A 72,089-nucleotide genomic window follows, 5' to 3' on the forward strand; every position below is an offset into this window, starting at 1 on the left:
TGTGTCAAGCTGTTTCACTTGAAATTCATAGATAAAACCGGACATAGAACCAGGGATGTTGTCAAAGACTGGAGCTTGCTGTAAAAGAATTTTGCCTAGTTGAGTACGTTCGTCATCAGTATTTGCACTGCTCTGTTTCACTTTCTCAGAAATCATTTGCATAACATCGTAGTCGGCTTCGTCTCGTGTATTGTAGTTGTGTTCGTACGTATCTGTGAACAATGTGGAATGACATTTCGTGTAACGCGATGTAGAAATGACATCTGATCGATTAATTGCTTGTTCATCTGCAGATAAAGTGTGCTCAAATTCTAATGCCAGTTCTACATTTTCATCCTTTAACATTAAATACGAATTCTGAAAGTCAATAACTGCGTCATGTTGTATCAGAAAATTCGTACCCAAAATAACTTCTGTTGTCAATAAGGGAACAACACAAAAATTTGAGTGGAACGTATGACCTGCAATACAAAATCTTTAGTGTGTCTGTAATTTTACATGTACTCCCTTACCAGAGACTGCTCCTTTTAGTTTAGTTTAGTATTCTCTTTGTTACATTCGTTGAAGGTTTCCTCATTTATAACTGACATAGGTGATCCAGAATCGATTACTGCTGAAAAAGTGTATGATCCAATGAATACATCATTAACAGGGCGAGAAATGGTTTTTTTTGTATAACTGGTTTTTCATGCAAAAGTGTGTCTTGGATGTCGTCAAAAGTAATAACATTTTCGTGAACAAGATTCTGTGTGTCAAAAGTACGCCTACGTTGCGAAAACACACTTGACCTCTTAGCCAATACAGGGCTGATAGAGAGCATCATGACTGATACAGGGATTAGTGATCACAAGGTCGTTGTAGCTAGGGTCAATACCGTTTCTTCCAAATCCACCAGAAACAAACGCAAAATAATTTTATTTAAAAAAGCGGATAAAGTGTCACTAGAAGCCTTCCTAAGAGACAATCTCCATTCCTTCCGAACTGACTATGCAAATGTAGACGACATGTGGCTCAAATTCAAAGATATAGTAGCAACAGGAATTGAGGGATTCATACCTCATAAATTGGGACGAGATGGAACTGATCCCCCGTGGTACACAAAACTCTGTTGCACAGGCAACGGAAAAAGCATGCGAAGTTTAGAAGAACGCGAAATCCCGAAGATTGGCTAAAATTTACAGACGCGCGAAATTTGGCGCGGACTGCAATGCGAGATGCCTTTAATAGGTTGTCTCGAAATTTAGTGGAAAATCCGAAGAAATTCTGGTCGTGTGTAAAGTACACAAGTGGCAAGACGCAGTCAGCAGTCAATACCTTCGCTGCGCAGTGCCGATGGTACTGTTATCGACGACTGTGCCGCTAAAGCGGAGTTGATGAACGCAGTTTTCCGAAATTCCTTCACCAGGGAAGATGAATGGAATATTCCAGAATTTGAAACACGAACAGCTGCTAGCATGAGTTTCTTAGAAGAATATACCTTAGGGGTTGCGAAGCAACTCAAATCGCTTGATACTGGCAAGTCTTCAGGTCCAGATTGTATACCGATTAAGTTCCTTTCACATTACGCTGATACAATAGCTCCCTGCTTAGCACTGATATACAACCGCTCGCTCACCGATAGATCTGTACCTACAGACTGGAAAATTGCGCAGGTCGCACCAGTGTTTAAGAAGGGTAGTAGGAGTAATCCATCGAACTACAGACCTGTATCATTGACGCCGGTTTGCAGTAGGGTTTTGGAGCATATACTGTATTCAAACATTATGAATCATCTCGAAGCGAACGATCTATTGATACGTAATCAGCATGGTTTCAGAAAACATCGTTCTTGTGCAACGCAGCTAGCTCTTTATTCGCATGAAGTAATGGCCGCTATCGACAGGGGATCTCAAGTTGATTCCGTATTTCTACATTTCCGGAAGGCTTTTGACACCGTTCCTCACAAGCGACTTCTAATCAAGATGAGGGCGTATGGGGTATCGTCTCAGTTGTGCGATTGGTTTCGTGATTTCCTGTCAGGAAGGTCGCAATTCGTAGTAATAGACGGCAAATCATCGAGTAAAACTGAAGTGATATCAGGTGTTCCCCAGGGAAGCGCCCTGGGATCTCTGCTGTTCCTGATCTATTTAAATGACCTGGGTGACAATCTGAGCAGTTCTCTTAGGTTGTTCGCAGATGATGCTGTAATTTACCGTCTAGTAAGGTCATCCGAAGACCAGTGTCAGTTGCAAAGCGATTTAGAAAAGATTGTTGTATGGTGTGGCAGGTGGCAGTTGACGCTAAATAACGAAAAGTGTGAGGTGATTCACATGAGTTCCAAAAGAAATCCGATGGAATTCGATTACTCGATAAATAGTACAATTCTCTAGGCTGTCAATTCAACTAAGTACCTAGGTGTTAAAATTACGAACAACTTCAGTTGGAAAGACCACATAGATAATATTATGGAGAAAGCGAGCCAAAGGCTGCGTTTCATTGGTAGGACACTTAGAAGAAGCAACAAGTCCACTAAAAAGACAGCTTACACTACACTTGTTCGTCCTCTGTTAGAATATTGCTGCACGGTGTGGGATCTTTACCAGATGGGATTGACGGAGGACATCGAAAGGGTGCAAAAAAGGGCAACTCGTTTTGTATTATCACGTAGTAGGGGAGAGAGTGTGGCAGACATGATACGTGAATTGGGATGGAAGTCACTACAGCAAAGACGTTTTTCGTCGCGGTAAGATCTATTTACAAAATTTCAGTCATCAACTTACTCTTCCGAATGCAAAAATATTTTATTGAGCCCAACCTACATAGGTAGTAATGATCATCAAAATACAATAAGAGAAATCAGAACTTGAACAGAAAGGTTTAGGTGTTCGTTTTTCCCGCGTGCTGTTCGGGAGTGGAATAGTAGAGAGATAGTATGATTTTGGTTCGACGAACCCCCTGCCAGGGACTTAAATGTGAATTGCACAGTGGTCATGTAGATGTTGCTGGAAGATTCAATCTGTACTGTATCTAGTCAAATTCCTTCTGACGTCCTGTTATTTGTGGGAGGATGCTGTGGCATTTGAACTATTTGCACTGCTCTGTTATTTCTTCCTGACGTTTTAGGTTCGGGATGATATCGACTGTTCGGTTCATTCATGATAATCTGTTGTTGCGGATGATTCTGCTACTGATAAGACCGACTGTTATTAAATGTACGGTGAAAACTGTGGTCATTAGTTTTGCGTCTGTCATGGTAATCACTGCTAAACGGCGCATTGCGATAGGAATTAAAATGATGTGTTTTCTGTACGTAGGGATTTCCTTGTTGCCGTGCGTTACTATTTGGTGGAGCCGACGCTATACGTGTAGGCGGCGAAACATTAAAGTTTAGTTGACCTTGCAGACTAGATTTTTGGTTAGGTATGCTAAGCGGCTGGTTTTGATGCTGTTACGGAGAAAACCCCCTTTGTTGCCAAAATGTGTCTGCGAATGCTGAAAATTTTGTACATACTGATGATTAAAATTTTGTCTGTTATTAAAATTATGCTGGTATTTCTTTTTATTTCGCGAGTGTCTAATGAAAACTGTCAGTTTCAGGTAAAACTTGTCATATCAGGTTTTCTTTACTCATTCCTTATCCTAGATAGATCGATAGTTGAAACTGTTTTGATAGATATAAAGGATAGCAAAAGAGAAGGCAGCAGTGCAGAAAACTAAAGATGAAGTAGCACTACTACGGCTCGGGGCCCTGTGCACGCTACGGCACATATTCATCGGAGTGTAATGAATCCCCTGAGGTCTCTTACACGCTGCAAATAAACTTTAGCTTCTGCGTTACAGACCAAGCTGGTGAAAATTCGAAAGCAAATTTTTGTATCCAGTCAAAAGAGTGTATCTGTGTTCTTTCATTCTTAAATACCTTAAATTTTCTCACCGATAGAAAGTGCTTACAATCAAAATTATCGTCTCTCTATGTCGGAATAGGTTCAGAATTGTATGATAATCTGTTTGTCTGTGACTGTTCGGAATCTATGTCACGTACTCTCTGTAAATTACCTAAAATATACTGGCTCTGTGAGCGTGAGAAATGTTCGGAATGTGGTGTATGCTGTGTCGTGTTAGAGGCTGAAACATTTTTCGTCTCTGTCACTTCTTGCTGTAAAATTGATAGTTTTCTTCGTAATGTGTTATTAGATGTACCTATCTCATTGATTGTCTGCTGCATGTTTTGGAGTTCGGGTGTTTGATTGAACGGAACTGGTGACGTATCGTCATTGACTATCATGACATTGCACGGCAACGGCTGTAATCTGTTCACTAAGTTGTTTGTTCTGTTCATTAAGATTGTCGTGTTTTTCATTCAACTGCTTAAGATTTTCAATAAGTTGTTTGAAATTGTTGTCTTGTTTTTCATTCGACTGTATGAGATTTTCAAGTTGTTTGTTCGATTCATTAAGTTGTTGTTTGAGATTTTCATTAAGTTGTAGCAATAATGCCATAACTTGATTCATGCCAATATTACGTACTCTATTCTCTGTGCTGTGTGATGGTGTATCTGCATTTGTCACGTTTTGTGTAACCATTTGATTATTCTCGGATGCTTGAAAAGGTTTGCCAATTGGATGTGCACTGTTGGTCACTACACCGGAATCCAATAAATCCAATTTTGAGTAAATTGTCCACCTTCGTTAGAAACATTTGTCTGTTCACTGTGAAAAATTTTGTCAATCATGTGTGTCAAACTGGACCGCGTTCATTGTAACGGAACGTGCCGCGTCATCAACTGCCGTTAAATTAAGTGTGGACATAACAGAATGTGTTTGTTCGTCATCTGGAATAAAATCATTACTAGTGATAGGCACGCGCTGATTATCTGTAATTAGAGGATTATCACTACTACACTGACTGTCTCTAGTATTATCAGTCAAATTATTCGAGTCAGCTTTTTCACTCATTGCACATCGCGATACTGTTAGCAGTTTTTCGCAGCATTTTCACAAATCAAAGTTAAGCACAAAATCAAACAAAGACAAAGCAAAAGTTGAACAAATACAATAACAACAAAGGGCGATAAATTGCCGATTATCTGTTAAAGAAAGAGTGACAAATTAGTAAATGCGTTGCGACAGATGCAAACTATATTTAACATTGAGTAAATAAGAGCAGATATATGACTACTTCTAAGAAATTCATAAAGAAAATACGATCCTGGCCGGTTGTCGCCAAGTATAACCTCCCCACAGTAAAAATATATATAGTGTAACCTCCTAACAGTAAAAAAATATAATTATATCATTCACATTCTGTGTAATCTACCATCAGATAAATTCCTTAACCTACCAGTAACACAAAGTGACTAACTTCTCAATAAAATTGTCGCTCACTTGTAACCTTTCAATAATGACTGTGAATTTAAACTGGTAAATTTTGGACGTCAGCAGCGCTGCGTCATGACCCTGAAAGATCATTCTGAATAAAATGAAAATTCTTACCTCAATAATTTCGCCGGATAACGCGTATATATCTGCTCCTATAAGAAATTTCTTTGGCACAGCTCATTGGAATGCTGGCCGATAGGTTTCTCATGCATAAAAAGAAACAACTGATTTTTCTTTACAATAATCTGGATGATCATGGATTGGAGAAATTAGTTGTTGCTTGTTGTTGTGTCTTCAGCCCTGAGACTGGTTTGATGCAGCTCTCCATGATAATCTATCCTGTGCAAGATCCTTCATCACCCAGTACCTACTGCCTCGTAAATCCTTCTGAATCTGCTTAGTGTATTCATCTCTTGGTCTCCCTATACGAATTTTACCCTCCATACTACCCTCCAATGCTAAATTTTTGATCCCTTGATGCCTCATAACATGTCCTACCAACCGATCACTTTTTCTAGTCTAGATGTGCCACCAACATCTCTTTTCCCCAATCCTATTCAATATCTCCTCATTAGTTACGTGATCTACCCACCTAATCTTCAACATTCTTCTGTAGCACCACATTTCAAAAGCCTCTATTCTCTTCTTGTCCAAACTATTTATTGTCCATGTTTCACTTCCGTACATGGCGACACTCCACACAACTACTTTTAGAAACGACTTCCTGACACTTAAATCTATAACAAATTTCTCTTCTTCAGAAACGCTTTCCTTGCCATTCCAAATATACATTTTATATCCTCTCTACTTCGACCATCATCCGTTATTTTGCTCCCCAATTAGCAAAACACCTTTACTGCTTTAAGTGTTTCATTTCCTAATCTAATTCCCTCAGCATCACCCGACTTAATTCGACTACATTCCATTATCCTCGTTTTGCTTTTGTTGATGTTCATCTTATATCCTCCTTTCAAGACACTCTCCATTCCGTTCAAGTGCTCTTCCAAGTCCTTTTCTGTCTCTGACGGAATTACAATGTCATCGGCGAACCTCAAAGTTTTTATTTCTTCTCCCTGGATTTTAATACCTACTCCAAATTTTGCTTTTGTTTCCTTTACTGCTTGCTCAATATACAGATTGAATAACATCGGGGAGAGGCTACAACCCTATCCCACTCCCTTCCCAACCACTGCTTCCCTTTCATGCCCCTCGACTCTTATAACTGCCATCTGCTTTCTGTACAAATTGTAAATAGCCTTTCGCTCCCTGTATTTTACCCCTGCCAGCTTTAGAATTTGAAGGAGGGTATTCCATTCAACATAGCCTAAAGCTTTCTCTAAATCTACAAATGCTAGAAACGTAGGTTTGCCTTTCCTTAATCTTCCTTCTAAGATAAGTCGTAAGGTCAGTATTGCCTCATGTGTTCCAACACTTCTACGGAATCCAAACTGATCTTCCCCGAGGTTGGCTTCTACAAGTTTTTCCATTCGTTTGTAAATAATTCGCTTTAGTATTTTACAGCTATGACTTATTAAACTGATAGTTCGGTGAATTTCACATCTGTCAACACCTGCTTTCTTTGGGATTGGAATTATTATATTCTTCTTGAAATCTGAGGGTATTTCGCCTGTCTCATACATCTTGCTCACCAGATGGTAGAATATTGTCAGGACTGGCTCTCCCAAGGCCGTCAGTAGTTCTAATGGAATGTTCTCTACTCCCGGGGCCTTGTTTCGGCTCAAGTCTTTCAGTGCTCTGTCAAACTTTTCACGCAGTATCGTATCCCATTTCATCTTCATCTACATGCTCTTCCACTTCCATAATATTGTCCTCAAGTACATCGCCCTTGTATAGACCCTCTATATACTCCTTCCACCTTTCTGCCTTCCCCTCTTTGCTTAGAACTGGGTTTCCATCTGAGCTCTTGATATTCATACAAGTGGCTCCTGCAGGCTGTATCTATCTTACCCCTAGTGAGATAAGCCTCTACATCTTTACATTTGTCCTCTAGCCATGCCTGCTTAGCCATTTTGCACTTTCTGTGGATCACATTTTTGAGAAGTTTGTATTCCTTTGTGCCTGCTTCATTTACTGCATTTTTATATTTTCTCCTTTCATAAATTAAATTCAATATTTCTTCTGTTACCCAAGGAATTCTACTAGTCCTCGTCTTTTTACCTACTTGATCCTCTGCCGCCTTCACTACTTCATCCCTCAGAGCTACGCATTCGTCTTTTACTATATTTCTTTCCCCCATTCCTGTCAATTGTTCCCTTACGCTCTCCTTGAAACTCTGTACCACCTCTGTTTCTTTCAGTTTATCCAGGTCCCATCTCCTTAAATTCCCACTATTTGCAGTTTTAATCTACAGTTCATAACCAATGGATTGTGGTCAGAGTCCACATGTGCTCCTGGAAATGTCCTACAACTTAAAACCTGGTTCCTAAATCTCTATCGTACCATTATATAATCTGATACCTTTTAGTATCTCCAGGATTCTTCCATGTACACAACCTTCTTTTATGATTAAATTTTAGTAAATGTTAGTAAATTCTTTAAACTAAGATGAATGATTGTCAAAAGTTAATTTTTTATAAGAAAGATCATTATTAAAATATTTTTTAAAACACTTTACATGGGACCTGATATAACAACAGTACATATGCTCGAGCCTGCCTGTACCTTATACCACATTGCTCAAGAACCGCCATCGCTCCACGCGACTGGCCCTGCCAACTCGATACACACAACTGATAGCTCCTAGAACTACAACTGCTACACAGTTCCTACTGCAGTCAACACAGCTTCTTGGTCTGAGCTTCTGTTTTAGCTTACGTATCGCGCGCAGCGCTTGAGCGATCCATCGCAATTACATCTGCTCGAGTGCGCTAGCAACAGAATCCTTATCATGGACCTCTTACAAAAGGGTTTGTACTCTGCGGTCAGATTAGCCACAGAAGTTGAAAAAACTGATAAACCAACTTGAATGCGAAATAGCAAGGGAATATTTTCCGCAAACGTGATGTGTTATAGATGTGCCTGGAAGGGACACACGCAGTGTCAATATCGCCAACCTCAGTGTAGTAGACGTGGTGTGGTTGGGCATCACCAACGCGACTGCAAGGATGGTAAGAGCAGACAGGGATGAAAAAGCACAACCTGGAACCCAAGGGCCGACGAACTGAATTCTCGATAAATTTCGATGCAACAAATACGGATGCAGAGGCGTAGAAGTCGTTCTCTGTTTCAGTGGAGGTTTGCTGCACGATCTTAGGAACAGATTTTATGATAGTACAGCATAACTACATTGATCATAGGTGGCAGGTAGTTGAACTCTGAGGGACAAAGTTACAGCTAGATGACGCTGTTGCAAGTAAAGCACTGTCGCAAGGTGCATGTCTTAAGGGGTGAACCACTTGAACTGCCATCAACAACACTAAGCACTGAATCGCATTTTGTTGTTTGGCAAGCAACTACACTACCTACGTAAATTTTACGAGAAAACACAGTATCATCACAAGAAAATTTGGAATTAAGAATTATATTCAACAAATATTGCACGCAATTATTGAGTACTTCAGTAAATATTAACGAGCTGTTCGCACGGGCAAGTGAAACCCAATTAAAGACATTTGTCGCACATAGCAGGGTAAGATGATGTGACAGCTATAAACGTATAGAAATGAAAAGGAATAACGTAAGTACGTACGTATTTCGCCGTCCGGGGTGGCCGGGTGGTTCTAGGCGCTACAGTCTGGAACCGCGCGACGCTACGGTCGCAGGTTCGGCAACGTCAAACTGGATCTTACGTGTAATATTTCGTGGGTTCGTTCTCGAAAGTGGTTGAATCAAAGTAAATATTTGTTACTCCGTATTTTTTGCAGAAAACATGCATTGTATATACTGTAAGCTCGTACAACTAAGAAGTGATTTACGTTTTAAAGACCGTAATCAAGTAAACGCATGTATTTACCGTGAAATGAACACCCTTAGCTGCTTACAGGCGTTGACACACGTCAACGTGGACAGATGAAAATGTGTGCCCCGACCAGGACTCGAACCCGGAATCTCCTGCTTACATGGCAGGCCCTCTATCCGTCTTTTCATTTTTTCCTTCTTCTTTATTCTTTTCCAATGTCAGGCTTACCACCTTTGCTGACATACATTTTGTTGAACTACCGCATAAACAGTGTCTACAATGTCCATATGATGACAAATAGTGCCTAATTACGAAATTAATTAATTAAGGTAATGAATAACACTGAAAATGTCCAAATGAAAGACATGAAGACATTGCGGATAGTACAAATGCAAGAGAAACATGCTCCTGTAGCAACGAAATGAAATGTGTGCCGGGGGCGACACTTGATCCCGACCCGACGTTCGATAGAGCAAGAGAACCATCTATCGACTAGTTCTCCAGACGTTGGTGTAAGACTGGGTCGTCTTCTCGAAATTATCTACGGGTCCGTAAGTGTGATCGATGTCTATTTCGGCTTCTTCGACTATCTCATCTCTTACCCATCACACCCCATCTGGCCGGCGGGTCGGTAAATGTAACTAGCAAGTAATTAGCGAAGTCTTGCCCATATATCTTATGCTGTTGCAGCTTAGTGTGTCCATCCAGGAGAAAATGTCAAAAATCAATTCTGTTCTTTTCCGATTCGTTATACACGTAGCTCACCACCATTCCCCGTACCCACGTCACACCATTATCCATCTGAGCCAACGAGGACACAGAGGATAGCGCGACTGCAGGGATTTGTCTCTGGCACGCCTCCCGCGAAACCCACATTCTCAACGTATTGTCCCGCACAACATTCACTGTGCCCCCGGCCATTATACTCATTACTCGCGGCGTGTTGCCGATTGCCGTAAGAATTCGGGCACTGTTTGTGCATTCGCACAGAAGAAGAAGATGGTCAAGTGGCCGGTGAGCCTAAACTATATGTATATACTAAGATGGTATCTGTTCTTTCGGACATGTTCGAAAGAAGAGATACCATCGGTGACCATGCAGCTCGTTGGGCGGGGGCACTACGAATGTACTGCGGGACAATACGCTGAGAATGTGGGTTTCGCGAGACGCGTGCCAGAGATAAATCCCTGCAGTCGCGCTGTCCTCTGTGTCCTCGGTGTCTCAGATGGATAGAGCGTCTGCCATGTAAGCGGGAGATCCCATGTTCGAGTCCCGGTTGCGGCACACATTTTCATCTGTCCCCGTTGACGTATGTCAACGCCTGTAAGCAGCTAATGGTGTTCACTTCATTGTAATTTCATTCTAGCGAGCTGCATGGTGACCAATGATACCTGATCTTTCGAACATGTCCGAAAGAACAGATACCATCTTAGTATATTAACGCATGTAATTATGGCAACTGACGGTCCAAAATAACTTTCAAGTTTTTGACATTAAAATGACACGGAGCAGTGCATCTTTGGAATGAAGAAGCTTTTTGAGTGCTGTGTATCTGAAGTCGCGAGAGGCGACAAACAACATCAGCTGTGTTATTATCCGGTGGTAAACGGTTCTACAGATGTAACGGCGGGGGACGTAACGGCGGGCTCGTTAAGACCTCGTCGCGTTGTCGCGGAGCCTAACGACGTGCGCTGACGGCCGGCTCGCTATAAAACGGCACGCACGCCGGCAACGTACCAGAGTCATCCTCTGCCATGGCAAACCGAAGTGTCCTGGTCTGCTGCGTTCTGGCGCTGCTGGTGAGCAGCTGCTCCGCCAAGCCGGAGGCCCTCGGCGGCTTGCTCGGCGGTGTCGTCGGCACCGTAGGGGGCGTCGTCGGCGGCGTTGTCGAAGGCGTGGCCCAGACGGCCATCAGCCTCCTCGAGCTGCCCAGGGTCCTGCTGCTCACCGGCCTCGACTTCTTCCTCAACATCTTCCAAGTCTGCCCTCCCCTCAAAGCGCCACTCTACGACGTCATCTACCCTCAGGGAACGCTCACTGTGGAATTCGTCAACACTAGGCTCAACCAGTGCGTCACTATTCTGAACCAGGTAAGACAAGAAACATTTCAACAGCTCAGATGTTGACGTAGCTATAGCTTTCTTTCTTTATGTACTCCACAACCCTCAAATGCTGGGTATGTATTGGGAATGTGATGCCCAACATTCCTGCACTCATAAGAATTCTTTATCGCACATACGAAATTTTAGCAGAAATTCTCGGGGGAATTAAAGGTGAATCCTTCGAAAAAAACCTGGCATTGTTCTCGTGAAATACTATTTGATGCACTTAGAAAATCTGTATTCGACCATTACGCTGCCGCCATCGTATACTTCTCGTAGGGGTCATGAGGATAACAGAAATTAGGCATACAGACCTATTTTTCCCTCACTCCATACACGAATGAATTAGGTCAGAAAACCAATAATATCCATACGAAGTACCATCCACTATGCACTATATAATGACTTGTGAAGCGTATATGTAGACCATTATACTTGGACCAAATCTGATTTCATGAAACACAAACAGAAAAATTTTGCAAAAATCTAAATTTTCGTTCGAAAAATTAATAGAACATTATTACTTTTAAAATAAAACTAAATAATAGCTACAATCATAATAAACGTAACTCACACGTTTCATTAGTGCTTTTATAAACCAAGGCATAATGTGTAAATGAGATGCTTCGCACTGCTTATGTCTAACAATCTTTTGTATTAGGTTTATTCGTGTACAATGCACATTGTTTTATGAACGCCTATTTTTATTGCCTTGTCTTCGTTGAGTACATGAAATTATAGTTTGAACACAAATCCGCTGAATATACAAGGACTATCCGGAAAGTAAGAAACGATCGGTCGCGAAATGGAAACCACATTGAAAATCAAATCTGTTTTATTGGCAACAGTTAGTTACATCTTCCAGCCTTTTTTCTACATAATTAGGCACCTGTCGTTCCTATCCAAAACCCTGCAGGATCGTCATCATTGCCCCTGTAGTGAGAGGCCAAGAACTGCCGTGAAGAAGGAACTGCTTGGCATTTACGTTATGTGAGGCTGTATGAAATCAAGCGAAATCTCTCAGCAGGAACCCATCCTTGGCAGGAGACTCTATCGTCTAGGCAGTTTTACGTGCTCACTGTGTACTCGAAAATGAGGAGAGCGACGTGACGCTATCTACAAGCATGCTGGAGACACTGCCCAACATATCTGTGAAAAGCTTCGTCGGATTTTCACGACCGATCGTTCCTTACTTTCCGAATAGCCCTCGTATGTGCTTTCATTCAACGGTCTTAGAATACGAATGTCCACTTCTTGATTTTCCAGATAACGTGAACACTCGCTAAAACAAACTATAGGCTAAATTGATGACAAATGCTGAGTGAATGGCCAGTTTCTCATTGCTTGAAACTATCAGTATTGTAGTTCCGAAGTCATCGAAACGTCTTTCTTTTCAGCTATATCTTGCTTGCTAAACCTAAATTTCGAAGAAAACGTTCAATCTTCATTTGTGCAGTTACAATAGGGATAATAGGTCTGAAACAAATACATTATTCCTGTTTTAGAATCTGTGTTTCCATTTTGGTTCTTTCAAAATGCAAACAAAAATCAGCCCCAAACTACCACCCCCTCTCCCCCATCACCCTACGCGGTCTCTATCAGGCAGACAAGAATATAATTACAAATTGTACATCTCACTTTTTAAACTATTTATATGGTGAACAAAGCCAATGCTGTGATCTCTATATTACCAGTTTACTGTGCAATAGTTGAAACTTGTACGGAAAAATATTTCACTCACTTGGTTTTCTTTGTAGCGGACAGTAAGAAGTGTAATGATAGTTTAGTGAAATTTGAGGGACCAACTAGGCATACATTTCACATTACGTGTACAACAGTTTAGTCAGTGAACCAACAATGAACATAAATAAAGGCAAAAATTTTGTCAAACCACTGGACTCTCCTCACAACCCAAGGACAAGAAGCGGTAGGATTTTATTGCTGACTCCACGCAGAGTTCCAAAGTTCACAGATTCTTTTCATAAGCTGTGGCTTTTGCCACACCTTTCGCGTTCAATCCGTGAACAGGCTTCTATCCTGACTGCCTTCGCCGTGGCACTAGGAGGGGAGGGTGGCGAACTCATCGTCTTGGTCGCGGTATGCCTTCGGGAAAGATCCCCGGTACTCACCTGATAGCAGGCGGAGTGGATCTGGGGTCGTCCTGTACTTAATGGTACGAGGAAAGACCCCCTTCCTACACGGAACTGAACCCGGGACCCTCAGACTGGGAGCCTAGTGCTCTTATCCCCTAAAGCATTACGGAAACTTCCGCAACAAACAAATATTAACAAACGCCCAATTCCCAAAATTATTTTAACCAAATAAATAAATAAAACACACTAACCTTATACAGCCACGACTGAAACACCCCTTGAAAGAGCACTGCATATTTTTTGATGGTTGATATACAGGAGAGACGTGACTGAAGTCGGTTGAAAGAGGCGAGTCTTCTTCAGTTTGTGAAGAAGCTCTTTTCAGTATGCTCTGTGTTAGCGAATGTAATGCGGTTAACATCTCCCGACAAATTACTGTTGCAGTTGCAATTGGGAGACACCGACAAATGAATACTTAGCAGATGGGTTGGAAAATAGCCGTGGTTAAATCTTACCACAGTAGTGGATATTCCCTTTCTATGGCAATCAAAGATACGAAACACGGCTGTGAAGGTACTGGAAATTGAATTTATACGTATTACTTTCCCCTGAAGCAAGATGTAAGGTTCCCTTCTTTTTGCCACTCGGATATAGCTCTCTCTCTCTCTCTTTTTCCATGAAAAAGCTTAAATTCTGGAACATTAGAGATATGGACGGATAATTTTAGGTGACTCAAACTACTGTTTCTCTTAGCGATTAAGATTTTACCATCTCTATGGACAAATGATTGTTAAATGACTAAAGCGTTGAAATAATCGTATAAATAACAATGACAGTAGATCGAAACTGACACAAAAATAATTTTCTTTGGTGTTCATAAATAATAGAGTACCAATATACAGTTTTGCACCTTTCGTAACATAAGGAACAACTACTAAAGTCACAATTGTGATTTTATTTCAACACACTATGAATTTCATCTTCAGGCGCATGACTATACGCATGGTTTTTTTTCTGGTTTAGTTGATTTCTGGTTTATTTCCAGTAGTGGATACATGATTCTGAAGCACAGTATAAGTAAACACATTGTATTCAATTTTCATACGACAACACATTGGTTTGCAAATGTGCTGTAGAATGAAAAGTATATATACGTACATAAACTGTTTTACTCAACTATGGTTCAAAATCACATATATACTACTGGAAACAGACCAGAACCAACCAAATATGCTGTAGAATAAAAAGTGAGTATATGTACATAAACATATTTCTGCTTCGTAATTCGACAGGAGACCGCCTTTAGGAGAGGTTTTTCTTTGTTTATATTTTTTAATCATTGTGTTTGTTTCCGTAGTTCCGTGTTTTGTTGACAATATGTTGCTTAACATTATTGAGGAAACAAAAACAAAAAAAAACAAAAAAAATGGAAGATGATGGACATGCTCTGTTTTATTTTCTGGATGAAATAAAATTCCACTAGTACTTGAATATGGTAATACTTATGATGAAGAGCCCAAGGGTTCCCAAAAAATGTACGGACTTCAAATCTGCGACACGCATGGAAAGCCAACAGCTTTTCACAGCCGTATACACAGGGATACACTACATTTATAAACAGCGTTAACTGTGTTTGTGTGTAAATAGTATTAAATGGGACTTTAAAAATTCTTTTTCAGTTGGTCGCCCAGAAGCAGCTTACTCTCGTTCAGGCACAAGATATATTGGCGCAGGTACAACTACAACTCAAAGCGGTAAGCGGAATCTTTTACTTGAACATAGTAAGAAATTATGGACTATAGCATAATCAATAGTTTGCTCGTGAGTTATTTACCTTTACCTTTCGAATAAAACTGAAGTTAAAAGTGTCTTCTACGCTAGGAGATGTAATCATCCTGACTTTCCTTAAATTCTGCTTATACACATTGGGAGAGGGCTTTTTTCCTCTGCAGTTTTGTCCAAGACTTCAAATTATTGAACAATTAGATCGTTACAATGAATGTATAAAAGAAGTCGCTATGCAATGTATTACAAAATTCAGTATCGTTGACATTAAGAACTAAGTATATGATACCAGAAAAATGGATATGGAAGTTTTGCATGACGATGTTAATAACTGTAGTATTTTATTAATCGTATGCTTAATATCAAATGTTTCAAAAGTAAAGCTTTATTAACAACTTCCATTCATCAAGCATAATGAGTGGTGAATGTGTAATACATCGGTACACGAAGGAACGAAGTCGAAAAGAAGTTAAAACCATGACATACTGCATAGATTTAGTCTTATAATTGTATTGCCGTCTTTCCTTACATTTTAGACTCTACATCTTCACAGGAAGTGTAGCATTTATCTCCAGGCAGTAAATAATGTTTGTTAGAAAAAAAAGGAATCAAATATGACCACTGAGAGATACTGATCCCCTTAATACAGTAATAGCATTTGTTCAGCCATTGCTAAAAATAGTGATCTTTGGAAAAGCTACCATTCCGGAATGCTTGGTACAATTTTTTGGACGAATATCCCGCTCTTCCAATAATATAGCAGTTTCAGTAAGAAACCAAACAGTTAAATTATATTTATTTTTAAATTATACAGGGTATACATAAAGTCTGGCAACACTTTCAATTATTTATTGCACGATTACTAAACATTATACAGATATCATACATGTTGCATTTTGAAGAGAAACTCTGTAAGCTTTTTTTTACAAACATTCGATATCCGAACCCTGAGTGACTAGGCAGACGTCAATACGGTAGTCGAATTTTTGCCATACCCGTCCCAGCATGGCATCATCGACTGTGGCAGTCACTTCCCGTAATCTCTCCCAGAGCTTTGTTACATCAAGCGGTAGAGGCAGTACATACAACAGATCTTTAATGTGTCCCCACAGAAAAAAGTCACACGGAGTGAGACCTAGTGGGAGGCCATTTCATGAAACAGCTGTCCCCTTCTGTAGAACGGCCGATCCATCGATGCGGCAGCTCCGTGTTCAGGTACTCCAATTTGAATGGTTTCATACACGGCTGTCGCAATTTTCCACACTGTCACTGGATCCATTTCGAGTTCACGGAATGCACAATGCACCAATTTCTTTGGACTCCTTATGAATGTCTCTCGTACGTGCTCTACATTCACTTCACTCACACTGGTTCGTCCGCTTTTCTTTGTCAGGTGCAAGCAACCCGTCGTAACGAATTTTTTGTGCCAGTAGTAGATGGCCTCCTTACTGGTGGCTACTTACTGCACCTGCTTCTAAACATCCGTTGAACTTCTGTAGAACACTTATTTTTGTTGAACTCCAACACACAGAAAGCTCGCTCCTCACCTGAACTCGCCATGTTTGCGACTGGCGCTGACTATCAGCAAATTACCAAATTACGCTCTGGAGGTATACATGAAAAAAAAAAAACTTTCAGGGTTTCTCTTCAAAATGACATATGTATATCTGTACAATGTTGGATTCTTGTACAATAAATAATTGAAAGTATTCCCAGGCTTTATACACAACATGCATATATTTTAGGTTACGCATAAATATGTCGAATTCCACAACAGATACCGTGTTATGTTGTGTGCAGCAGTCAAGAGTATCACGATTACTGCAGTAGCAGAGCATCGACTTCCACTTTCGCAGTTATTTAGTGTTGAAGAAACATTCTACATATTCCTCTTTCTTACAGGTGCTGGCTGGCAAGCTTAACACTGCACTTCTGGTTCCTGTGCATTTATGAAGAGACCAAAGTTTCCGCCATATACAGACGTTCCGAGATGAATGAAAAAGTTTTGTTTTTTGATCAATCATTAGCTAGACCAACATCATTGGTGAATGCAAATAATGCATTGTTAATTTTCAATAATGTCTGATATGCAGATTTGAAATAAATGATGTCCTCGTGTGTTGTTATGTACTGTTAACTTAATTTTCTCTCTTTATCCCACATTTTTGTTCACTTGTTGCACATATATCTCCATTATCCATGTCATGTCGATTAATACATCTAAATATCTAAGGAACCTGACCAGATATGTGCTATGTATGGAGTATTACAAAACATTATTCATAATTCATCTAATTACAGTAGTTATTGGCATAGCATTTATGCATAAGTCATCTCATTACAGTAATCATTGGCATTCAGTTATGCATAAGTCATCTCATTACAGTAAATCATTGGCATTCAGTTATGCATAAGTCATCTCATTACAGAAACCATTGGTATAGCAGTAATGCATAATTATAAAACATCATTCAATATTATTCAGAAGTTATCATTCAAAACAAGAGTTATTGCATGTAGCATCAAGCTGCTAGTGTTTATATATGATATCATGCAAGTGACATAAGACATATTTAAAATGTAACAAATTGTAACTATTACTCAATGTCTGTATTCCAATAATACATAGATATAATGGATACAATTCATCAGAGAAATTTGCATTATATTTACGACTAGAAATATATCTTAAACTGGTAGCACTATTTACTTGTATACTGGTAATAGTTGGGGCTGGTGATAAAAAAAAATTTTTGTGCTAGCAATATGTTGCGTTGAGATCGATCGTCAATTGCTGGGGCATTAAAATATTTGCTTTTCACTTATTGCTGGAAATAAGAATTATTAACGTCAATTCGTCTTGAGTCAGCTGTAACAAGGTTATGAAAAAAGAACAGTATATGTGATCACATTCATAAATGGTAGATACAACTGGGTCAAATAAATATAAGTACTAGAACAGGTTTAATAAGTAACTGCTAATAGCACATTAATATCATGAAATGCTTCTCCTGGAAAAAAAATTCAGAGTGGATTATTGACCTGAAAGAAAAAATAGTGTATATTATGCTGAAAAGTAGTAAACTTCGAATTAACAGGTAATGAAATGTGTACTTAATATGTATGTACTCTAGCTGTCTTTCCCAGAACAGTCAGTCATTGTACCATGCGACATACTGTCAAAAGGAACTGCAACAAGTACTTAAATAGTTACATAGCATATGTTAACTAACTTTATCATTTTCATCATCTGCAAAGAAAAACTTAATTATTCATATTACCATAACTTCATCATTATCATAATCATTTATTATCATCTGCAAAAAATAGACACTTCATTATTCATATTCATATTACCATTCTCCTCATGCAACTATTCATTATCATTCATTACTTCATATATTATAGTTTCTTACTTCTAGCATATTTCATCACTAAAATTAACATGTGTAGTTCTGTCTGACAGCCTGCATTAATCTTCTCATATTCTGAAAGAAAAATAATTAGTTAAGACTGCTATCATACAGTGTGTATAGTATGTTCTCGTCGATGCTTGTTAATTCTCATCCATTCACTTTTCATGACAAGTTATTACATTTTCTTTCGTTCATTCCGATGGTGAAATTTCCATTTCATAGTAAACTACTGTGGTTGATTAATTTATTTCTTTCACACGTTATTGCTTTCTGAAAATGATGAATATGGATTATTATCTTGCATTTAAATCATGTATCCATTAAACGAAAACTTGTTTCTAGTGATATAACTAAGCATACACATAGCATGACAGAAAACGTATTAGATCAAAACATAGACGATTTTCAAGTGCAAAAATTGTCACTCAGTATGAGAGCAGTCAAGATATTGAGATATCATAAGACAAAAATGTCAAAGTCATTTGTTTGTTACATCCTAAAGATTGCACAGTACATACAAGGAAAAATTTTACTTACGATAAGAAAACAATTATGCAACACAAGAAAATGGAAAATGTGCACTGTCTGATATATATCGACAAGAAAAGCAACCTGCTAACCTTACCTTTCCGGGCACTTGCCAAGAAAAAATACGATCATCATCAGTAAGTAGTCACATAGACATAATTGCACAATTGGTCATATAAATATCAGGGAATGGCATTACAGTCTGATAAATCATAAAGTATGTTCATTCAATAAAGGGTTTAATAATGGATATATGGTGATTACCCTTACTTTTTCTGGTTCTCAAAGATTCTACATGTACTACATTGGGATGAGGAATTCTGCGAATTCTATATGGACCTGCGTATAGAAGCTCAAATTTACTGTGGCTACTTTTTCCTCTGTTGGATAAATAGTGTGTGCGTACTAATATTTTCTGTCCAATGTGAAAGTCACGGCGCGTACAAACTTGTTTTTGCTGTCTTCTCCGGCGCTCTATGGCAGATTTGATGCTGTTGAGCGCAATGTCAATTACTTCATGGTAGCGTAATCGACGAGATGTAGGAAAAGATACTAATTCTTTAATTTTGTTTGGTGGTTCAACACTTTTCATTATAACAGTCGGAGATAGCATAGTAGATTCATTTGGTGTGGAGTTAATTACATCCTGGAATGAGAGTATGTGTGTGTCCCAATCAATGTTTTTTATGGCAGTATATTCTACATAGTTTACCAATTTCTTTCATCAGCCGTTCAGAAGGGTTCGAAGAAGCGTGATGTCTGGATATATAGATCGGAGAAATGTTTCTAGCTCGTAACATACGAGTCCATATCGCAGATCGAAATAGTGGTCCATTGTCGGAAAATACTTTCAATACATGCCCTACATGAAATAGAAAATGTTTTACAAATGCATTCTAAATAGATTTAGCAGTAGCCTTGCCTAACGGAGTGAAGCTAACAAATTTCGAAGTGAGTTCAACAGCGACAAAGATGTAACAAAAACCTCTACTAGATCAGTGAATCGGACCAAAAATGTCTACAGCGGCCATGTGTCTCAATTTAACGGGTACAATGGGATATAACGGAGGAACATGTGAAGTCGTGTCTGATTTAGCTTTCTGGCAGACTTTACATGACGGTAAAACTCGTCGAATACTTTTTCTCCATGTTGGCAAAATAACAGTTCTGTCTCAGTATAAGAAAACATTTTCTGGCTCCATAATGTGCGTAACTTAAATGAGTATACCAAATTAATTTGTTAACAAGTTCGTCAGGAATACATAATATCCAGTTGTTGCTGTCAGGATGAGAGCGGTGTAACATAATGTTCTTGCGTACAGTATAATGGTTTCTAATGGTAACGTTATTCCTATCTTGCCACAGGTGTTTAATTGTTTTCCGTATGTTGTTTTTGTTCTGCTCTTGTTCTATGTCTCGTACTGACGACTAAAGGAAATTTTCAAATGCAATTCGTTGAATATACATGACGCTAGAATTTGCTTGCAATAGTTGGTTGCGATGTCTTGCTGATTGTTGCTGAGAGAACGAGATAATGCGTTTGCTACAATATTTTGTGTACGAATATTCGGAATAGGATAGTGTTTAACTTTAAATGTGTCATGCTGTTTAACTTGAAATTCATACATAAAACCGGACATAGTACCAGGGATGTTGTCAAAAACTGGAGCTTACTGTAAAAGAATTTTGCGTAGTTGAGTATCAGTATTTGCACTGCTCTGTTTCACTATCTCAGAAATCATTTGCATAACATCATAGTCGGCTTCGTCCCGTGTATTGTTGTTGTGTACATACGTGTCTGTGAGCAACGTGGAATGACAGTTTGTGTAACGCGATGTAGAAATGCCCTCTGTTCGATTAATTGCCTGTTCATCAGCAGATAAAGCGTGCTCAAATTCTAATGCCAGTTGTACATTTTCATCCTTTAACATTAAATACGAATTTTGAAAGTCAATAATTGCATCATGTCGTATCAGAAAATTCGTACCTAAAATAACTTCTGTTGTCAATAAGGGAACAAGCCAAAAATTTGTGTGGAACGTATGACCTGCAATACAAAATCTTAAGTGTGTCTGTAATTTTACATCTACTGCTTTACCAGAGACTGCTCCTTTTACTTTACATTTGCGTAATGGTAACGTAGGATAAGTATTCTCTTTGTTACATTCGTTGAAGGTTTCCTACTTTGGGTTCTTTACTTTGTTCTGTTCCTGTATGAATATACGGTAACGCATTTCACTGTTTTGTAGGTGGTGATTAAAACGTTTGTTAATTTGCCTGTTTTCTCGTTCAAATTTAGCATCCAGTGTGCGTGAAAGTTCTGCTGACATTAATTTAAACTCGTCGCGTAACTGTGTTGCGTTTTCAGAACACTGTTTAGCGACTGCACTAATTTCATCTCTAAGTAATTTCGTTGTGGCTGCATGTGTATTACTTAATTCTTGTGCAACACATCTAATTTCTTCACTACTGTTCCTAGCACAAGCCTTAATTTTTCTTCACGTAATTATTCTTTAGTATCATGACATTGCACGGCAACGGCTGTAAACTGTTCACTAAGTTGTTTGTTCTGTTCATTAAGATTGTCGTGTTTTTCATTCAACTGCTTAAGATTTTCAATAAGTTGTTTGAAATTGTTGTCTTGTTTTTCATTCGACTGTTTGAGATTTTCATTAAGTTGTTTGTTCTATTCATTAAGTTGTTGTTTCAGATTTTCATTAAGTTGTTGTTTGAGATTTTCATTAAGTTGTAGCAATAACTCCATAACTTGATCCATGCCAATATTACCTACTCTATTCTCTATGCTGTGTGATGGTGTATCTGCATTTGTCACGTTTTGTGTAACCATTTGGTTATTCTCTGATTCTTTAAAAGGTTCGCCAATTGGATGTGCACTGTTGGTCACTACACCGGAATCAGTAAAATCTGATATATTTTGAGTACATTGTTCACCTTCGTTAGAAACATTTGTCTGTTCACTGTGTAAATTTTGCCAATCATGTGTGTCACACTGGACAGCGTTCACTGTAACGGAACGTGCCGCTTCATCAAATTAAGTGTGGACGTAACTGAATGTGTTTCTTCATCATCTGGAACAAAATCATTACTAGTGATCGGCACGCACTGATTATCTGTAATTAGAGGATTATCACTATGACACTGAATGTCGCTAGTATTATCAGTCAAATTATTCACGTCGGCTTTTTCACTCATTACACATCGCGATGTACTGTTAGCAGTTTTTCGCGGCATTTTCACAAATCAAAGTTAAGCACAAAATCAAACAAAGACAAAGCAAAAATGGAACAAATACAGTAACAACAAAGAGCAATGAATTGCCGATTATCTGTGAAAGAAAGTGTGACAAATTAGTAAATGCGTTGCGACAGATGCAAACTACATTTAACATTAAGTAAATAAGAGCAGATATATGACTACTTCTCAGAAATTCACAAAGAAAATACCATCCTGGCCGGTTGTCGCCAAGTGTAACCTCCCCACAGTAAAAATATATATAGTGTAACCTCCTTACAGTAAAAAATATAAGTATATTAACCTCCCAATAGTAAAAATATAATTATATCATTCACATTCTGCGTTACCTACCAACAGATAAATTCCGTAACCTACTAGAAATACAATGTAACTAACTTCTCAATAAAATTTTCGCTCACTTATAACCTTTCAATAATGACTGTGAATTTAAACTGATAAATTTTGGACGTCAGCAGCGCTGAGTCATGGCCCTGAAAGATCATTCTGAATAAAATGAAAATTCTTACCTCAATAAGGTCGCCCGATAAGGCGTATATATCTGCTCCTATAAGATATTTTTCTGGCACAGCTCATTGCAATGCTGGCCGATAGATTTCTCATGTATAAAAAGAAACAACTGATTTTTCTTTTCAATAATCGGGATGACCATGGATTGGAGAAATTAGTAAATTCTTTAAATTGAGATGAATGATTGTCAAAAGTTAATTTTTTATAAGAAAAATTATTATTAAGAGATTTTTTAAAACACTTCACATCGGACATGATATAACAATAGTACATATGCGCGAGCCTGCTTTTACCTTATACTAGACCGCCATCGCTCCACACGACCGGCCCTGCCAACTTGATACACACGACTGATCGCTACTACTACTACAACTGCTACACAGTTCCTATTGCGCTCAACACTGGTCTCTGGTCTGACATTCTCTTATAGCTTACATATCGCAAGCAGCGCGTGAGCAATTCATCGAAATTACATTTGCTCGAGTGCGCTAGCAACGAATTCCTTAATCATGGGCCTCGTGCAAAAGGGTTTGTACTCTGCAGTCAGATTAGCCACAGAAGTTGAAAAAACTGATAAACCAACTTGAATGCGAGATAGCAAGGGAATATTTTCCGCAAACGTGATATGTTATAGATGTACCTGGAAGGTACACACGCAGAGTCAATATTGCCAACCTCAGTGTAGTAGACGTTAGTAGACGTGGTGTGGTTGGGCATCACCAAAGCTACTGCAAGAATGGTAATAGCAGACAGCGACGAATAAGCACAACCTGGAACCCCAGGGCCGACGCACTGAATTTTCGATAAATTTCGATGCAACAAATACGGATGCAGAGGCGGAACGTAGTGTAGTGGATGTAGTCAAGGGCAAAGAGCGGAAGTTTTTGAGACTGGGGCACATGTGTTGGTAGCAAGTATGGACCTACTGGGTTAGAGGAAATCGATCCCCCCACGCTATAATGTGCGTTCGAGAGAGTGGGGACACACAAATAACCGATTTTCAGGTTTGGGTACAGCTTTTCAAACAGTGCGTAGAAGTCGTTCTCTGTTTCAGTGGAGGTTACTGCATGATCTTAGGTGGCAGGTAGTTGAACTTTGAGGGACAAAGTTCCAGCTAGATGACGCTGTTGCAAGTTAAGTACTGTCGCAAGGTGCATGTCTTAAGGGATGAACCACTTGAACTGCCATCAACAACACTAAGCACTGAATCGCATTTTATTTCTTGGCGAGCACCTACTCTACCTATGTAAAATTTACGAGACAACACAGTATCATCACAAGAAAATTTTGAATTAAGAATTATATTTTTTAAGTAGTCTCCCTGAGGCCGAACTTGACATGTTCAACATGGATCTGGTCGTACTCTCTGAAACAAAGAAGAAAGGCCAAGGAGAAGAAGAACTGGATAATTATGTACATATCTAGATTGAGGTATCAAAAGCAGTAAGAGCCAAAGCAGGAGTCTCCGTTATGATAAAGAAATCATGGAAAGAAAGAATCACAAATTGTACATTCATCAATCAACGTATTATAACTGTTGAAATGTCATTATTTGCTAGGGAAGTTGTGATTATTGGCGTATATGCACCCACGAACGACACAAAAGATAAGGATAAGGATACATTTTGGGACACCCTCAGGGAGACTATTGAAAAAATTCCAAGAAGAAAGGAACTGATTATCATGGGAGATCTAAATGGAATGGTAGGAATTAGATAATCTTGTAGAGTAGTAGGAAAACATGGAGAGGACGAATATAATGACAATGGGGAACGATTGATTGCAATTTGTGAACAATTTGATCTCAAAATTACCAACACATTTTTCAAACATAAGGACATTCATAAATATACTTGGCAAAAGAACACCAAAGAACTTCGTTCTATAATAATTATGTTATCATTAGGCAAACAAGTAGTTTCGAAGCAGTAGACGTCAGATCTAATAGAGGAGCCCAGTGTGGATCAGACCACTATCTAGTTAAAATTAAGTCTTTCTGGCCATGGAAGAATGCAAGGAGTGGTACAAGTAACATAAATAAAACGAACCAGACTAAGAAAGATGAAAATTTGCCTTTTAATATTGACAGCCTACAAGACGAAAGTATCAAAACACTCTTTGCGGCCAGGATGGAAAGGAAACTGGTTGAATCATTTGAAGGAAGTCCAGAGGAAATATATGACTATATAAAAGCTAATGTGAAAATCATAGCAACAGAGGTGTTGGGTTAAAAAGATAGCAACCACGACCGTGCAGCGGAGTGGTGGTCAGAGGAACTAGAGGGCCTCGTTAGAGAAAAACGAAATGCGTTCCTTCAGTGGTTGAATGATACATCAGAAGAAACAAGATCAATATACAAGGAAAAGAAGAATGAAGTGATGAAAAAAATAAGGATGGCAAAAAATGAAGCATGGGAAAGAACATGTGCCTTGGTGAATAGCAAATTAGGATTTGGAAGAGGAAAGGAAGCATGGTCAGTATTGAAAGGGCTTCGACAGGATACAAAAATCAAAACTAATCTCCAACTGATAACACAAAAGGAATGGGAAGAGTATTTCCGAAAATTATTAAATGAGGACTGAGAAGAATATCTAGAAGAAGGAACAGGGGAAGATAAAGGACATGTAGACGATGAGATCTAGATTTTAGAAAGTGAAGTACTTCAGGCGTTGAGAACAGGAAAGAATGGTAAATCACTGGGACCAGGCAATATCAATCTGGAGTGTCTGAAATATGGTGGTGACAAAATTGTGAAACTGATAACACAGCTCTTCAACAAAATGATATGTGGAGAGTCAATACCCAACGAGATGAAGCTAGGTTACATTAATACAATATTTAAGAAAGGGGATCGCAAAATTTGTTCAAACTATCGAGGAATTTGTGTTACAGACTAAGTAATGAGAATTTTTGCGAAAGTAATTAAAAACAAACCGCAAAAAGATTTTAGAACCCAAAAAGAACAATGTGAATTCATGGTTGGGAGATCATGTGTAGACCATATTTTCACATTACGACAGATTTTGGAGAAACAGGGAAAAATCAAAAAATATAAGATTAATTTTCATAGATCGAGAAAAAGCGTATGATACTGTTCCAAGAAAATTACTGTGGAGAGCACTACTTATGACAAACATAAACCCTTCCTTGATTAAAATAATACAACAGTTGTATGAAGATAACATTTGCCAAGTGAAAGTTGGTAATAAACTTTCACAGAAATTTAGAACAAGCAAAGGCCTTTTACAGGGCTGTCCCATGTCACCATCATTATTTAAAATCTATATAGATATTAGCCTTAGAACATGGTCTCGTAAATGTAATAGTATGGGATTAGAAATAAGAGATGGAGTTTACCTACATCATTTATTATTTGCTGATGATCAAGTAGTCGTAGCGCAAGATGGGGAGGATGCTAACTACATGTGCAATCAACTAGCAATAGCATACCGAACTTGGGGTTTGAAGATTAATTACCAAAAAACAGAATACTTGACTAATGATTCAGATGAGCTATACATTGAAGGAATGAAAATCAAAAAGATAAAACACTTTCTGTTGTTTGGGATCCATTTTAGAAATCGAGGGAAAATCAGAATCAGAAATCAATAAAAGAATTAGTAGCGGACGGAGGGTCATTGGGATGCTTAACTCAGTCTTATGGAGCAGGAATGTAATGAGCAGAACTAAAAAATTACTATACAAATCCATATTAGAGAGTGTGGTTCTGTATGGAACGGAGACCTGGACAATTAACATGAAACTCATTAAAAAATTACAAGCTCTAGAGATGGACTTTTGGAGAAAAACGGCAAGAATCTCAGAATAGAAAAGATAAGGAACACCGAAGTAATAAGGAGAATGGAAATAAAAGAAAGGATATATGACGTAATGGATAGGAAGAAATTACAGTGGTACGGGCATGTATGAAGGATGGAGAAAACCAGAATACCAAAATTGATACTGGCTACTGACGCAGCGCATGCTGGCGTTACTCTTGCGGCGATTGCCGGAGTCCATCTCCCCTGATGATATATTGCGCCCCGACGGAGTATACTTTCCATCAACCAGGACGAACGCCGTTAAATGGCTAAAATGCATGGCCCTTTACTACATATTTTGCGATGCTCCCAAACGCACACTCGACTTTTGGTCCCTATTGATGACGACACATGCAGCTTTCAGTCGCCACTCGAAGTACAGAACTCGTTTCGCAAGTTATTTAGGTTCATTATTTGCGAATCCTCCTGCACACTGGGGGGTTCCGGGTATGAGACGCTGAAAATGAAGAAGAATCCTGGAGCATATTGATCCTCTACGGCCGGAAGAGGGGGCAAACCCTCCCAACAGACGAGAAGACCACTCGGACGCTCGGCTACGGCAGTTGTAGGATCTTTTTTTGTAATGAAACAAAAATAAATCCATAAATACAATACAAAATGAAAATTTAAAAAAGATTAAAAATGTTCTCAGAATTAAAGAAATAAATAAATAAAACAACATCGACAAACCCACTACATCCTCTTCCTGATCCTCGACCTCGAACACGTTGCTTGGGCGTGGCGGCGGGATGGCCAGGCTTCGGGTGTCGACCCCTGCCCTACCCGTCGTCCTGCTCCTGCAGCGGTTCCTTAAAAAAAAAAAAAAAAAAAAAAAAGATGGATAGAGCGTCTGCCATGTAAGTAGGAGATCCCGGGTTCGAGTCCAGGTCTGGGCACACATTTTCATCTCTCCCCGTTGACGTATGTCATCGCCTGTAAGCAGCTAAGGGTGTTCATTTCATTGTACATTGCTATAGAATTGCACTCCTAAACACTTCATTTCAGTACGGGTACCTTGTCAAAGGGCACCGCTGATGTGTGGGAATGCCTCCCTCCGACATCCATGTATTTTGTCTTCTTCACGTTGATGACGCTCCCAGCGACCGCCCCGTACTGGCGTAGCCACTGTAGCGCCATATGCATTTCATCCTCTGCTCTGGCCAGGAACACCACGTCATCGGCGAATGCATCACAACAAAAGGTCACGTCCCGCAAGGGGATACCAGTTAATCGCTGCCTGCCGTAGACCATGTAAAGCTGGTTCAAGCGCTGCAGCAAATAATATACCCGACAGGGGGCACTCTTGTCGCACTGACCGTCCAACAACAATGTGACCAGACTGATAACCGTTGACAATCATGCGGGAGCAGTCGAAGGACCACCTGTGGAGACTCCGGAGAGCGGCCCATGTGTTGGAAAACTGCGCGTAAGAAGCCGTGGTCGACGCGGTCGGATGCGTGGTCAAAATCTACGACGACGAGGGTGCCTCGTATTTTGCACGCCGCCGTCAAAGCAATTACGTCGCGGTATGCTCCTAACGCCGAATGAATGTTGCTGACACCACCTAAACATGTCTGATCGGTGTGGATGGCTTTTCCGATAGCTGTGTGGAGAGGCGCGCGGAGGATGCGGGCGAAGGTCTTGTAGTCGTTGTTGAGGAGTGTGAGTGGGCGAAAGTCCTGCCACCTACAACCACCATTCGGTTTCGGTACTGGGATCAAGATGCCTTCTGTGAATTCTGTGGGGACAGTGAAATCAGGGCGGATCAGGTCTTGAAACATTTGGAGCCACTTGTCGCCCATAAGGTCGTAAAAAGTGCGGTAGAATTCCAGGGGTGAACCATCCGGTCCAGGCAACTTCTTCGGTGCTCCACGTGCCAAGGCCGTTATCAGCTCGTCGGGTGTAATGGGCAACAGCAGACTATCATCGCGAGCCACGAACCGAGGGGCGGGAAAATCGTGCAACAGCTCGTCATAATCACGTACATTTCTCGGATCTTCCATGTACAAGGTCCCATAGTGTCTGGCAAACGTGTGCGCGATGTCCGTTTGTGTCACTGCGCGGCCGCCCTCCGTGTTTACCGCCGTAATGAGCTGACGTTTGCGGTGGCGCCTCTCGCGCACAATGTGATACACTGACGCCGTTTCGTTGGGGATACAGTCTTGCAGTCGCGCACGGATACGGACACTTTCTAGCTGCTCTGTCCTGAGGCGAAGTAGACGAGCTTTGATGCCGTTGTACGGACATCTGACGTTCGGGAGACGGCGGTTGCGTCGCCAGCTCACGTAACGCTGTATAATAAAATCCCAATTTTGCCCTTTGCCAGTTCGATCTGTCACGCCCGTAGGCCATAAAGGTCTTTCGGAGTGCAGGTTTGACACATCCCAGCCACCACAGCCACGTGGAAGCATACATGGGCAGGCGCCTGATACATCGACGCCACGTGTCAGTGACGACTCGCCGACACGCTTCCTCGCTAAGGAGGGAGACGTTCAGCGTCCACGGGCCCCTGCTGCGTCTTGTGAGTTGTCGGGGTAAGGTTACAGAGCAGATGTACGCGAGATGGTCCGTGAAGGCCGTCGGCCAGAGTTCTGTATCACGGGTTGCTGTGAGGAGGGCACGCGGGACGTATATCCGGTCCAGACGACTCGCAGAATGGCTGGTAAAGTGCGTATATCCCCGCTGGTTCCCATGATGTAAGAGCCACGTGTCGTGGAGCGCGAGGTCACGTATCAATGCTTGTAAAGCCGAGCATGGGACGTAATGGGGTATCTGGTCCTCGGGCCGCAGAACACTTAAAATCGCCACCCACTATGTAATGGTCCATATTTCCTTGCAAAAGTGGGGCTACCTCCTCCGAATAGAAGACATTCCTGTCACCACGGTGCAAATTACCGGAGGGAGTGTAGACGTTAATGAGGCGGACTGTGCCAAGTGTGAGTGTGATGCCTCGCCCGTTCGGCAAGTACGTCACGTCCGTCGCGTCTATGCCACCTCGGAGGAAGATGCCCTTACCTCCTGCACCATCACCTAAGGACAGGCTGTAGGTGGTGTAGCCATATAGGTCTAAACGCAGCTCTGGACGGACCTCCTGGAGAAGGGCAATGTCCAAGTCTGCCGCTCTGATCATGTCGTGTAACATGCGTGTCTTGACAGTGGAGTGGACACCATTTAAATTGACTGTTCCCACACGGTACGACTGAGACATATCAAGTTGCGGAGACAGTGTGCCGGTGCAATCCCACAGTGATCTCACACACCACACAGCCATCCGTCTGCATGCTGTGCATTACTGTGCTCTCTCCGGGCTCAATGTCAGCCATGGGCTCTGGTGGAGATATCAATGTTTGCTGTGCATCATCTGCCTCCATATCGTCTGCCCAATCACCAAGAGACGATTGTGATGTCATTGGTGGCTGGTCGCTTTCACTGGAGCCCACATTTTGGGAGTCGACGCAATGCGCCTCGTTTTCTGGGCCTCCAGATTTAGGAGAGTGTTCCTTGTCTTCAGGCACCTTCTGGTGAATGATGCCACTGGAGTCCGTTGCAACTGTGAACGAGTCAACGGAGTCGGTATCTTCCGCCTGCTTCACATCCGTGTCCTGTTCTTCAACTGACAATCGCCTCTTCCGCTTGGGTGATTTTTGCTTTCGGGTCCGAGATTCGACATCCACTGGAGGGCGGGGCTCGATACAGCCTCGGTCGCTAGGAATCCCTGTGTCCGATCCCGACAGTGACGGTGGCTGGGTGCTCACGACGCTGCGGTGGGCAGAGGCTGTAGGAACCTCTGCACCGTTGGGCTGCGGCGTCGTCGACGGCGCTGACTCTCCAACGGAGCTGGCAGCGGCTTGAGGAGGTAGCAGATTTTGATCATCCATCACGTCGTGCCGCCTCCACATATGTTAGCGGGAGAGAGGTTATAGTGGATGTGGATAGTTGGGGAAGTTCATTGCGGGGCACCTGAACGAGGCGGCGGTGCAGACACTCAGTTCTAACATGGTCCTCCTGGCTGCAGCCCGAGCAGGTCCTCGGTTGTCCATCATATATAACAATTGCGCGGCAACCACCAACGAAAATATATGATGTAACGTGCTTCTTGAGTTCTATGCGCACTTGTCGTACTCCGTTAAGGACAAGGTACGTTCAGAATGTGTTCCATTTCTCCTCTGTGTGGCTCAGAACTGTGCCGTATAGCCGCAGCGGATCAACGACTAGGTTGGCAGAAACTACGAACGGTAGTTCAAAGATGCGCACGGTACTCACCCCCAGACCAGCATGGTCAACTCCTATCACGCTCACATTACCGTCTGCGTGACAGAAGCGAAAGCCATTTGCAGATCGTTGGAGTAATCTGTCGCAGGCCGCTTCGAAAATCAGTTTGAGGTACACTGTGCTGGTTACTATAGACTTGTGGTTCTATGTGCATGATGTCTCGTAGAACCCGTTCAATTTCATGGATATGCGGTCTAGTGTACGATGCGTTGAACGTTAGTTTGATTGTGGCTTTTCGATATGAGAACGCCATGGCGGGTCGGTACAGGTACTATAAGGCAATACAACGACGCGACCGCGCGCTAGCGGGTAAACAACACCGGCGGAGCACTGCCGGCGCGTCGACCCCGTCCGCACGGTACCACGACTGTCCATCTGAGCCAACGAGGACACAGAGGATAGCGCGACTGCAGGGATTTGTCTCTGGCACGCCTCCCGCGAAACCCACATTCTCAACGTATTGTCCCGCACTACATTCGTAGTGGCCCCGCCCATTATACTCATTACTCGCGGCGCGTTGCCGATTGCCGTAAGAATTCGGGCACTGTTTGTGCATTCGCACAGAAGAAGAAGGTCAAGTGGCCGGTGAGCCTAAGCTATATGTATATACTAAGATGGTATCTGTTCTTTCGGACATGTTCGAAAGAAGAGATACCAACGGTGACCATGCAGCTCGTTGGGCGGGGGCACTACAAATGTAGTGCGGACAAATACGCTGAGAATGTGGGTTTCGCGGGACGCGTGCCAGAGATAAATCCCTGCAGTCGCGCTGTCCTCTGCGTCCTCGGTGGCTCAGATGGATAGAGCGTCTGCCATGTAAGCGGGAGATCTCGTGTTCGAGTCCCGGTTGCTGCACACATTTTCATCTGTCCCCGTTGATGTATGTCAACGCCTGTAAGCAGCTAATGGTGTTCATTTCATTGTAATTTCATTCTAGCGAGCTGCATAGTCACCAATGGTACCTGATCTTTCGAACATGCCCGAAAGAACAGATACCATCTTAGTATATTAACGCATGTAATTATGGCAACTGATGGTCCAAAATACTTTCAAGTTTTTGACATTAAAATGACACGGAGCAGTGCATCTTTGGAACGAAGAAGCTTTTTGAGTGCTGTGTATCTGAAGTCGCGAGAGGCGCGACAAACAACATCAGCTGTGTTATTATCCGGTGGTAAACGGTTCTACAGATGTAACGGCGGGGGACGTAACGGCGGGCTCGTTAAGACCTCGTCGCGTTGTCGCGGAGCCTAACGACGTGCGCTGACGGCCGGCTCGCTATAAAACGGCACGCACGCCGGCAACGTACCAGAGTCATCCTCTGCCATGGCAAACCGAAGTGTCCTGGTCTGCTGCGTTCTGGCGCTGCTGGTGAGCAGCTGCTCCGCCAAGCCGGAGGCCCTCGGCGGCTTGCTCGGCGGTGTCGTCGGCACCGTAGGGGGCGTCGTCGGCGGCGTTGTCGAAGGCGTGGCCCAGACGGCCATCAGCCTCCTCGAGCTGCCCAGGGTCCTGCTGCTCACCGGCCTCGACTTCTTCCTCAACATCTTCCAAGTCTGCCCTCCCCTCAAAGCGCCGCTCTACGACGTCATCTACCCTCAGGGAACGCTCACTGTGGAATTCGTCAACACTAGGCTCAACCAGTGCGTCACTATTCTGAACCAGGTAAGACAAGAAATATTTCTACAACTCAGATGTTGACGTAGCTATAGCTTTCTTTCTTTATGTACTCCACAACCCTCAAATACTGGGTACGTATTGGGAATGTGATGCCCAACATTCCTGCACTCATAAGAAGTCTGTATCGCCAATATGAAATTTTAGCAGAAATTCTCGGGGGAATTAAAGTGGAATCCTTCGAAAAAAAACCTGGCATTGTTCTCGTGAAATACTATTTGATGCACTTAGAAAATCTGTATTCGACCATTATGCTGCCGCCATCGTATACCTCTCGTAGGGGTCATGAGAATAACAGAAATTAGGCATACAGACCTATTTTTACCCTCACTCCATACACGGATGAATTAGACAGAAAACCAATAATAACCATACGAAGTATCCTGCACTATGCACTATATAATGAGTTGTGAAATGTATATGTAGACCATTATACCTCGACGAAATCTGTTGTCACCAAATACATAACGAAAAATTTTGCAGAAATCTAAAATTTAGATTGAAAAATTAATTGATCACCATTACTTTTAAAATAAAACTAAATAATAGTTACAAGTATAACAAATATATCTCACAAGTTTGATATGTGCTTTTATAAACCAAGGCATAATGAGTACATGAGACGGTTCGAACTGCTTATGTATAACAATTTTTTATGTTAGGTTTATTCTTGTACAGTGCACACCGCAACTCCCTCTATCTAACTTAGCTCCTCGCTTTTGTTTACATTGCTACCAAAGTCGAAAACCAAATTTCACATTTGTAAGTCTTGCCGAATGGTATCAGTATTCTTAAGTCATTTTCAGACAAAAATCCTCCAACCTCTCACCATAATGTAGACAGTTCTCTTTTATGAACCCATATTTTTATTGTCTTTTCTTCGCTGAGTACATGAAATTATAGTTTGAACACAATGCCGCTGAATATACAAGGACTATTCGGAAAATAAGAAACGATCGGTCGCGAAATGGAAACCACATTGAAAATCAACTCTGTATTATTTCCAACAGTTAGTTACATCTTCCATCATTTTCTCTACATAATTAGGCATCTGTGATCATAGAAGGCACCCTGCTGCGCTTTCCCTATTTCCTACGCTGGAAACAGCTCGTTGTCTCTGACAAAATATTGTCTTCATGGCCAGCGGTTCGTTTGAGCAAAGACGAAAACCAGAGGGAGCCAAGTCTAGGCTGTATGGTGAGTAATCAAACACTTCCTATCGAAAACACTGCAGGATCGTCCTCATTGCCGCTGTAGTGAGAGGCCAAGAACTGCCGTGAAGAAGGAACTGCTTGGCATTTACGTTATGTGAGGCTGTATGAAATCAGGCGAATTCTCTCAGCAGGCACCCATCCTTGGCAGGAGAATCTATCGTCTAGGCATCTTTACGTGCTCACTGTGCACTCGGAAATGAGAAGAGCGACGTGACGCTATCTAAAGGCATGCCGGAGACACTGCCCAACATATCTGTGAAAAGCTTCGTCGTATTTTCACTGTGGTTTCCTCTCCACGACAGACCGTTCCTTACTTTCACAATAATCCTCCTATGTGCTTTCATTCAACGGAAATGGTCTTAGAATGCAATTGTCCACTTCTTGATTTTCCAAATAACGTAAACAGTCACTAAAACAAACTTTAGGCTAAATTGATGACAAATGCTGAGTGAATGGCCAGTTTTTCATTGCTTGAAACTATTAGCATTGAAGTTCTGGAGTCTTCGAGGTCCTTTTCAGCTATATGTTGCTTGCTAAACCTACAATTCGAAGGAAACAGGCGATCTTCGTTGGTGCAGTTACATTAGGGATGACAGGTCTAAAACAAACACATTATCCGTGTTTTGGAATCTACATTTCAGTTTTAGTTCTTTCAAAATACAAACAGAATCAGCCCCACGCGCACAACCTTCCCCACCCCAACGCGGTCTCTATTCTGTGATCAAGAAAATATTTACAAATTTTACGTCCCACTTTTTCAGCTATTTATATGGTGAACTAAACCAATGCTGAGAACTGTATATTACCAGTCTACTGCCCAATATTTGGAACTTAATCGGTAAAATATTTCACTCACTTAGTTTTCTTTGTTGCGGACAGTAAGAAATGCACTGAGAGTTTAGCGATTTCTGAGGAACCAACTAGGCATGCGTTTTACATCACGTGCACAACAGTTCAGTCAGTGAAACAACAATGAACAAAAAGAAAGGCAAAAATGTTGTCCAACAATTGGACGCTTCTCGCAACAAAAGGGCCAGTTGCGGTAAGATTTTATTGCTAACTGCACGCAAAGTTTCAAAGCTGTGGCTTTTGCCGCTTGTGTTGCGCGCAATCCGTGAACGGACTTCTATCCTGACTGTTGACAGAGTGCACCCTTGCCTTCGCCGTGGCACTAGGAGGGGAGGGTGGCGAGCTCATCGCCTTGGTCGCGGTTTACCCTCGGGAAGGATCCCCGGTACTCACCTGATAGCAGGCCGAGTGGTTCTGGGGTCGTCCTGTACTGAATAGTACGAGGAAAGACCCCTTCCTACACGGAACTGAACCCGGGACGCTGAGACTGGGAGTCCAGCAGTCTTATCGGCTAGACCACCAAGGACACTTCCGATCCAAATAAACAAACCGCATGAAGAAGGCCGCAGCAAGTCTGCCGAAACTTCGGCAATTTAGTTGTTTTAGTAATTTACAAAGACGCAGCCCAATTCCCCAAATTATTTTAACCAAATAAATAAATAAAACACGCTAACCTTATACAGTCACCACTGAATTTTCGATGTAAAAAAAACCCTTGAAAGAGCACTGCATATTTTTTGATGGTTGATATATAGGAGAGACGTGACTGAAGTTGGTTGAAGGAGGAGAGTCGTCTTCAGTTTATGAAGAAACGCTTTTCAGAGTGCTCTATGTAAGCGAATGTAATGTGGTTAATATCTCCCGACAAATTACTGTCGCACTCGCAATTGGCAGACTCCGACAAATGAATACTGAGCAGATGGGTTGGAAAACTGCCGTGGTTAAATGTTACCATAATAGTGAATATTCCCTTTCTATGACAGTCAAAGAAACGAAACACGGCTGTGGAGGTACTTGAATTGAATTTCTACGTATTGTTTTCCTTTGAAACAAGATGTAAGGTTCCACTATTTTTGCCACTCGGATATTGCTCTCTCTCCAAGAAAATGGTTAAATTCTGTAACTTTAGTGATGTGGACGGATAATTTTAGGTGACTGAAAGTACTGTTTCTCCTCGCGATTCGAGCTATATGGGAATTTACCATCTCTATGGACAAATGATTGTTACATGACTAAAGAATTGAAATACTGGTATGATAACAATGGAAGTAGATCGAAACTGACATAAAACTAATTTCCTTTAGCGCGTGTATATAATATACAGATTTACATCTTTCGTAAAATACAGAACAACCAATAAAATCACAATCATGATTTTATTTCAATACACGATCCATTTCAAGCCTTGGTAGTTCATCTTCAGGCGCATGACACTCTGCATCGATTTTTTTCCAGGTTTAGTTGATTTCTGGACTATTTCCAGACGTGGATACATGATTCTGAAGCACAGTATGAGTAAGCATATTAATGTACATATATTCAGTTTTCATACGACAGCACATTGCTTTGCAAATGTGCTGTAGAATGAAAAGTGTACATATATGTACATAAACTGTTTTTCTCAACTATGGTTCAGAATCACATATGCACTACTGGGAACAGATCAGAATTAACCAAATGTGCTGTAGAATAAAAAGTGAGTATATGTACATAGACATATTTTTGCTTTGTGATTCGGCGGGTGACAGCCTTTAGGAGAGGTTTTTCTTTGTTTCTATTTTTTATTCATTGTGTTCGTTTCCGTAGTTCCGTGTTTTGTTGAGATTATGTTCATTAATATTACTGAGGAAACAGGAAAAAGAAAATGGAAGATGATGCACATTCTCTGTTTTCTTTTCTGGGTGAAATAAAATTCCTCTACAACTTGAATATGGTAATAAATACGATGAAGAGCCCAAGGATTCCCAAAAAATGTACGGGTAGGACACTGGTCGAATGTCATGGACTTCAAATCTGCGACACGCCTGGAAAGCCGACAGCTTTTCACAGCTGTATACACAGGGATACTCTATATTTATAAAGTGTTAAATGTGTCTGTTCGTAAATAGCATTAAATGGGACTTTAAAAATTCTTTTTCAGTTGGTCGCCCAGAAGCAGCTTACTCTCGTTCAGGCACAAGATATATTAGCGCAGGTACAACTACAGCTCAAAGCGGTAAGCAGAACCTTTTACTTGAACATAGTAAGAAATTATTGACTGTAGCATAATCAATAGTTTGCTCTTGAGTCATTTATCTTTACCTTTCGAATAAAACTGAAGTTAAATGTGTCTTCTACTCTAGGAGATGTAAACATCCTGACTTTCCTTAAATTCTGCTTATACACATTAGGACAGGACCTTTTTCTCTGCAACTTTATCCAAGACTTCAAATTATTAAACAATTAGTTCGTTACAATGAATGTATAAAAGAAGTCGCTATGCAGTGTATTACAAAATTCAGAATCGTTGACATTAAGAAATAAGTATATGATACCAGAAAACTGGATATGGAAGTTTTACATGACTGATGTAAATAAGCGTAGTATTATATTAATCGTATCCTTACTATCAAATGTTTCAAAAGTGAAGCTTTGTTACGAACTTCCGTTCATCAAGCATAATGAGTGGTGAATGAATGTATACATCTGTACACTGAGGACCGAAGTCGAAAAGAAGCTAAACCCAGGACATACTGCATAGATTTAGTCTTATAAATACACTTACGTCTTTCCTTGCGTTTTAAACTCTACATCTTCACAGGAAGTGTAGCATTTATCTGCAGGCAGTAAATAAAGTTCGTTAGAAAAAAGAGGATTAAATATGACAACTGAGGAGTACTGGTCACCTTAATACAGTAATAGCATTTGTTCAGCCATTGCTAAAAATAGTGATCTTTGGAAAAGCTACTATAAGTCGGTATTGTTGGGATCATTTCTTGGAGGAATATCAATCAGTTTCCTCCACAGTCTTTCAATAATATAACAGATTCAGTAATAGACCAAACAGTTAAATTATATTTACTTTTAAATTATTCAGGGTGTACATAGTCTGGGAATATTTTCAATTACTTATTGCACGGGAACCGAACATTATACAGACGTTATACATATTGCATTTTGAAGAGAAACTCTGAAAGTTTTTTTTACAAACATTCGATATCCGAATCTTGAGTGACCCGGCAGACATCAATACGGTAATCGAATTCTTGCCATACCCGTCCCAGCATTTAATCGTCGACTGTGACAGTCACTTCCCGTATTCTCTCCCGGATCTCTGCTACATCTCGTGGTAGAGGCGGTAAATACACCAGATCTTTGATGTGTCCCCACAGAAAAAAGTCACCCGGAGTGAGATCTGGTGATCGGGGAGGCCATTTCATGAAAGAGCTGTCCTCTTCTGTAGCAGGCCCAATCCATCGATTAGGCAGCTCCTTGTCCAGGTAGTCCAATTTGAATGGTTTCATAAACAGCTTCTATCGGTGGACTTTCCACACTGTCTCTGGAGCCATTTAGAGTTCACGGGATGCACAATGCACCGATTTCTTTTGAATCCTTATGAATGTCTCTCGTACGTGCTCTACATTCACTTCACTCACACTGGGACGTCCGCATCTCTTTGTCAGGCACAAGCAACCAGTCGAAATGAATTTGTTGTGCCAGTGGTAAATGGCCTTCCTTACTGGAGGCTTCTTACTACACCTGGTTCTACACATCCATTGAACAGCTATAGCACACTTGTTTTTGTTGAACTCCAACACATAGAAAGCTCGCTCCGCACCTGAACTCGCCATGTTTGCGACTAGCGCTGACTATCGGCAAATTACCAAATTACTCTGTGGAGGCGTACATGAAGAAAAAAAACTATCGGAGTTTCTCTTCACAATGACATATGTATGATACCTGTACAATGTTTGATTCTTGTACAGTAAATAACTGAAAGTGTTCCCGGACTTTATGTACAACCTGCATACATTTTACGTTACACATAAATATATCGAATTCCGCCACAGATACCGTTTTATGTTGTGTGCAGCAGTCAAGATAACGGTATCATAACTACTGCAGTAGCAGAGTTTCGACTGCCCCCTTTCTCAGTTATTTAGTGTTGACGTAACATTCCACATATTCCTCTTTCTTACAGGTGCTGGCTGGCAAGCTTAACACTGCACTTCTGGTTCCTGTGCATTTATGAAGAGATCAAAGTTACCAGCATATACAGACGTTCCTAGATGAATGAAGAAGTTATGCTTTTTAATCAATCATTAGTTAGACCAACATCATGGGTGAACACAAACAATGAATTGATGATTTTCAGTAATGTCTGACATGCAGATTTGAAATAAATGATATCCTCGTTTATTTGATATGTACTGTTAACTTAATTTTCTCTCTTTATCCCATATTTTTGTTCACTTGTTGCACATATATCTCCTTTTTCTATGTCATGTCACTTAATATATCTAAGTATCTAAGAAAATAGACCAGATACGATGAAGCACACAGAAGGATAACGTAGACAATTCTTAACAAAGGACATTTATCCCAACACAAAATGTTTTGGATAATTAAAGATTCACCAAGATGTCTTATCACATCAGACTTACTACTGGCAGGAGTTCTTCAGGGTAGAATAATAGGAGCTGTTCTGTTCCTGAGATGCATCAATGGTCAATGATTATCCCAGTACTATTAAGTCCTCGGAAATAAACCTCTTTGCTGATGACAGCAACTTAACTGTCACCTAGAAAACAACATAACGTATTGCAGAGAAAGCAAACTGAACCATCAAGTAAGTTTGTAAGTGGTCAATATGGAATAAAGTTGCGTTAAATATTGGCCCCAAGTTTCATTCTGAGGGGAATAATAACACTGGTAAACTCAGTTTGGATCTTTATGCACTGCTTAAAACCACATAATTTCTAAAAATGATTAGTGATTCTCATTTAAATGGTAAGAACCCAAAAAGACTCTTGCAAACAGAATGTCATCTGGTTGTTATGCCCTTAGAGTACTGTCATCAGTGTGTAATAACCAGCGCCTTTTAGTTACAACACATTCACTTCTACTTTTGTTATGAAATTATACAAAATAATAAGTTTCGAGACTACACTAAAGGGTCATGAGATTAATAACCAAAAATAATAATTTGATTCAGTGTAAAGATCAGTTAAAGACATTGGACTTTTAAGCAATAAAAATTAACTTTGTCAATAAAACTGAATAACTCGTAATTAGAGATAGGAAGAAGTAATCTGTATTTGCTTTCAAGAAACTTTTAATAGCCAAGATGTCATTAAATACCTAATCGATTTTAACAGTTAAGAATGTCATCTTCTGATCTTCAAAATAACCTTCTCGTTATACGTCCTTTTCCATTATGATTATCATGCATGTCATGTTGACATTATAGTGGATAGTGTGTAGCTCATTCTACACAGGTTTGTTAAAAATGAAAACAGGTTCGTAACAAATAAAAACAATACAGTTAAAAAGCATCTGGTCTGCAAATGTCTCATACGCAATTTAACATCTAACAAGCATCAGTGGAGTATCATTTTCGTGGACATCCATTGTCATACAAGGTGCTTTTTATCTGTATTGTTTTTATTTGTGACAAATGTGGTTTTATTTTTAACAAACCTTTTGGAATGTGTTCCACACTATCCACTACAATATCATCATGATATATGTGGTAAACACAATGGAACGGGATATATATTAACAAGACTTTTTTGAAGATCAGAAGATGGCAGTGTTAACTATTGAAACGGGTCATCGGGAATAAATCGAATTTAATCTGATCTTGGCTGTTAAAAGTTTCTTCAAAAGGAAATAAGGCTGAACAAGAATCCTCCTTTAAGTACATGGCCGCAGTGATTGGTGAGCAGTGTGACTGCGAGGAAGACATTGGATCTGGAACGGAACAGGCCAGGAGATAATTCGTTTGCATGAAAAAGCTTTCAATAAGATTGTATCTTAGTCTGCAACTGAAAATGTGAATGATTCGTTGCTATGTGTTCTCCAGTTTTCTCTATGGGTGCTAAGGCTGGACCCTTGGGCAATATCCAGATAAAGAAATAAAATTTTGAAATGTATGTCTATGGCGGTCTCTAATGCATACCTTGGGTGCTGAAAATTTAAAACAAAGAAGTCCTTCATCCCATGAAAAAGCAAAAATAATATTGCTCACTATAAAACAAAGGAAATCTGAGTACGTAGGGCACATTATGAAACGAAATATACCAGTTATTAAACTCAACATTTAAGGGGAAAATACAAGGGGAAATGTCTGTTGGAAGGCGAAGGAATTGGTGACTGAAGGATATGCGGAGGCGGTACAATTGCATCTCAGAAGACACTTTCCATGCGGCAATGTTCACAACAGAGATGACTACGTGGTCAGCCAATCTCCACGAGGAGATTTAGTTATGTTATGATGACGTTAATTTTGGGCGCCATGGTAAGAAAAGCAACTGCAGTGCTGCAGTATGTGAGGCGAGTATTTAGGCTCAGAGGCCCTGATATACGATTTAATAAACGAGCCTGTTTACTTACTACAAGGCGGGCCAGACCGAGCCACGTAATCATAGCGACTTCGCAGAAAAGCCATGTAGCTAAGAACAGGTCTGGGGGAAGTTTCCACACCATTGGACCACGAAGGTTTTGATCTGTGCCTAGAAGCAACGTATCGGCAAATAGACATGCCGTTAATAGCTATAAATATCCTCTGATTCTGGCACAATTATGCAAAGTCCGACAGCGTCCTTCACGACGCCAGATCCCTTCAAGTCTCCACGGGCCAGGGAGCAGCTGACGCCAGTCTGGGCAGCCACCTCCGCCAAACCAGCACAAATGCTTAATCCCACAACCATTGACTTGAATATGTACAACGGGCGAACCGTCTCCACGCTCTTGGAGGGCAGCAGTTCACGGGCAGGGCGGTAACACTGCCAACCACCCGCATCAGGGCGAGCTTTTCTTCTGATAAATGCGGGCAGTGGACCTCTTAAGAGAATCCGGAAAGACGTTCGCGTCGCTTGCACTGCTAGCTCTTGGTCGCGCAGTGCAAGCAGGGTATGCACTGCTAAGTGAGCAAACGGTGCCGGTTAAGTGGGACGCGGATGTCCCCTTGCAGCACGCCACTACGGCCACAGCAGCTGGAGGCGCAACCGGCAGACCACGCGCCTGCAGGGGTCGTGACAGTTACATAACAACATTTCCATCATTGTAAGGCAAGGCTGTATGCAAGATGTCTTAATGTGCAGCCAAATTTCTATAACCACCACCACCACCACCTCGACATGCCACCACTCTCCACCACTACACCATAGCGACCCTGCCCCACCCTGGATGGCTACATTCGGTGTCAGTAGTCTGGTATAAGACTACCTCTGGCAGTTGGTGCCAAACTCCTTTGCAACCACAGCCGGCCGCGGTGGTCTCGCGGTTCTAGGCGCACAGTCCGGAAACGTGCGACTGCTACGGTCGCAGGTTCGAATCCTGCCTCGGGCATGGATGTGTGTGATGTCCTTAGGTTAGTTAGGTTTAAGTAGTTCTAAGTTCCAGGGGACTGATGACCACAGGAGTTGAGTCCCATAGTGCTGAGAGCCTTTTTTTTTTTTTTAGCACGAGGTCCCATCACTCAATAGGGTGATGAAGCAGGCTGTTGGTTTTTGTGTTAGTTTTTCCTATTTTGTGTCTAGAGAGCTTAAAATCTAAGCGTAACACTGAGAGAAATTTGAGTTACGCAGCCATTGGGGCTGGTTGATCTTTCTCAGTTCTGTGGTAGTAGGAAGGATCACTATTTACAACCTGTGAGATACTAGTAACGAAATTTGTTAGGGCACTCTGCACCTTGTATGGAATAAGAAGAGGTAATTTGCTTTAATTGTTGTAGGTATGGGCATGTTGTTAGTCAATGCACAGAGTGAAGATGGTTGATGTCAAGAAGTGAAATGTAAAAGTTTTACTGTGGTACACTACCTGTGTTAGTGTCTTTTATGTTACTTAGTGGTGTATTGGGGTTAAGGTTTTGCAAGGACAGAATCTCAGACGCAGGGGACCGAGCGAGGTGGCGAAGTGGTTAGACACTGGACTCGCATTCGGGAGGACGACGGTTCAATCCCGTGTCCGGCCATCCTGATTTAGGTTTTCCGTGATTTCCCTAAATCGCTCCAGGCAAATGCCGGAATGGTTCCTTTCAAAGGGCACGGCCGACTTAATCCCTAATCCGATGAGACCGATGACCTCGCTGCCCGCATCTCGTGGTCGTGCGGTAGCGTTCTCGCTTCCCGCGCCCGGGTTCGATTCCCGGCGGGGTCAGGGATTTTCTCTGCCTCGTGATGGCTGGGTGTTGTGTGTTGTCCTTAGCTTAGTTAGGTTTAAGTAGTTCTAAGTTCTAGGGGACTGATGACCATAGATGTTAAGTCCCATAGTGCTCAGAGCCATTTGAACCATGTTTTTGACCTCGCTGTCTGGTCTCCTTTCCCAAATAACCCAACCCAACTCAGACGCAGGGTGTCACTGGTCGGGAGACAGTTCAAGCGTGTCTCTGGGGGGTCAGCTAGTTGCCTGCACTCTGTGACTGTAGTCGAGAAGTGTGATGTCACAACCCCTCAGCTTGAGAATGGCCAGTGATGCTGATGAGCCTCACAGAAACAGGATTGATTGTAGCTAAGCAAGTCACCAAGTACCATTACGTACGCCCTCAGGAGGCCTGATCATAGAAGGCACCCAAATCTTCTCATCAATGAAGACGGTAGTGAGGTGACAGCACTCCAAAGCAGATAAATCTTCAGGCCAGCCGTTGCATCGCAGTTCGCAGTCATATAAGCTGGTAGCATCACAGGTCCCACCCTTGGACTGGTCAGTCGCAAATCAGAACTAAGCTGTGGAAGTGAGGGTATTTGTACCAGTCAGTCTATATTGATGACGCTACTGTGTGTCAAGAATGATCGTACAGGCTTTAATTTTCTGAAGCAGTCTGCACTCTACACTGTGCGGCAGTGTCCACAACTCGCGATCTTGCGGTAGCGTCTTTATGGAGAAATTTGAAGAACAGGCCTAAGGTACTGTCAGCTAAAAACCAAATTAATGGTTCCGATACGTGGATGACACGTTTGTGCTGTGGAGACATGGCAGGGAGAAACTAATCCAGTTCCACGAACATCTGAATAGTATAAACTCGAGAATCCAGTTTATAATGGAGGAGGAGGTAGAAGGCAAATTACATTTCCTCGTTGTGCTTGTTTTTAGAAACGAAAATGGTAGTTTGAGCCACTCAGTATACCGCAAGCCCACGCACACGGACCGTTATTTGCACCGGGATTCGAACCATCACCCACAAAAGAAGTGGGTTGTTATCAAGACGTTAGTGTACCGAGCCATAAATATTTGTGAACCTGAGTTGCTCGACGCTGAGATGGAACATCTCCATAATGCACTAATGAACAACGGATACTCGTCCGCCGAAATAAAACGTGCGTTGAGACAGCCACATAGAAACCATAGTGACAAACAGGCTACTGCAAAATCTAAGGTTTTCCTACCGCTTGTTAAAAATGTAACGGAAGGAATAGGGAGGATCTTGACGAAGCGGAATATTACCGTAATTTACAAGCCCACCAGGAAGATACAGGAATACCTTAAGCCTGCCAAGGACGCTCGCAAACCATTGGAAAAAGCTGGAGTGTATAGGATCCCATGCAGCTGTGGAGATGTTTATGTGGGTACCACTAAAAGAACTGTTTCAAAACGTTTGAGCACAAGGGCAATTGTAGAAGAGGAGAAACGGAACGAGCATGCTTTGCAGCCAGGTAACCACCATATTCGTTTCAAGGAGACGCAAGTACTAGCGGCCACAAGCGGATATTACGAAAGGCTTTATACGGAGGCAATCGAAATCGCCAAATACCCTAATAATTTCAATTCAAAGGAGGAGGGCATGAAATGAAACGGTATATGGATGCCGGTATTGAAGAAGATGTTTACCACCCGTCCACCACTGGGTGATGGCAACGGCCATCGACGGCAGCGGACAGCGGCCAATTGCTCCGACGTTTTCAAAACACGTGACGTCACGCCTCGGCCCGGGAGCGCGCGGACACGGAATTAAACGGCAGTCAGTAGCAAGCCAGTGGGTGTGTTGGACCTTCCATCGAGCCACAGACCCCCTTCAAGATGTCCTCCAAACACGGGGACGAAACGTTGGGAATTGACGCTGAATTCATCAACCGACAATGGCTTAACAGCTCGGATAATAATAGACTCCACCAGGTGTTCTCCACACTATCATTCTGCACAATAAGCCATCATGCGTCACTAATTGCAGCTGTGATCTAAATGCCTGACAGACAGTGGCAGCTGTCTGTGCTCTAGGCCTACATGTCCACAGTGAAAGTACCCTGATACCAAGTAAGCCTAATCGTAAAAATGGTGCAGGTTTAAGAAAGGCTAAACTACTCACAATTTTCTATCAGAACATTGGCCTAAGAGGACTTAAAAATTCACTGGACCAGCTACTAATAAACATAAGTGGTACCAGATATACTACGCTACACTGAACATCATTTCACTTGTGGTATTCAGATGTTGTACTTAGATTCAGTTTAGCATCTCAATATTGCAGATCCAACATGTAGAGGGGCGGAACAGTGGTTTATGTTAGAAATAATGTAGTATTTAGGACTCTTGGTGTAAGCAAATTTTGTATTGAGCAACACTTTGAAATGTGTGGTATAGAACTGGCAACAAATAGTGTATCAGTAGTTATTTATCAATTTATAGAGCACCTGAGGGAATCTTGGAATCTTTCTCAAACAGATTGAAGCAATGTTATCAAAATTCTACCTAAAAAACATTTCAGTCATAATACTAGGTGACTTTAATGCAAATTTCCTGAATGAAAGTTATGACAGAATGGAGCTGGAGCAACTAATGAGCTGTTACAATCTAAAGCAAGTAGTTGAATTTCCCACTAGGGTAACTGACCACTCCAGTACTGTAAATGGTAACGTGTTTGTTGATAAGTCTAGGCACCATAGCTTGACAGTCAGTCAAGTCCTAAATGGGCTGTCAGACCCTGATGCTATACTTCTGACAATCCCCATTTTAAATCCTAACAGAAAACCAAAAGCTATCTGGAAAAATGTGAGACCAATAAATAAAGAAACAATGGAGACATACAGGTAGAAGCTACAGTTATCAGGCTGGTCTGAAGTATTCAACTCAGCAGATGTCAACACTAAATTTAATTTATTTATTAATTTAACATCAAATCTTTTTGAGGAGGTGTTTCCAAATAAAAGAGTCAGAGAAAATCAACGTAACCCTGCATTTAAGCCATGGATTACCCAGGGCATCAAAATTTCATGTAAAACAAAAAGAGAATTGTATGCTTCAGCTGGACAGTCTAACAATACTGCAGTGATGGGATAATATAAAGCGTACTCTAAGATATTACCGAAGGTGATCCAGAAATCTAAAAGTATGTATCTAAAAAACGAAATTGACCAATCAAATAACAAAATGAAAACCATATGGAAATATATTAAAAGCAAGACGGGAAAAAGCCTATCTGCCAAAGAAGTGATTAACTTAACAACTGGGAGCCTTTCGCTGGATGCTCCCAAAAGGGAGGCTAATATCTTTAACAATCATTTCCTAACAGTCACCAACCAAATGGGATGCCAGGTTTCTGTAAAGAAAGCTACAGAATACTTGCATAACACCTTAACAAAATAGATGAGATGCATCTTCGAAAAACTACAGTGATAGAATTAGAAAAATATAATAATGTCTTTAAAATGTAAAAATTCTGCTGGAGTTGACAACATTTCCATCAAGTTACTGACATACTGTTGTAAAGAAATAAGTACAGTCTTCTGCCATATTAGTAATACATCATTGGAAGAAGGTGTTTTTCCCAACAGGCTAAAATATGGGCTTATACGACCCCTTTATAAAAAGGGAGAAAAGACTGAGGCTACAAACTATCAACCAATTTCATTACTCTCAGTGTTATCCACGATACTAGAGAAATTGATGCATAGAAAAATCGTTGAGCGTCTTAGTAAATACAAGCTTCTCACCAGTAGCCAGTTTGGCTTTTGGAAAGGGGTATCAACCGTGGATTCAATACATGCCTTTGTTGACAATGTTATGGAAGCCATAAATAATAATATGATGAAGGTTGGAATATTTCGTGACCTGTCAAAAGCTTTTGAAAGTGTAAGTCACCATATTCTCGTGAGTAAAGCCAAGACGCTAGGAATGGGTGGAACCATAGGAATGTGACTTGAATTCTATTTATGAGGTAGAAAGCAGAAAGTAATCATGGAAGGACTGCATGGTGACCAGGTATCTTCAGAATGGGGATCCATTACTGCAGGAGTACCTCAAGAGTCAGTATTGGGCCCACTGCTCTTTCTAATATTTAAAAATGACTTAGCACTATGTACAGAATATGGAAAATATTCATGTTTGCTGATGACACAGCTTTATCAGTTAATAATCTCTCAGGGAATGTGTCAAATGAGGCTGCAAATAAAGCTTTTGCAGATTTGACAAACTGGTTTGAAACCAATGGCCTTACAGTCAACCTAAAAAAGACAAATTACATTCATTTCTCTTCTAACACGAATGTTACTAATGCAATGAACCTAAAAATGGGCGATCATTAGATTTTGAAGCTTGAGTCCTCCAAATTCTTGGGTCTGCATATAGACAGCAAAATGAAGTGGCACCACCATATTCAAGATCTGTGCAAAAGTCTAAACTCAGCAACGTTTGCCTCAAGAATAATTTCAGACGCTAGGGAAATGAGCACAATAAAAACTGCATATTTTGGCTATTTTCACCAACCTATGGCCTATGGTATAATACTTTGGGGAAATCAACCAATAGCAAAAAAAGTGTTCCATGCACAGAAGCGAGCAATAAGAATTACGTGTGGAGTACATCCTAGGCACTCGTTCAGGGATCTGTTTAGAGCTCTGAAATCCTTACAACACCTGCCCAATTTTTTTTGTCTCTAATGTGCTTTGTTTCAAAAAATAGCAACTTATTTAAAATCAATAGTTCATACCACAGTTATAACACCCAAAGGAAACTGGATATCCATTATGAGCTAAAAGCGAAAAGCATGGTACAGAAGGGGGTTGTTTACAGTGGCACCAAGATTTTTAATGCCCTCCCACCGCACATTAAAGAACTGGTTGGAAACATGCCAAAGTTTAAAGAAAATCTGAAGCAGTGTCATTTAGATGAATCTTGTTACAGTATTGATGAATTTCCTTACTAAAAATACATAGAATCTCTTGTTTGTGCTTAAACCTTACTGTGTGACCTCTACAATTGATTAATCATACTATGTAAGTACAGCGTAACTTAATACATAACCCAAATTTATGTATGTCTGTATATGACGCCTGTATAACTTAAGAACAATACCCAAATTTATGTATGACTGTATATTCTTTCAGATGTCCTGTATCTTAACTATATGTAAGGGTATATGCTAAACTTCACGGTTTCTTCAATCTAATGATAAGATCAATGTATCTGTGCACAAAACAATAGTCTGTAAAAAAAAACCTTGACTCGTTCTATATCCAGGGATATGTTACCATATTGATCTATGGAACACGAAATAAATAAATAAAATAAATCTCTGCCACTCGGCAATGCTCTGGCCTAGTGCTCCAGTTTTCCTACTTAAACTAACAGGATCACTGAGCTTCTTCTCTGGTTTGTGCACTACCTCATAATTGAATTCACTTAAATTTACTGCAAACTGCAGAGATCTATTGGAAGGGTCTTTCAATCACAACCACAACTTCAATGTTGCATGACCTGTGACTACCTTAAACTACTTGCTATATAAATAACAAGAGATGTAAGAAATGCCATGGATAACTGCTAACATTTCCTTCTCTGTAGTGGAGTAATTCTACATTTCTTTATTCAACTATCTACAGACAAGTGCCACTTGGTGTTTCTTTCTGTTTATATTCTGCCTCAAAACACATGCTGTTGCCATGTTGCTGGCATTGCAGGAAAGAATTCCTTTTTGAAGTTAAGAAGTATTAACACTATTTCAAGGCATCAAATACTGTCTGACAGTCAGTACACTATTCAAATTTTGCTCTTGCCTTTAATATATGTTTCAAAGGCTCAGCTATTTCAAGATAATATTTCACAAAATTTCTATAATAGTTACAAAGGCCTAAAAAGATTGCAACTGTTTTGCTCTCTGTGGTGGCAAGAATTTACAAATTGCTAACTAACTGCAGATCACATTTTGTGCCTTCCTAACTGGTCACATTCCCAAGGTAGTTTACTTCTGTACGTGCAAAATGACATATATAAATACTCAGCTTTACATGTGCCGCTTGCAGCCTCTTGACCCCCTCTTCCAATCTTTGTACATTTCTCCCATGTCCTTCGATAACACTATGATAACATCCCAGTATACCACGCATAAATTTGGTTTTAATCCCCTAAGTATCCCATCTAACAGTCTCTGAAAAGTAGCCTTTGCATTTTTACGTCTGAACAGCATTCCTTGGTACTGGAAATGGTCCATGGGACCATGAAGACTGTCTCTGGAAAGTCCTCTGGGCACCTCCTCCAGTTGGTGATACCCACTCTTCAAATCCACTGTCAAAAAAATACTTACTCTGTATCTCATACATGCATCATGTTAATACAACAGCTGATTGCTCAAACTGGGGGGCTATCAAGCACAGGGTCCCACAGGGTTCGGTCTTAGGTCCTTTACTGTTCTTGATATACATTAATGATTTACCATTCCATATTGATGAAGATGCAAAGTTAGTTCTTTTTGCTGATGATACAAGTATAGTAATAACATCCAAAAACCAAGAACTAAGTGATGTAATTGTAAATGATGTTTTTCACAAAATTATTAAGTGGTTCTCAGCAAACAGACTCTCTTTAAATTTTGATAAAACACAGTATATACAGTTCCGTACAGTAAATGGCACAACTCCAGTAATAAATATAGACTTTGAACAGAAGTCTGTAGGTAAGGTAGAATTTTCAAAATTTTTAGGTGTGTCCACTGATGAGAGGTTAAACTGGAAGCAACACATTGATGGTCTGCTGAAACGTCTGAGTTCGGCTACGTATGCTATTAGGGTTATTGCAAATTTTGGTGATAAGAATCTCAGTAAATTAGCTTACTATGCCTACTTTCATTCACTGCTTTCGTATGGTATCATATTCTGGGGTAATTCATCGTTGAGTAGAAAAGTATTCATTGCTCAAAAATGTGTAATCAGAATAATTGCTGGAGCCCACCCACGGTCATCTTACAGACATTTAAGGATCTAGGGATCCTCACAGTAACCTCACAGTATATATATTCACTTATGAAATTTGTTGTTAATAATCCAGCCAAGTTCAAAAGTAATAGCAGTGTGCATAGCTATAACACCAGGAGAAAGGATGATCTTCACTATGCAGGGTTAAATCTGACTTTGGCAAAGAAGGGGGTAAATTATGCTGCCACAAAAGTCTTTGGTCACCTACCAAACAGCATCAAAAGCCTGACATAGTCAACAAACATTTAAAAATAAATTAAAAGAATTTCTAGATGACAACTCCTTCTGCTCATTGGCTGAATTTTTAGATGTAAATTAAGGGAGGGAGAAAAACTAACTTAAGCATTAGTGTCATGCAATATTTTATGTAATGTAATATCTTGTACAGACATCTTTCATTAACCTGACACGTTCCACATCATTACGAAGTGTCGTATTCATGATCTATGGAACAAGTATTAATCTAATCTAATCTAATCTAGTAACACTTCTTCCACTATGTATCATTAGTCACAACAAAATCTGTAACATTTAGTACCATCTGGTGATTTTTTCCACGACAAGGAAAACAGCAGCACCCAATGGACTATCACAATGTTCAATAACCTCATCAGCCAATTGCCGATCAAAAATCTCTTCTATCAATGGATGCAAACATCTCAGGACACTATTTTAATTCCTATATGCTGGAGAGTTACTGTCTGTTGGTATTCTGTGCTACGTCATGTGTTGCTGGTGTGGTTAATCTAGATTGAATAAATGTGGCGTCGATAGGTCACATAGACAACACAAATTACAATCTTTGGAACATTAACAATCTGTCTCCAGAATCCCATATTGGTGACCCGGCACAAAAAAATTCTACATCTTCCACGCCGGTTGTATAGAATCAACAGGTTTCACGTCTGACGCCATGGCTACATCACTGGACATCCTTTACGAAGTTTTGGAGGCCCAGCTCTTACAACCAGGCCAACACAACCTCCGCCATCGGTTATTTCGCAGCTAACGGACAATGATCTACAATCTTCGACGAGGATAACCTCTACTTCAGCAACTCCACAACGACGCAGTTACCTTAAACAATGGACTCAGGTTTTGTTTGTCGGATTATGCACAACAACAAGTGGAAATTTAAGTGGACGATCTACTAAACAGTGTGACGATTGATCGCTTGTATGAAGTTCAAAGGGACCGAAATTCGCACATGTGCTTTGATCCTCTACGCGCCATGACGTCCGTTACAGTAGTGTCGTGTGCAACGCCGCCATTTGTGCAAAATGCACATGCAGTCAACTATTACCAAGCTACGCCAGCCTCGCCTTCCTCACAAATCAGTAACAGACATTTTTATGCCTCCAGTTATCCAGAACAAATCACAGAATTGGCGGCCCACTTTCGTGACCATGTGGGTACGAATGCACTCAACAAAACCTCTTCACCCAGTAATGTTGTACTATGACAGTGCGACCGCCAACAGGTTTCACCAGTGTTTTATGGTCCTAATATGAAGGGTGCGTGGCCAATGTGCGCAGGAAACGATCGTTGTTGCCACTTTAAGCTCCAGGCCACCCCCCCCCCCCTACCCCCTCGCCCACAGGGGGCCTCGATTCCGACCATGTAACCGATCGCTTCTTCCACAGTACTGTCTACATCTGCCACGCCGGCCTTCCACGTCATTTCCGAGTTGAACAATGTCAGTGCTATTCCTGCAATATCTGGTCCAGTTTATGGGCCCACATTACGCCCGTTCGCTTTCACGGTACCGACCATGCCTGCCATGTCGTGTTTTCGGGCGTCTTCAGAGACATTACAATCAGCCGTTGTTCCGAACATGTGTGCTAGTAACATTTCCGCTCCGCTGATGATGGATTCCAGCATGTACTCTTGTGCAGCGGGACCACAGGCCTTCCAAGCCACCTTCATCTCCACTTCCAGGCCACCTACCCCAAGTACCTCCCCTATACGAGGACAATCCAGTTTCATGGTTCGCACAGGTGGAGCACCTCTTCAAGCTGCATCAAGTGGCTGATGACAACTTCAAGTTCCTATGTTTGGTCATACACCTTCACAACCAATCAGATTTAATTTGTCATCTCCTACTTTCGCCTCCACCGCCACCAAAGTACGAGTTCGCCAAGAAAACGATATTGGACCGACTTGTCTGCTCGCCAAAGGAATTGATAATCTAGATTCTGTATGAGGAGCACCTTAGGGACCGCACTCCGTCACAACTTTGGCGCCGCCTCAGGTTACTTGTGAGTGAACACACAATGCCAGACATCACTCTGTGGGCGATATGGTCTGCCAAGTTACCTACCGACCTACAGATACACCTACTGCTACACTCTTCCAAGTCTATGGGTTCTTGCCTATGCATCGCAGATCAGCTGTATGTGCTCCTGCACCAAAAACACCCAGCTCATCCCCAATTGCAGTGTGACACTACACCTCCTGTTTACCAGCCATCTGCAAGCAGGGGCAGGGCCCATTCTGCTTCCATACCACCAGACAGTACACGTTCACTCTCTCCTCTTTCTTAGCACTCAAGACTCGCCCATACTCCATACATCCCGGTTTACATCCCTGAACAGATCCATGAGGACAAGACTGTCCCGCTATCACAGTCACCACCACAGCCACATCTGGCTCACCTGTACTGTTGGTACCACAAGATTTTTGAGGCTGAGGCTAAGAAGTGCAGGTTACCTTGCCAACACCCAAAAGCTGACTGCAAGAAGTAAGTGACACCAAGTCCTGTGCTGAACTTAACAGGCGGCCCCTAACATTGCACTCCGTCCACTCGCTATCTCGGCCGAGTGGTTGTTTATATGTGACAGACATTTCATACCTCGATGGTTTGCTCCTACCGAATTTTTACCAACAAAGTCTCTCCTACGAGCTGCGAACGCACCAACGTTACAAACAGTCGGTTCTGTGAAAGTGATGGTGCACTTATCCCCTTCTCTACCTTTCCCGTGGACCTTCTACATCGCCGAACCAATTCTCGGTATGGATTTTTTTGTCCATTACAAGCTCTACTTGAACATGGTCCAGTGTTCAGTGTTACACCAACCGTCTAACACTCAGATACTGTGCTCTGGCACCCATATTCCTCGTTCCCTTTCCTCCGCAACATGGGATTTAGTTCAAGAGTGTTCCGCCCTCACGGGCAAAATTGTGACCTGCATCAATAACCCACTTTCAGAATACGACCCAAAAGTGCACCTTAGCCGGGAGAATGATGAGCTGAAACAATGCATTGCTCACACTTACAACAAGCTCGCTCCGGCCCGCACCTCGCTATTGAAACTGCAACCTGCAGTTCTTTCACCGGATCAAACTTCACATCGCCAAGCATCAGTTTAAACACTCATCAGGTTAGTTCAAAAACATACATTGCATGCGACTATTCGCGTTCAGTGACCTCCGCACCGCCCAAGCGCCCACTATGCGCAGTGCCTCATGTTTCAAACAGTGTCTCTAATAACAGTTGCTCGCGCAGCACAACCATGCCCACTATGCAGGCAGCCGTCCCGCTTGTTGATAAACATTTCCCCTCTTGCGTGCCAGCCAAGCAACTCGGCGGCCATCGCTGTCCCTCACGCGACGCCAGTGCCTCTCTCACCCGCACAGGTTGCCCAAGGCAAAGTTAACAACAGACAGTCGCTGTGCGCCCCACTCCGCTTCGTGCTGCACGCGCAGCCGACCTGTACAGACAAGTGCACACCATGCTCACGTAATAGGCACCTGACTTTCGTGCTGCCTTTTCCCACTAGCGCTAACAGCTACACCTCATCGCGCCCTACTCGGCCCAAAACTCCACATCGGAGCGTTAGGCAGCCTTGTGTGCTGTTCTCAATCTCTTCCGTCACTGACAGAAAGACACAGAAGATAATTACCACTGCCAGCCTTCCTATTAGACATAAGGTTAGACGCCTCAACCCCATTAAGTTGTAAGCGGCCCGGCAGCAAATTAAGCAGGCATCCTACAGCCACTGGACAGCAATTGGTCTTCACCAGTTCACCTCGTCACCAAACACGACGGTTCTTTTCGAATGTGTGGTGATTATAGAGTTTAAATACTCGCATGTCATGGCCAATTACCCCATGTCAAACATAAACGATTTCACTCTTATGTTGTCGGGTGCCACAATCGTCATCTAAAGACTGCACTCAGTTTGTTCCAGTACAACTACATGCCATTTGATTTAAAGAATGCAGTACAAACATGGAAACATTTCATTGACTCAATCTTACGACGATTCGAGTTCTGCTTCGCATACCTGGATGACATATTCATTTTCAGCAAATAGACTGAAAACCACGAAGATCACTTATCCCAGGTCCTCCAGACTTTGGCATCCAACGGTGTCGAGGTCAACAAAGAAAATTTCCAATTGCGTCTGTCTTCTGACATTTCAGGGTTACACTGTCTCTGCAGCCTCCCAAATCCCGTGTGCAGGCTATCACGTCATTGCCACCCCCAGCTACGTACAAAGAACTCAGACGTTTCCTTGGTACTATAAATTACTACCGCCGTGCAGGCCCCGCTGACGGACTCGTTCTCCGGCAAATAAACTGGTGGCGTTAAAGCAGTCGGTTGGACTGAACCCATGCTAGAGGCTTTCAGGGCTCTTGAAACAGCTTTAGCTCACGCAGTCGTACTCACGCACCTGAACCCACTGTTGATTTGATCATCACTACCGACGCCAGCGACATCGCGGTCGGGGCAGTATTACAACAGAGCAAAGGCGACACAGTTTCACCACTTAATTTCTTCTCCAAAAAACTGTCTACAACACAGAAGAAATATTCCGCTTTTGATAGAGAGGTTCTGGCGGTGTACAAGGCCATCAAACATTTCCGCACTGAAATCGATGGCCATCCATTCTTCATTCTTACTGATCACAAACCGCTGCCGGATGCCTTCTGAAACCCGCCAGAGGATACTCCCCCCCTCCCCTCCCAACTTCGACCTGGTCTCTCAATTTACTACAGACGTACGCTACATCAAAGGCATGGAGGACATCCCCGCTGATTTCCTCTCACGGATCAATGCTGTTTCAAGTATCGTCGATTTATCCGACCTCGCCACTCTACAGTCTTCGGACGAGGACACTCAGGTTCTGGCCATGGACCCGCACTCTTCGCTTGTGTTTACAAAGACTAATTTCCCTGGCATTTCGGATGAAGTGTGTTGCGACTCTTCTACGGGCATTCTGCGGCCTTTGCTCCCACCCACGATACACCAACAGGTTTTCAACGCCTTGCATAATCTCGCCCATCGCGGTGTCCGAGCCACCACTCGCCTTGTCACTGAGCGTTTTGTGTGGAAAGATGTGAAACGAGACTGTCAAACATGGGCACGCTGCTGCATTTCCTGTCAACGAAACAAAATATGACGTCACATCTCTCCACCAGCCGACAAGTTTGACGTCCCTAAGGGACGTTTCCGTCAGGTACATATCGACCTTATCAGTCCCCTACCTCGGTCGGAGGGCCACAGGTATATCCTGTCCACAATAGACCGAATGTCTCGTTGGATGGAAGCCATCCCCTTACCCAACATGATAGGAGAAACTGTGGCTAAAGGTTGTAGAATGAAGGCTTTCACGACCGGGTGACATGGCTGTTGATATACTTTCCGGGATGTGAGGTCGTGGTCCAAGAACTTAAGGAGCAGAAAAGTTCTTGGACCACGACCTCACATCCCGGAAAGTATATCAACAGCCATGTGGCCAAAGGATTCGTTTCTTCTTGGATCACTAGGTTTGGCTGCCCGTCCACCATCACGAACGAGCAGGGTGGACAGTTTGAATCTGCACTTTTTATGATTCTCTGTATTCTCTGCCAGTATTAAAAAGATCCATACGACAGCCTACCATCCGCATAGCAACAGGTTGGTGGAACGATGGCACTGCACCCTTAAAACTGCACTCAGGTGCCACGACTGTCTCTGGTCCAAGGCACTTCCTTGGATTTTGTTGGCCCTGCGTTCTACATGTAAACCAGATATACATCGGACGATTTCCGAATTGGTTTTCGTCGAAAACTCGGTTTTACCTGGGGAACAAACTCTCCCCCAAAATCCCATTGATTCCCCCTCCTTCCCAGACTTTATCGGAAGGATGAGTGCACACTTTAGATACACCCAGCTACACCCACCTCTCCACTTGACACATGCCAACTGCACTTAGCACTTGCCCACACGTCATGCTCAGGGACGACTGTCAGACAATCCTTACAACCCCCCTTACCTCGGCCCCTTCGAAGTACTCCAGAGGGGGCGAGATGACATAAAAGATTGCCTGCAATTCGTTTCTCTATACAGGCTCAAGCCTGCCTTTGTAGTCTCCAACACCCCTCTGCCGCCTCAGTTGGATTGCCTGAGCACATGTTCTTTTGACGAACCTGCTAACAAGTCTGCTCAACCTACGGTTGAGTTTTCTCTGTCCAACGAGTCACCACCGCAGTTTGTGGATTCCTCAGGCAGGTCATTGTCAACCCCATTCACAGGTTTTGAAGACATTTCAGGTACTAGAGACGTGGATGCCCCATCATTTGTTTTGCGCTGCAACATATCACCTGATCGTGTCGACAACATGTCAGTTATGGTGTTAGATAATTGTGTGCTTGTACTGCTCACCGACAGCACAGACCTGACCCTCACCAAGGAACTTAATGTCAAGATAGTGCACAGCTTGTCCCTCCCATAAGAGTGTGACCCATCATGTATCTGAGCTTTCATTTCTTCGGATAGCTCATCATGCATTTGGGGAAGGCACGCTCACATGCCGCCTCCTGTCCCATATCGCTACTCCTGAGTTGACCGATGCATCATTCCCTCCAATTGCACCTTCAGCCGCCGACCCGACAGAGATGGAGCTTCTGGTTGTGCGTCTGCCACCTCGCACCACTCACGCAAACACTGACACCCACACGACCACCCCTCAGGGCTTATAGGCCGTACTCTCTACTGCGAGAAGGGCTGTGTGGCGTCGATAGGTGACATCAACCACACAAATTACAATCTTTGGAACATTAACTGCTCTGACGAGCTGCCATGTTTAGTTCAGTCTGCTTTTGTACTTCATGCAGTGGTCATGTGTATCAGTCTTTATGGTAAAATATATGTGTATATAGAAAACCTGGGAACTGTTTATTATGTATATCATGATCCGTATCCAGAATCCCATAACTACTTCACTATCATTTCCTTTTTAGTTCTTCACTCTTTCAAGTAATGCAGATGCATCAATGATTTGCTTGTGGAAAAGAGCCTCACTTCATGTATCTATAATATCCTCCTCTAGTGCATTTAAATTAACAATCCTTAAACCCTTTCACAGACCTATCAAGACTATATGGAACAATAATATCTCTGTTAATTTTCCTGACGAGTTCTATGCTTTTGCATACAAAAAATGTAACTTGCCCAATTCCTCATTGGTTTCCAATGGCCTGACAAAACGTAGTCCTTCCCTATGTCAGACCACAGCTACACTAACTCAGACTAACTTCCCTGTACCTTGTAGTATGCTATCATGCAAACTGACCTCTAGCACACATCTGGTTCAATTGACACCACCTTCATGATGGGTGAACCTCATGACATTGTTTCACTTGCTGCCATTGCTCCCAATGGGAACAATGTCCCACCGAATTCAATTGCATACTGTGAAAGGTCAATTCTTGTGTGATGTTTATCAGAGAGAAACTCGAGTTTTAGCATAACACAGTACCCTTCATCAACATGTAGAAACACTTCCACATGCTCCTGAAAACTTTTAGCTCCAGCACTAAAGGTGAGCAGGGTGACCACCAGATATGTCATGCCATATTCACCTACCCCATGTAATCTATTCATGGAGGTTTCAATCTCTTCCTATCTAAGAGGCAAAGACTAAAACTAACAAATTAGCACCCATGTTCACCAAAAATTTATGTTCCTTGCCATTTGCTGTGCATAACAAGCAACATTCTACATCTTCATACATTTGTGTAGAATCAGCTTAATTCTACTGGGAATGTCATCCAACATTTTTATTACTTATTTTATTTATTTCCAATTCCATGAACCCATATAGTGGTGAATCATAAGGACGTGGAATAAGTCAGGTTTACATCTTTATAGATATACAATAACCATTAGTACAATGACAAGAACGTAGCAATCTGGTGATAAGAGCTTAAAGGGTGAATTAAAATGAAATAGGTACTGTTCAAATAAACATCATGTAAACTACTGAAATTAACTTTTGGTACAGAAAAAAGAAAATTTGTACATTGATCATCTTAGGCACCGAAGACGAATTACAGCCAACATAATATAAACAGAGGCTACAATATAAATAGGAAATACAATAAAAAATTACAAAGACAGTCACTGATTAAGCCTACTCTGCAAGTACTCATCCAGAGAATAGAAGGACTTATCCTTAAGGTATTTTCTTAATGTAAATATATGTGGGGAATTAATGTGGGCTTTGATAACAGGTGGAAGAGAACTGACCAACTTTTTGGCAGAATAATGAACACCTTTTTGTGCGATACATAGCTGTTTTACATCACTGCGTAAATCGTTTTTAGAGCTTGTATTGTGCTCATGGTATGCATTATTGGATGTAAAAAGAGAATGGTTATTCAAGAAAAATATCATCAAAGAAAATAATTAGTGATGTGTGGTGGTTAATATTTGTAGCTTACACAACAGGTTTCTGCAAAAATATCTTGGATGAGCATGACTCATGATCCTAATTGCTCTCTTTTGTGCAGTAAAGATCTTTTTGGATAAAGATCAATTACCCAAAAAATTGTACCATATGACATGATGGAGTGAAAATAGCCAAAGTAAGCTGACTTGATAGCATTCATGTAAGCAACAGGGGTAATTACACACAGGGCATAAGTTAGTACACTTAGTCTTTTATGAAAATCTAGAATGTGCTCAGACCAGTTTAACTTGTCATCAATTACAATGCCCAGAAACTTAGTGGTATCACACTCATATATTTTGACTGCCACAGTATAAGTTGATTGCTTCATTTTCTTGCAGTGATGAATGAAATTGAATGCGTTGTGTTTTTTCAATATTTAGTATTAATCCATTAGACTTAAACCAGTGTAGGACATCTACAAGTAGAGCATTACATTTATTTACTAGTTCACTGATTGATTGACTTACAATCATAATAGTAGTGTCATCAGCAAAAAGAGTAAATTTGTCCTTAGTGTTTGTACAGAGTGGGAGGCCACTTACAATGATTAGAAACAGTAAAGGCCCCAAAATACAACCTTATGGCACTCCACACTTTAATATGTCACAGTCAGATGAGACAGGGCAGTCAGCAAAACCATTTAGTATCACCTTCTGCTTCCTAATGTGTAAATATGATTCAAACCATCTACCAGTGCTACCATTCAAAACATAAAAATTGGCCTTCTGTAAGAGAGTGTTGTGGTCAACACTGTCAAAGGCCTTTGACAAGTCACAGAAAATTCCAACAGGTAACATTTTGTTATTTAGTGACTCAAGAATTTCATTTGTGACAGAGAAACTAGCCTGCTTTGTTGATCTGCATTTTTGGAAACCAAATTGGTTTTTGTTGAGGATGTTGAGAATGGTGAGGTGCTCTACAATTCTTTTGTGCATTTTTTCTTGAATATTTTTGAGAAGCAACTTGACAGGTATATTCAATGGTGGTTGTTGTTGTTGTGGTCTTCAGTCCTGAGACTGGTTTGATGCAGCTCTCCATGCTACTCTATCCTGTGCAAGCTTCTTCATCTCTCAGTACCTACTGCAGCCTACATCCTTCTGAATCTGCTTAGTGTATTCACCTCTTGGTCTCCCTCTACGATTTTTACTCTCCATGCTGCCTTCCAATACTACATTGGTGATCCCTCGATGTCTCAGAACATGTCCTACCAACCGATCGCTTCTTTTAGTCAAGTTGTGCCACAAGCTCCTCTTCTCCCCAATTCTATTCAATACCTTCTCATTAGTTATGTGATCTACCCATTTAATCTTCAGCATTCTTCTGTAGCACCACATTTCAAAAGCACCTATTCTCTTCTTGTCTAAACTATTTATCATCCACGTTTCACTTCCATACATGGCTACACTCCATACAAATACTTTCAGAAACGACTTCCTGACATTTAAATCTATACTCGATGTTAACAAATTATTCTTCTTCAGAAACTCTTTCCTTCCCATTGTCAGTCTACATTTTATATCCTCTCTACTTCGACCATCATCAGTTATTTTGCTCCCCAAATGGCAAAACTCCTTTATTGGATGGTAGTTGGTTAAATTAGTTTTGTTACCCTTCTTGAAAAGGGGTTTCACAATAGTAATCTTCACTCTCTCTGGGACAATATATATAGGATTTTCAGCCACATATGTAGTAGCTCACTGAAACAGCAAATTTTTCCAGATAGACTGAAATATGCTATTGTTAAACCATTGAATAAAAAAGGGAATAGATCTGATGCTAACAAGTACCACCTTACCTCACTTCTGACAGCTTTATGCAAAATTCTTGAAAAAGTAATGTATTCAAGAGTAGCATCAAATATTTGTAAAATGAAGTACTAACAAAATGTCAATTTGGTTATCAGAAAGGCTTTTCAACAGAAAATGCAATTTTTTGCTTTCACTGATCAAATATTAAATGCAATGAATAACCAAACATCACCCATTGGGATATTTTGTGATCTCTCAAAGGCTTTTGATTATGTGAATAATGAAATTCTTCTAGATAATCTTAAGTATTGTGGTATGAGTGAGACACTGCACGAATGGTTTAATTCATACTTAACTGGAAGAATGCATAAGGTTGAAATTATCAGTACACATAGTCTACAAAAACCAGCGCAGTCCTCTAACGGGGGAAGCATCAAGAACGGTGTCCCACAGGGTCCAGTCTTGGGTCCCTTGTTGTTCTTAATATATATATTACCGAAGCACGGGCCCGGATCGAATCTGCCCAGTGGATTACCGATAATGGGCTGGTGTGCCAGCCATACAGGACGTGGTTTTTAGGTGGTTTTCAACATCCCACTAGGTGAATACTGGGCTGGGCCCCATGTTCCGCCTCAGTTACGTGGCTCGCAAACATCTGAACACATTCTCACTATTCCATGGATTACACTAGATGCAGGCAGTTGGGATAAACTAATTCCTTCTCGGAGGGGTACGGGTTAGGGCATCCAGCCACCCCTTAAAATTAACATGCAACATCCTATTAACCAGCAGACCCCACAAGTAGGGATATGTTATAATGGGATTCGTGAATGTGTAAGTAAAGTTGATTGTAGCAGCTTGTCCAGCATTTAGTTTTCAATAATTTTCAACATAGTGTGGTCACATGAACTGAAAAGTGTCTCACTTGAATTCAATATTTTCAGATTCGGAAATGGTCAGTTTTCTATTCTTGTATACTGCTGATTGTTTGTAGAGAGGGAGATTATTTTGCTTCTGGAATGTCAGAGCTTGGCATCTGGGTTAGGCATCATATAGTTTAACTGAGTATTGCTGCTGCTAAATGCCAATTATTTCCATTACTTGTCAATCGTTCCGTAGTATTCACTGTTGGAAACAATCACTCCATGACCTTAATCTGACATGAAATATTATTATTTGATGATCAATTACTGTCAAATAATTTAGTATAGCAGGGGATTTTGTTGGTAGGAAAAGCTCGTGAGAGGTCATATGGAGGAGAATGATAAAAATAATGATCATAACGAATTTGTGCATAGAATGGAAGATGCAGAGTGTGTAAATAAGGTGGAGCATCCACGAAAGATATCTAGAATTTGAAGAGAAGGCAATTAAAGAGGAATTTGAGCATGTAGGCACATCAGAATCAGGAAAGAAGCTAAAACTGGGTTATGTAGAGGAAAATAAATATCTTAAGCTAGAGAAGCAGTGGAAGCCTAAGGATGTTCTAGATAAAATTAAATTTAGAAGTGAGGAGCAATCTGCTGGGGAAATGGTAATGATGACATAAATGATGCAGCAGCTACCTAGTAAGACACAGGAAAACAGTAAGGAAACACAGGTAGGAAATAAAATCAGCAGCAGAAAACTAGTTGAAAGTAATGAAAGACTAGACAGGACTACCAAACAGTTGGAAGAAAAATGAGAGGAAAAGTTCTAAACCTTAAGGAAGGAACTGGCAAGAAATCTGCTGAAGTGTGAGAGGAAATACGGCAAGAAAGACAGAGAAACTGAAGAAGATGAAGACTGGAACTAAAGCATCTTTTGGAGATGTCTGTGGGGAGGTAAAATGAGTAGAACAGCAACTGAATAAGTTAAAGATAAAACTAGGGCAGCAAATCAGTGAATGTCGGAAAAGGAAACCAATTATTGAAAATGAATTGAGTGAAATTTGGCAAGACGTGACTGTAGTAGAGATAAATGCTGGGATTAAACATCCTGGAAGTGTGTCTGTTAGGTGCAGTGATAGTAGTAAACGTTTGAAATAAATTTTTATGATAAATTTATACCAAATGGGAAATTACACCCTGTACTATTTTTGGGAAACATGCAAAATGATGTCCCAGAAGGCTGTTCAGGAAAGAGAGTCAAATCAATTGTGGAAAAAAAGTCTTTTAATTGGAGTCAGTGTAGAATACTGGTCTAGGGGGAAGAAAAGAAAGGCCATGACTGATTACAAGAAGGCACCAAGTTACAGAGAGGAAGGAAGTCTGTGAAAGAATTTTCTGAGGGCTTGTTGAAAAAATTAGAACATGTTGATAATCTATATGATGACGACAAGATAAGTGAAATTTTGTATAGTAAGTTACCTAGTATCATCAAGATGGTATGTACAATATTAAGTTCTCAAATAATGAAGAATTTATTAAATTTGGTTAACAGCATTGATAATGAAGTAGTGGAAGATTTTACAAGTAACATTGAGATTATAAATCAGAAATATCATTGGAGTTATAAGAGAATGACAGAAAGAGGAGGATTCAGAGGCATGGTTTAAGGAAGTTATCCATATGGTAATGAAGAAAGAAGAAATGTAATAGGCAGTGATGGAGGAGGTGACGAAAGGAAGACTGCATCATTGAAGGACCACTGTGATGGTGATCTAGGAAGAGGGCCCCCACTCAAAAGTATATCAGTATACAAGTCATCTTGAACCAGAGAAAATCCCTGACCCCACTGGCAATCAAACGCGGGATCCCATGCGCAGGAAGCAAAAACGCTACCGCAACACCACGAGCCGCAGACACGGACTGAATAAATTGGAAGGTATGGAGTCTACTAAACAAAAATAATGGCAAGGAATTACTGCACTTAAGAAGAACTAAGAAAGGACTGGAGTATCTCGATAATTTTGGGGAAATAGAAAGAGTAAGGAGATGTTTGGTTCAGGAAATCCTACAAGAAGAAGGGAAAGAAGAAAAAGAAAATACGAAGACAGCTGTAACTAGAAGAAATAGTACTGTGGGATGGGACATGCCAAACTAATATGAAAACGATTTTCATACTGCTGAAATGAGCCTTCGCGATCATAGCAAAAGTAAAACCAGAAACTACTTGCAAACCCCTATTCTTTCGACACAAAATTCCCACAATTCATGCCATGTAAATACTAGAAACTATAATGCTAGTGAAAGCAGACACAAAGATAACAATAAGAAACATGGATATTCACAGAAATGAAACAAGGCATAGGAAAGACTTTCATATGGTTAACAGAAGATAACTTTAACAGCAAAAACCCTCTATGTCAAAGGAGTTGTTTTTAGTAACACCAAACAAAGTTAAAATATTGACAGGAGATACTTTTAGAAGGCAAGTTAACTAGTGGCTTATCCAAAAATGTAAAGGCATATTACTATGTATATAACTAGGTCTAGATTGGGTCTTAGCATCTATTCCACAATGCCAGGTCTTGTAAGCAATGACATCTCGGTTGGTGAATGATTCCAATGATCCCAATCAGACCTAGTTATGTATATAGTAATATGCCTTTTACATTGTATACATGCCATTGCCATAAAGTTAGTAATGATGAAAAAATACATGTATGGATGAAAGGTCTTGGTGTACTTGCTGAGAATGTAACGGTAACTGGTGATGTAACCCTGTACTATAATTATTAATACAGTCTGATCTGTAGCGTCAGCCGCCAATCGCTAGACGTACATCTGGTGAAAGGGGGCTCAAGGATGCAACAATTTGAAAAAAATCCAAAACATACTGCCGCGTTGGCCGCTGAGCGCCTGCAAGGCTGCATGGGCAACCCGCTTGGGCCGGCTTGCGCCCAGGTACGAGTGCTGCTAGAGCGACTACAGCACGCGCACGGGATAACGCTCCTGCACCGGCCCTCGCAGCAGCTAAGTCCGTTATCAGCACTCTCATGTAATCAAGGTCATGCGCTCAGTATAAAATTGGCCAACGCAGACCAGGGGAATCATTCCTCTGTGAGCCATATCTGCAACAGCATTGAAGCACTATGCCTTGCTGATGTGTGTATCATCAACGTCGCCATCACATGCCAGTCTACAAACACATAATAAGCCTGGAGAATAAACTTGGCACAAATGGAACTGCACTAGGAGTAAGGGGAGTGATTCTCAAATGGTTTCGTTCATATCTAGAAAACAGAGTACAGTCAGTAGAGATTACACATGTCTCCAGTGGATCAAAGTACATTGAGAAACATATATCTGTTCCACAATATATCAATATTGGGGTCCCTCAAGGAAGTGTACTAGGCCCTGTATTATTCCTGCTGTATATAAATGATTTCCCGCAACATATCAGCCATAGAGAGAAGATATTGTTTGCGGATGACAGCAACATAGTAATCACCAGTAAGACACCAGCACGAATGTTGGAAAATTCTACTGAAGTGTTAAGGGATGTTCACAAATGGTCTCAGGAAAACAAAGTAACTCTCAATGTAAAGAAAACAAATACAATATGCTTTAGAATGAACAGAAAACAGAGTCCCTCAAATTTAAAACTAGATAACATCTCCATAGATGAGGTACGTACAACAAAATTCTTAGGGTTGCACACTGACAGCCAAATGAAGTGGAATGAACATGAAACTCTCAAAAAAGGTATCCACAACATGTTATGCACTTAGAGTCCTTGTACCTGCATGCAGTAGTTAATGTTTGAGAACTGTATACTTTAGTTATGTTCATCCAGTAGTTAGCTATGGCACTTTATTCTGGGGAAACAGTGCTCAGAATTTACAAACGGTTTTTAAAATACAAAAGAGAGCAGTAAGAATTATAACAAAAAGCAGTAAGTGGGCCCACTGCAGAGAACTTTTCAAAATGTTAGAAATTCTAACTGTTCCTTGTGAATTTATATTCCAAACCATAGTGTACATCAAGAAAAATATAGAAAATTATAGCACAAATAGCAGTTTTCATAACTATAGTACAAGAACAAGTCACTGTCTTCATCTAGACAGGAAGAATAAACATAAGACTCAAAATAGCTTCTTGTATGAAGGAGTAAAACTGTATAATAAACTGCTGCAGAAAATAAAAGAAGCAGATAACATGTACTGCTTTAGAAAAAATATTAAATTGTTTTTGCAGGAACACTGCTTTTAAACTATAAGTGAATTCCTTAGTACAAAATGATTGTAAATAGCTTTTGTTTCAAAATATTTTGATAAGGAGCAAAACTGATTGTAAATAACTTATATGTCACAATGTTTAACTACATGTAACAACAAACTATAAATATATGAACGTACACAACTGACAACATTCATACATTTTAAAGTGTCCACGGATGGATGGATGGATGGATGGATGGATAAATAAATAAATAAATAAATAAATAAATAAATAAATAAATAAATCCTTTCTGGTTCTACCAGTCTCCTCTTTCACTATATCCCGTTTTGTTTTTATTTTGTTCCCTGACATTGCTATCTTCTTCTCGTAGTGCATTAGTTTAGATGTCTGAATTACTTTTCTTAAATATTTTACAGTATTCCTTGTATTTAGCTGAATCATTAGCATTGGAGCTATTCTTGGTACACAAGACACATTTTCCATTTTGTCTTACAGGAAATCTTTATTCCTTGTGAAATCCACAGTTTTATTATATACTTCTGTTTAATTTGAGTAACTTTTAGAGTAAAACAGTTTTCGAACATGGTACTGACATTTTTCATTCATGTCATGAGCACTATAAACATCTTTCCCGTTAATATCTCTGAGCAGTTTTCTAAAACACTCAATTTTTGGTTGATTGACTACCCTCCTGTACTCAGATTTAGCAGTCTTGATAATCTGCTTAGAATTTACATCTAAAACAAGGAGCTGCATGTCATGATCTGATAGTCCATTTATTACAGGTTTTATGATATGGTTTTGTTCCTTTGATTTGTCTATAAAAATTTTATCAGTGGCTGTCCTTAAGGATTTAGTGATCGTAGTTGGAAAGTTTACAGTGTGAGTTAGATTGAAAGACAACATTACTAATTGCAGTAAATGTTTACTAGAAGATTGCATTAGAAAATCTGTATTAAAGACACCAGAAATCAACATTTGTTTCTTCCTGTTAAATAACCCAAAAGAGCTTCTAGATGATTTATGAATAGACCAGTTGAAATCCTTAACTAAGAATCTTTTAAACTAATTAAGATTGAGTTACTATAAATACTTTACTGAAAAGAGGAAAAATAGCTTTTTAATTTTGAAATTACCTATTTACCTATTATCTTATAAAATTCTTCCTATGGCTAGATGTACAAAATTTTATAAAGTGTTTAAATAACATTTTGGTAGACTTTCCTGCATGACAAAACATAATGTGTAAGTAATGTTTCATATTAGAGAATAATAAGAACCCATTACCATCAATCTAAAATCCCTGAAAGAAATGTGTTTAGGTGGGCTAGTCAATATGCGTTGTGTTGCGTATCTTTAGATGGGTACATGAACATCCATATCTTTTCACATAACAATGTGATCAATTCTGTGTATAGAGTTCACACATTAGCTGACAAGTAACACACATAAGATTTGTATCACAGGCTGATATCTAAAACAATAGATCATATGGACTATGCATTCTCTCTCTCTCTCTCTCTCTCTCTCTCTCTCTCTCTCTCTCTCTCTCTCTCTCTCTCTCTCTCTCATATAGACAGTCAGTACCACAGTTTGATTGCATCCACATTGTTACTTTGTGCCATGAAAGGTCTCTCAACAAGGGAAGGGGCCAGGTGTCTCAGAGTGATTCAAAGTGATGTTGTTCGGACATGGAGGAGATACAGAGACAGGAATTGTCAATGACATGCCTCATTCAGGTCCCCCAAGGGCTACTACTGTAGTGGATGACAGCTCCCTATGGATTATGGTTCGAAGGAACCTTGACAGCAATGCCACCATGTTGAATAATGCTTTTCGTGCAGCCACAGAACGTCATGTTACAATTCAAACTGTGCGCAATAGGCTGCATGATGCAGAACTTCACTCCGGACGTCCATGGCAAGGTCCATCTTTGCAACCACAAGACCATGCAGTGCGGTACATATGGGCCCAACAACATGCCGAATGGACCGCTCAGGATTGGCATCAAGTTCTCTTCACTGGTGATGTCACACATGCCTTCAACCAGACAATCATTGGAGACATGTTTGGAGGCGACACAGTAAGGCCGAACGCCTTAGACACACTGTCCAGGAAGTGCAGCAAGGTGGAGGTTCCCTGCTGTTTTGGGGTGGCATTGTGTGGGGTAATGTATGGTGCTGGAGGTTGTGGAAGGCATCACAATGGCTGTACGAAACGTGAATACTATCCTCCGACCGATAGAGCAACCATATAGGCAGCATATTGGCGAGGCATTCATCGTCATGGAGAACAATTCATGCCTTCACCATGCACACCTTGTGAATGACTTCCTTCAGGATAATGACATCGCTCAACTAGAGTGGTCAGCATGTTCTCCAGATATTGAAAAGGGCTGTTTATGGACTATGTGACCCACCAGCCACTCTGAGGGATCTACACTGAATTGCTGTTGAGGAATGGGACAATCTGGACCAATGGTGCCTTGATGAACTTCTGGATAGTATGTTATGATGAATACAGGCATGCATCAATGCAAGACGATGTGCTACTGGGTATTAGAGGTACCGTACTGGTGTGTACAGCGATCTGGACCACCACCTCTGAAGGTCGCACTATATGGTGGTACAACATGCAATGTGTGGTTTTCGTGAGCAATAAAAGGGTCAGAAATAATGTTTATGTTGATCTCTATTCCAATTTTCTGTACAAGTTTCAGAACTCTCGGAACCGAGGTGATGCAAAACTTTTTTTGATGTGTGTATATTCCATGGATCACAATTGTGATCTCCTGTTGTGGTGTGGAAGGAGTCAATTTAAAATTAAAGTACACTCTGGTAGTAAATTGATCTATATTTAATTACCAAGTCTGATTGAAGAACTGTCTTCGTAGTCATTTCTCTTTCTACAATCATATTTATGAATTTTACTGTTGTTTTCAAGTTGCTATTGGTTGTTGAGAATAAACTTCATAAGGTAATAAATGATTATTACATCTGTTCTCTTGAGGCCACCAAAAAGTGTTTGGTGTCCACCCCCTCAACTGAGAAGTCAGCTCATCTGACTGCCCTGCAGCTGGCCCAGGTTCAATTCTCAACCAGGTCAGATATTTTCTCAGCTCTGGGATTATGTGTTGTGTTGTCATCAGCAGTTGATCATCATTGACAAAGAAGTCGCCCAATGCGACATCAGCTGAAAAGACTTGCATCTCAGTGGCTGAACTTCCACAAGGGGGATCTTCGCCATCAATGTCATATGATCATTGTCATCAGTGATCAGCATTTGATACCCAACAATAGTGTTTCTGGAGGGGGGGGGGGGCAGAGGGAGGGTGTCAAAAGGGGAGCTAGAACTGAGGCTACAGAGTATTTTTAGCGTTTTGGAAGATGAATGGCAACTTGTACGTAGCTGTAAAAAATTTCCAGTTCCATCCCTGTTACAAATCTGCATAATATTAAATGTTAAATCGTTTTCTTGAAAGAAAAAAACTGACTACACAAATTTTTTTCCTCCTCTTGAGAGCTGGGGGTGGGAGGGGGTCACAAGTCCCTCTTACCCCAGGTTTGGACATCCTTGCTATCTCATATCAGCATCACCTGCTTAGTTTAAGGAACAGTTTTCAAGAGGTTCCACAGTAGACAACTTACTACCTGGTTCTGTGCAAGAAACATTGTTTTCCAATTAAGAGATGCCCCTAAATATGATGCCCTAGCACATTACTGAATGAATACTGAAATGTCAACTTTTTTACATTTTTAAATACAAAGTTGGACACCATATGCCCAAAGTTAGAGCTTTAATCAATATACATTCATATTGTGTGTTTACCATGCTACACAGAACAAACAAGATGCCTGTACTATTCTGTGTTTTCATGGAGTAATCTGAATTTAGTGCCATGTATAAGCAAACAATAACTACAGGAAAGTGTGATAGAAGGTCATAAGTCTTAGCACTCAGCTCGCCCTTTCTCCATCTGATATCTTGTGAATGATGGATGACGGGCAACAGGCATATTCTAAATTCCTAGATTTCTGTTAAGCATTTGACATGGTGCCACACTGCCAATTGTTAACTAAGGTACAAGCATACAGAATAGGTTCCCAGATATGTCAGTGCTCAAAGACTTTTTAAGTAAGAGAACTCAGTTTGTTGTCCTCAACAGCAAGTGTTCATTGGAGATTAGGGTGTCATCAGTAGTTCCCCAAGGATATGTGATAGGATTGCTGTTATTTTTTCTATACATAATCGATCTGGCAGACAGAGTAAGCAGCAGTCTGTGGCTGGAGATACTGTGGTGTAAAGGAAGGTGTCATCATTGAGTGACCGTAGGAGGAGACAAGATGACTTAGACAAAATTCCTAGTCATTGTGATGAATAGCAATTAGTTTCAAATGTAGAAAACTGAAAGTTAATGCAGATAACTAGCTAAATAAACCCAAAATGTTTGAATACAGCATTAGCAGAGTGCTGCTTGATACAGTCAGCTTGATTATAAGGGTGATTACAGAAAACATTTAGAAACTGACATGGCACATCGGGCATACAATCAGAGTCAGTGATCACACAGGAACCAGAGGTTGCAAAGGCTATCTGTGGCTTCTAAATGGTGTTGCAGTTGTTTAGTCACATGCTACAAATGAATGTCCACTACAGGAGGGGCTCAAAGTTTTCTCTAGATGCATTGAGACATGCCTGACATTGACACTGCACTGAATGGCACACCCTCTCAAACTCTGAAACATATGTGGCATATCTTGAAGACATCCTGCTGCCACAACAATTCTGCCCACCACCATGCAACTGGCCAACTGCGAACATTCCAGTGGCCAGGAAAGGTTGCCTGCAGATGTGCCCTCACTTGTCAGCTGAAACATGGAAGGGTTCCATCATGCTGAAATTGAATGTGACAATGAACAGGCAGTGAAACATCATTCAGCATGTCCTGCAGAAACTCTCACTGGAATACATGATACATGCAACCATCAAGTTGGTCTGGGAGAATGTATGGCCCAATTAAACAATCTCTGATGATGCCAGCCTATATGTTAAGGCTAATTTGCATTGTGAATCATGCATGTGAGTAGCATGAGAGTTCACATCCACTCACATATGCAGGTTTAAACTGTTTGACATACCCTCAAGTGAGAAGCAACCTCATCAATGAAGCTTTGATCAGCACAGATTGCTGCAGAAACCACAACACAAATCCCATGCACTTGTTGTAGTCCCCAGGTTGCAACACCTGGATACATTGGAAATGATACAGATGCAGTCCTTTGTCATGCAGAATGTGCCAGACAGAGAGTTTGGGGATATCAGTAATGCAGGACATACCTTGAGCACTTGACAGTGTATGCTGCACACTTTTGAGAATGCTTTCTTCTGGCACAACTGTCCATGTTGTTTGTTGGAAACTAGCAACCAGCTCACGCACGGAGTGAGCCAGTTTTGCTCAAGCAGCAATGCAATGTTGCAAGTAATGTGTGGCACAGCACCATTCTATCAGGATCTATCACACGATACAATTGCATGTCCTCTCATCCATTGCTGCTGGCAGTATCATAAATGAAGTACATCTCAGACATTTTGTGTTACATGTAGCTAGCCTTGTTACTCCCAGCACTTCCACAACATGAATGGTGATGGACTCCATGCACTCCAGCTGTGTGTGTAGAACAATGCCTTTCATGACTGTAGCACCCTCTAGTGTTATTTGCACCCCCAGTTCTTATGTGAGTCTTGTCATATGGCTAATGTGCCATGTTAGTTTGTAAACGTTTTTTTAATCACCCTGTATATCTAGGGTGTAACGTTGCAAAGCAGTATGAAATGGAATGAGCATCTGAGGGTTGTAGTAAGGAAGGCAAATAGTCAACTTAAGTTTATTGGAAAAAATTTAGGAAAGTGTGGTTCATTTGTAAAGGAGACCAGATAGAATAGTACTTCGTCTTATTGTTGAGGACTGTCCAAGTGTTGGGATCTGCACCAGGTTGCATTAGAGACAAACACTGAATAAATTCAGAGGTGGGCTGGTAGATTTGTTATTGGTTGGTTTAAACAATACATAAGTACTACGGAGATACTTCACGGACTGAAATGGGAATCACTGGAGGAAAGGTGATGTTCTTTTTGAGGAACACTATTGAGAAAATTTAGAGAACTGGCATTTAAGGCTGACTGCAGAATGATTCTACTGCCACTAAAGCACACTTTGCATAATGTTCACAAAGATTGGATTAGAGATTAGGACTTGTACAGAGGCCTATAGACAGTCATTTTGTTTGTGAGTGGGACAGGAGAAAATGACTAGTAATTGT

General features: G+C 41.0%; 2 protein-coding genes across 2 annotated transcripts; both read left to right on the forward strand.

Moving 5' to 3' along the window:
- The first annotated feature begins 11,009 nt into the window (after nt 1–11,009).
- LOC126355733 (uncharacterized) lies at nt 11,010–17,382 on the forward strand. The gene is made up of 3 exons (XM_050006102.1): nt 11,010–11,366; nt 15,151–15,225; nt 17,159–17,382. Exons 1-3 carry the CDS (start codon nt 11,031–11,033, stop codon nt 17,207–17,209), a joined length of 462 nt encoding a protein of 153 aa, XP_049862059.1. The 5' UTR covers nt 11,010–11,030; the 3' UTR covers nt 17,210–17,382.
- A 14,998-nt stretch (nt 17,383–32,380) lies between these two features.
- On the forward strand, nt 32,381–39,216 carry LOC126355735 (uncharacterized). Its single transcript, XM_050006105.1, has 3 exons — nt 32,381–32,738; nt 36,954–37,028; nt 38,994–39,216. Exons 1-3 carry the CDS (start codon nt 32,403–32,405, stop codon nt 39,042–39,044), a joined length of 462 nt encoding a protein of 153 aa, XP_049862062.1. The 5' UTR covers nt 32,381–32,402; the 3' UTR covers nt 39,045–39,216.
- The last annotated feature ends 32,873 nt before the right edge of the window (nt 39,217–72,089 follow it).

This window comes from Schistocerca gregaria, chromosome 3 (assembly GCF_023897955.1).
Source record: "Schistocerca gregaria isolate iqSchGreg1 chromosome 3, iqSchGreg1.2, whole genome shotgun sequence".
Taxonomy (NCBI): Eukaryota; Metazoa; Arthropoda; class Insecta; order Orthoptera; family Acrididae; genus Schistocerca; species Schistocerca gregaria.

What these genes read in the sequence shown, in the direction of transcription:
- LOC126355733 (XM_050006102.1), top strand. Translation starts at nt 11,031, where the DNA reads ATGGCAAACCGAAGTGTCCTGGTCTGCTGCGTTCTGGCGCTGCTGGTG. An exon ending in GCGTCACTATTCTGAACCAG is followed by an intron (nt 11,367 to 15,150) that starts GTAAGACAAGAA and finishes ATTCTTTTTCAG; the next exon opens with TTGGTCGCCCAGAAGCAGCT. An exon ending in TACAACTACAACTCAAAGCG is followed by an intron (nt 15,226 to 17,158) that starts GTAAGCGGAATC and finishes TCTTTCTTACAG; the next exon opens with GTGCTGGCTGGCAAGCTTAA.
- LOC126355735 (XM_050006105.1), top strand. Translation starts at nt 32,403, where the DNA reads ATGGCAAACCGAAGTGTCCTGGTCTGCTGCGTTCTGGCGCTGCTGGTG. An exon ending in GCGTCACTATTCTGAACCAG is followed by an intron (nt 32,739 to 36,953) that starts GTAAGACAAGAA and finishes ATTCTTTTTCAG; the next exon opens with TTGGTCGCCCAGAAGCAGCT. An exon ending in TACAACTACAGCTCAAAGCG is followed by an intron (nt 37,029 to 38,993) that starts GTAAGCAGAACC and finishes TCTTTCTTACAG; the next exon opens with GTGCTGGCTGGCAAGCTTAA.